This window comes from Ischnura elegans, chromosome 10 (assembly GCF_921293095.1).
Source record: "Ischnura elegans chromosome 10, ioIscEleg1.1, whole genome shotgun sequence".
NCBI lineage: Eukaryota > Metazoa > Arthropoda > Insecta > Odonata > Coenagrionidae > Ischnura > Ischnura elegans.
This window is the reverse complement of record NC_060255.1, coordinates 103,093,566-103,148,097: the sequence shown is the minus strand read 5'-3', so window position 1 is coordinate 103,148,097 and position 54,532 is coordinate 103,093,566. Positions and strand designations below refer to the sequence as shown.

Genomic DNA, 54,532 nt, shown 5'->3' with positions numbered 1-54,532 from the left:
TTTAATTAGTCATTGTTTTTAATTTAATTATTACAACGTTCCTCATTTGGTTAATTAGTATATGATTCTGATTATTATTCGAAAGATACCGATTAGGGGGGCGTTGAGTATAGGTTAATGGGCGGTGGCTCGAAAAAGTCTGGGAAACACTGGTTTAAATTACTTCCAGATGCGGGAAACAAAGTAAACTTTAGAAACGAAGCTTGAAAACAAAGACAAAAGGAAGGTTACGGAACCTTCGCATTTGTCACATTGTCACTACCCTCCGGCGCACAGTGGGCTGAATTCGAAAAAAGCTGGCCAAAAATCATATCTTCCATATTTTTATAATTAGCTCGATGAAATTTTTCCTAATAATCTTTTTTAGGCTATATAACATGAATATAATGACATTTTTCCGAAATATCTATCCGGGGAGTTTTTTTAAACAAATTCGAGGAGACGGAAAAAAAACAAAAATCGACTATTTGGACCGCTTTAGTTAAGAGGGAACAATTAATTGAAATTAATAATTAGGAATAAAAAAGTAGTTTAATATTAAATGTAATACTTTAAATAAAAATTTTCACATTAAAATTACATAAAATTATTTTTTTTAAACATTATTAATGATCTAGTCAATTAACTTTACGTCAACATTTTTTCTGAGAGAACACACATAAGAAATCACCTAGCAAACAATTTATACCATAAACCACAGTGCCACATAAAATTATTTATGTACCATAATAAATAAACATAAATATATAAAACATAAGAAAACATAAGGGATAAATTAACCAGCCCACTATCAGTTTTCATCGGATTTCCAGCTGTCACCGTCCCCATCAGAAGTTGGCTCTACCAATACAAGTAAGTTTCGTATATCCTTTGAAACATTTCTTTTAGCATTTATACAAACATAACTATTGGATATTAGAGGATCCGAATTAAGGATGTGCCTTCGGAAAAGATCTCCCATTTCAGCTAACTGTAAGCGCGAAATTTTTCGCGTGTGGTGCGCTCGGAATCTCATGATATCTTTGTGGCGAGATTCCAAAGCTTCCTCCGAAAGTTGGCCAATTGGAAGCACTGCTGCCTTGGCAATTGATGCTCCATGAAACAGCACCTTGTACACTGTGGGCGGCATGTGGTACCACGGATACAAATCCACAAAAAGGGATGCAGTTTCTGAGCAGTACTCGCTGAAATTGCAGGCGTAATCTATCTCAAGTCCCCTTTCCCTTGGGCTACAACTTATTGTCGCGGTGGAAAGGCTTGCGCGTTCCTATTACCCCTAGAGTTGCACTGGCGGGATTAATTCTAAATTATTCCCGGTAGGGCCACCCATGCCAGATAGGTCAAAGGGTGGGAGCCAGACGAAAGGTAGTCCACATGATGGTGTCACGTGAAAAACACTATTGTAATGGAAGTGGGAAACCCTAACAACTATCTCTTACCTGAAAACATGGAGTACAACCAAATAAGCCTCGGAATCTCATCGTCCGGGACCCGTCCGCAAAGGACGGGTGTCGGTCACGGCAGCGAGGTCGGCAAGGTCCTCGGGGTCGTCAACATGCGAAATCCTTGCAGAGACTTATCATCATCAGCTGCAGCAGCAATGAAGAAGGAAGAAAAGAAGACCAAGAAGATGGAAAAGAAGAAGTCGGCTATAAATGTAGGGACGTGGAATGTGAGGACTATGATGAGGGCGGGGAAGTTAGAAAATATGAAAAGGGAAATGGATAAAGGGAGGATGGATATCTTAGGATTATGCGAGGTGAGATGGAGGGATGGGGGGGACTATTGGAGTGATGGGTATAGGGTTATAAATAGTGGTGGGGAGGAAAGCCAACGAGGGGTAGCTTTAGTATTAATCGGGAAAGATGGGTAAGCGTGTGGTGGGTATAGACCAGGTAAGCGATAGGATTCTGGTGGTAGAAATTGAGGCGCGGCCCACCAACCTTGTGGTGGCCCAAGTTTACATGCCCAATAGCAATCATAGGGAGGAAGAAGTAGATGAGGTGTATGGACAGCTGGAGGAAATAATTAGAGGCACACCAGGTAAGAAAAATCTGGTAGTGATGGGGGACTGGAACGCCTCAGTCGGGGAAGGGAGGGATGGAAACGAAATAGGAGATTTTGGTCTAGGAAAACGAAACGACAGGGGAGAGAAAGCAGCAGAATTTTGTAGGAGAAACAAATTAATCATCGCAAACTCGTGGTTCAATCATCATAAAGGCCAAAGGTACAAATGAAAATGTCTAGGGGATGTGGGGAGATATCAAATAGACTACATTATGGTAGGACAGAGGTTTAGGAATAGTGTGAAAAACTCGCGCAGCTTCCCAGCAGCAGATGCGGATACAGACCACAACCTAGTACTTATGAAATGCAACGTAAGATTCAAAAGACTTATGAAAGTTAGGACGGCGAAGAAATGGAACGTAGAAGCCCTGAAGGAGTATGAGGAGAGAATATCAGGAACTAGTGGACATTAGTATACGGGAGATTGAAAGTACGAAGACTGTTGAAAGATGGGATAGTATTAAAACTGGAATCGTCAAAGCGGCGAAGAAGTTAATTGGTTACGTTGACAGCAGAAGGATAAAGAAGCCGTGGATAACGGAAAACATGATAAGGGAAATGGAGTATAGGAGGAAGTGGAAGAACGTGGACACAGAACAGAGCAAAAGAATGTATAGACAAATTAATAATCGATTACGGCGTGAAACTAAGTGAGCAAGGGAGGCTTGGTGGAAAACACAATGTGAGGAAATGGAAAATTCCAGAAGGATGGAGAAGTAGGCACGTTGTACGCCAAAGTGAAGTCGCTATCGGGCGGAAAAAGAGGACAAGCCATGGCTAAAATTAAGGCTAAAGATGGGAGGATACTAACCGAGCGAGAAGAGGTACAGGGTAGATGGAAGGAATACGTGGAGGATCTCTATGAAGGAAGAAACAGACCAAAGAGATTGACTTTAGAGGATGAAAGTGAAGTGGAGGAGGATAATCTTGGGCCGGGGATATTAGATTCGGAAATATAGAGAGCACTTCGTCATATGAAGGCCAGGAGAGCAGTAGGCGTGGACAATATCCCGCGTGAGCTTCTGAAGAATCTATGAAAGGATGGAAAAAAAGGATTTTTCGAACTAGTACGCAAGATCTATGAGGAGGCATGTTGGCCGAAGGATTTGGTGAAGACGGTTTCAATTCCACTCCCGAAAAAGAAGAATAAGCTATGGAATGCGGAGATTGTAGGACTATCAGCCTAATATAGCATGCGGCGAAAGTGATACTGAGTATATTGAACAGACGAATGGAGGCGAGGGCAAACGAGTATGTGGGCAATGATCGGTTTGGTTTTAGAAAAGGGAAGTCAACTCGTGATGCAATTGCAATAATGAGGTCCCTCGTGGAGAGGAACCTAGAATATGAGCAGGACGTGTATACCTGCTTTGCGGATTTTGAAAAAACTTTTGATAGAGTAAACTGGGTAAAGTTATTGGATATTCTTAAGAAAATAGGAGTAGATTGGAGGGATAGGCGACTGATTCGTAATTTGTATATGGCCCAGAATGCGCAAGTGAGGGTAGCGGACGGAGAATCTGGGTGGGCAAGAATGGGACGAGGAGTGAGGCAAGGCTGTCCTCTTTCGCCGCTGCTCTTTAACGTGTACGCTGAGGAGATGGTAAGGGAAGCGTGGGATGAGTTACAAGCTGGAATAAAAGTGGGAGGAATGATGTTCAAATCAGTGAGATTCGCGGATGACCAGGCGTTGATCAGTCGGTCAGCAAGGGGGCTTCAGGCCCTAGTGGATGCGTTATACGAGCGTTGCGGGGATTATGTGATGAGAATTAATAACAAGGAAATTAAGGTTATGCTGTTTTGTAAAGCATCACGAGCGAAGAATGTGAGACTTAAGATGAAAGTGGGTGGTGAAAAGCTTGAGCAGGTTGATCAGTTCAACTATTTAGGCAGTACGTTAGAGGAAAACGGATACAGTAGTAAGGACATTAGGAATAGAATTGCATTAGCAAAGGAGGCGTTCATGAACAGGAAGGAGCTTCTGAGAAGATCGTTATGTAAGAGCTTAAAGAAAAGGTTAGTGAAGAGTTTGATCTAGAGTGTAGCGCTCTACGGTGCGGAAACGTGGACACTGAGGAAAGAAGACGAGAGAAGATTGGAGGCATTCGAGATGTGGGTATGGAGAAGAATGGAAAGGGTGAAATGGACGGAGAGGAAAAGGAACGACGAAGTGCTGGATATGGTTGGCGAGGAGAGGCAGCTTTTAGATGAGATACGGAGGAGACAGAATGTATGGATGGAGCGAATCCTTAGCGGGGAGGGGCTGATGAAAATGGTGTTAGAGGGTAGAATGTTAGGGACACGAGAGAGGGGAAAGAAAAGAATAGGATTTTTGGATAGATTGAAAGGGAGTAGGCCTTACAGTGAATTGAAGAAGGCAGTGCTGGAAGGAAAGGGAGGCTCCCAGATCACTTCTTGAATACTCCATGGAAACCTACCTTAATCGGTAGAATACTGTAATAATAATCTCAAGTCCCGACGACAGAGCTTTTAAAATTGAGGCAAATCTTGAGATGAGTTCCTCGTTAATGCCTATTCAAAAAGTAAAATAGTCCTCACCAAATCCTTCTTCCAAAAAAATTCTAAATATTCATAACAAATTTTGGAATTAATAAATAAAAATTGATGGTAAATATACCGGTAATTTCTGATGATAGCTTAGGATCAGAAAAAAACGCCACGCAGTAACCCATCATTAGTCGCTCCTTGACCATGCTTGAACAAGGAGTCTCAAGAAGAGATTTATGCATACATGTTGGGAGCGGTATATCCTTCTCTAAGCAGCATCGAAATTTTACTTCTAACTAGTTCTCTTGCATCCTTCCCATTTCTGAATATGCCTGTTGAAAAAGTGACTGACTTTTCAAAATTTCCTTTGTCTTCTCGTCTTTTCCCACGTTTAACTTATCATGAATATACTGAAGGGCCAATTTACGTTTTGAAGACAACGTATTTTCACTTCCATCAACAATAACGTCATTTTTTTCTTTGCGAGTTACTTTCATGCGCTCAATTTTCTCTCATCCAAAATATCCACAATCTAAATCACGGGAAAGGAAAGCGGAATTAGAACATATTTCCCTGAATAATACGCACGATAACTGAGATATTTTACTTGGGAAACGTACCTTTTTATCGTTCCGAGATATCCTTCACTAGTGGTACTTCGGCCTCAACGATGAAATTGCACGATACCTATAGGGAAAATAAACCCTGGTTCTCCGCTTCCGTAGCACAAGAAATGAGATTCCTTCGCACTCAAGAAGACAAACTGACCAATGTTCTCGGTAAAATGGTGAAAGAGAATGTTTTTCAACGAATTGGAAAGAAGCATTTGTGGAAAACCCCGTACGAGCTAATTCGTAGAAAACGTTTGCGCGGATATCTAAGGGAAGCGATCTTCAACAGTGCAAAAACCCCTTCATAAACCGAGGCAATAAAGCAATAAGCGGCATTCCTACAAAGGGACAGTTATGAATCGAGTACAGAACTTCTTTAACTCTATATAAGAATCATAACACGGTGGTTGGGTTTTCGGGTACAATAGGGATTAACGCGGTCGGCAAGGTAGTGCCCGCCGCCACGGTGGCGCTCCGCCTTACGTGTGACCTTTCCAGTGTTTGAGCTGATGGGAGTTATTAAAGGCCTAGGAGGGCGTGGAGAGCAAAATGTGCGAGTGCATAGTGTTTAGAATTGGGTTTTCCGAGAATAAATATATAATTATATACAGAAATACATCCAAATCGTGCGCACAGCGCCACAGCCGGAGAGCAGGCCAGGACATAGAACACAAAGAGGTGTTCGCTCTAGACTAGTTTAAAGTATACCGGGACTAGCCGCGGTGATAACTTTTACGGGAGTCACCCGCAATGCACAATCGTGCGAAAGTTCCACAGAGAAAAAATCATGATTTCGACTGCTTGTGGCATCATATGCTCAGCAGTCCAGCTACATCTTGTCCGGTAGTGTCCGAAGATATCCACAAGGAAGAATGACGCCTCGGTAGCTTAACTGGCTAAAGCACTCGACCGGAGATCGGGGGATCCGGGTTCGAATCCCGGTCAAGGCGAATGATTTTTTCTCTGTGGAACTTTCGCACGATAAAACGTCAGGTTTTTCAATGAGAAGCAGATAACATTAGTAAAAGTCCCTTGACAAGCGATAAGTTTAGATAGAGAGGATAAAGGCAAGATGGCGGCGAGGCAAGCTAGGCGTGTACGCCTCTCCACAGTATTATTTTATTTCTGTTGTTCAAACGTGTGTGTTTATGTTTTGTGTGTGTTTTTCCAACGCAGATAGTGCTTTACTTCGTTGGGACGAGTTACAGAAATGCTGCTCATGCAACTGTTGGATTATTGTGCTTTATACTAGTTCTGGTGTTTTTTACCCACCCTTCCGAATCGGGCCTATGACTCTCGGTCAACGTGACTCGTCGCTCCCGGGATTTGGCCTGCCTCCTCCACGGCAACCGTTGTTCGTCCCATCCGGTGTTCTCCCTTTGTCCCTTTAAGTCCCTCCCAAAAGTTTAGTGCTTAAGTTCTAATTGTGTGTTATATAATTATTGAAGTGTTAGTTTCTTAGCGTCCTTTCTCAACTTAAAATGTGTGCAACGAAGTTGAGTGTATATTACCAAAATGTTCGTAGTTTGAGAAACAAGCTTGGGGCAATGGACTCGTTTCTTCATGAACTACGAAATCACCAAGTGATATCCCTCACGGAGACGTGGCTTTGCGACAATGTTTCTGATGGCGAATTATCTATATCCACTTCTCATCAAATTTTCAGATGTGATTGAGTCGGTAAGCGTGGCGGTGGTGTCCTTTTTGGTGTTGACAATCGTTTCTTGGCGCTACGTCGCCCTGATTTGGAGTTAGGCCCCGAGATTATATGGGTCGAAGTAACTTTTCCCTTTAATGCAACGTCTTCTGTAGGGAGAAGGCTATTAATTGGTACATTTTATCGACCATTTTCTGGTGATATGACAACTTTGGAAAAGTGTTTCAACTCTGTGTCACTAGCCCGCAGAGTGGGTGAAGTTATTCTCTTAGGCGACTTTAATTTAGACATTGACTGGTCCTACCCTCTGAATGTTAAGTGTCTATCTGGCCTTGAGGAGTTTTTTGTTGATCATTTCATTAATGGCCTGGGCCTTAAGCAATGCAATATGTTTCCTACGAGGGGGTTGGCAGTCCTGGATCTTGTCTTATCCTCGCTCGAGTTGTAAGTTTGCCCTGCTGGCGACTATTTCTGCTCCGACCACGGGTCCCTAGAAATTTCGCTTGAACCTAGCGGGTGGCCACCCCCTACACCAAGGTCTACTCCGCCCCCTTCTCTACGTCCTCCCACCCCCATCTGGAAAAGAACGGATTGGGCTCATGTTAATGACACCCTCAACTGCCTCCCATGGTGCCTCTTGGAAGAAGGCTCTGTGGACGAAGCCCTTGATATGTTTTATGACTGGTTGGCAGGTGTCCTGAAGGACTGCATTCCGCATCGGACACCCCGTTCTAGAAAGTTCCCACTTTGGATGACCAGTGAGACAGTTTTTGTTTTAAAAAATAAGCTAAGTGCTCGGCGCTTGTACAAACATTTTCTAAACCCCTACACATTAAAAACTTTCAAGAACCTTCGGCGTCGTGCCAATTATCTGACTAAGTTAGACTTTACCAACTATATCGCCTCAATTTCCTCCGAATGTGTTTCCAACCCAAAACGGTTCTGGTCTATGATCAACTCGAGGCGTAACTCTGCTTCCACGCCTATGGAAATGTCTTTTGGTGATGTAACTGCTGTTGGTCCTGGGCGTGCTGACCTATTTTCCAAGTTCTTTTCATCCACCTACACCTCTAACCAACTTTTGGATACCTCTGTTCTTGATATTAAATGTGTTAGTTCCCACTCTCTCTCTCTCCTCACTTCCACTTCTCCCGACGAATGTCCAAAATTGTAGTCATCCCTTAAAACTAACCGTACAACTGGTTCAGATCAGCTGGCCGCGATGTTCCTAAAAAATGCAGCCTCTTCCTTGGCTATACCCCTATCCATCATTTTTAATATATGTTTTTCAACGGCATATTTTCCGTCAGTGTGGAAAATTGGCAGCATGTTCCCACTCTTCAAATCCGGAAAGAAATCTTCTGTAGAATCATACCGTCCTATCTCAATTTTGCCAATTATATCGACTATTTGTGAGCGCATCATTCATCAACGTCTGTTGTCTTTCTCTCTTCCCTTCATATCCGACGAACAGCATGGTTTCCTTCCCGGATCATCTACAGTGACAAATCTGTCCATTTTGCACAAGCATTGCATTGACGCTTTCGAGACTTCATCACAGCTGGATGTATGCTACATTGATTTTGCCAAAGCTTTTGACAAAATTAACCATCAATTACTGCTCTTCAAATTAGAGAATCGGTATAATGTCCATGGCAATTTTCTTTCTATCTTATCATCTTTCCATCAGAACCGGCAACAACACACCATAGTAAATGGGTCGCGTTCTTTGATGGCACTGGTTACATCTGGAGTTCCACAAGGGAGTGTCCTCGGGCCTTTACTGTTTGCTTTGTACATTGATGATCTGGTTAACATTATCTCCTCCACTAATTGTAAAATATTATTATACGCAGATGACTGCAAATTTTTTAAACAGATCGATTCCCCGAAAGACTGCCTTGCTCTGCAGAAGGCTCTTAACATCTACATCTACATAATACCCCGCGAGCCACCTCTAGGGTGTTTGGCAGGGGGTGATCAATCACCAGCATGCAGCATGCATTTGGACTCCCACATGCACTCCACACCGTCCAAAAAACGTCCCGTATAATAACAAACTATACTACTATATGCTGTTAGAAATAGAATATAGAATAGAAATTCAGAAACATGCATTAAGTTTTACATAGGTTAGTAGGCTACACTACAAGTCATGCAATCTATTTACGAGTTCTATTGCTGCCGTTATAATCTCCTATTGATCGTGGAAAAAATGACATTCGGAATCTGTCTGTTCTGCAATCTATCTCTCTTATTTTATTTATATGATCTGATCTTCCGTAGTACGTTGGCGTCCGCAAGATATGGTTAACTTCGTCAGAAAAGACACTGCTCTTGAATTTATCTAAAAGGTTTAGTCTATTTTTCAATATACGGTCCGACAGAGGTTCCCATCCGAGTTTATCTAAGAGGTCAGTTACACTAACAAGACTATCGTAACGACCTTTCACATACCTGGCAGCTCTTCTTTGCACGCGTTCTAACTCTGTTATTAAGCCTTTTTCATGAGGGTCCCAAACACTGGCAGCGTATTCCAGATGTGGCCTAACGAGGGAAAAGTAGCTAATTTCTCTCACTTTGTCGTCGCACTTTCCTAATATTCTTTTAACAAAACCCATTTTACGATTAGCTTGACCGGTTACTTCTCGAATATGTTTATTCCACGATAGATCATTATTGAGTCTAACCCCTAGATATTTCACGGATTCAACTGCCTTTAACTGGGTGCCCCGAATGATATAGTTACGCTGTAGGGAGTTATTCTTCTTCCAGAAATTCATTACGACGCATTTTTCCAAATTTAAGTCTAACTGCCAAGCATCGCAGATGCCATAGACCAATGGTCTGAGATTTGGAGTCTGAAAATTAATCCAGCCAAGACTACCATTCTACCCTTCACCCTACGCAAGTCTATCCTGAGTATAAATTACCCATTATCTGGACAACATATTCCTTCGGTCACCTCTCAGAAGGATTTAGGGGTTATTTTTGACTCTAAGCTGCTCTTTCGTGAGCACATTAAATCCATTTCCACCCGTGCTATGTCTTTGGTGGGTATGATGTATCGCCACAGTGAGGTGTTGGATTTAATTGCTCTACGCACCTTCTTCCTTTCCTGTGTCTCTCCGGTCCTAGAATACTGCAGCCAAATCTGGTCTACGGCTCCACCTTCTTCATTAAAGCTCCTAGAACGCCCATTGAATATTTTCCTTTCTATTGTCCGCTACCGCCACTTGCCTTTTCGTAACTTCGCCCTCAATAAGATTAGATCCTCTCTTGGCATTGCTACTTTAGCTGATCGCCGTATCCTCAATGACCGGAGACTCTTCTTAAATATCATTAATGGCAAATACAGATCCTCTGACCTTTCTTTTTTTCCGCTTCGTGTTCCTTCGCGCACGACGAGGTCGAGTGAGCTATTTCATTGTTTTACCCCCCGCCTTTCTGTTTCTAAACGTTCTTTTCTATTCAGACTTCCTTCTTCCATTAACTCCTATGCCAATTGTGTTCCAAATTTTGATCCTTTTTTTCATCCCTCATCCAACTTGCACCTTCACTATCGTAATTTTCCCCCTTTTCCTCGCACTACTCGATGACTATTCTTTGTTATTTATTTGTAAATACTGTTAAATATTTTTTGTTATTGTTGGTTACGTTGCTTATATTATGAAATTGTTTCTCCAGTCCTCTGTAATTGGCCTCGTGCTGTTTTTGGATTAACTAAATAAATAAATAAATAAAATAAATAAATACGTGGTTGTTTTCGCTAATTTAGGGGTTGCTCGTAAAAATGGAGGGTAATAGAAAAACGGGAGGTCATTTTCGGATTCAGTGACCCAAAATTAGCCAGAAACACCATAAATTGTAGCCGGGAATTTTTTGTAACTTTTTTTGCAGAACAGGGTAATGTCAATGTTGTTGTCGAGGGCGTACTGGAAGATTTAATGTTTTATATCCAGTACGCCGTCGCATTTTTGAAAATTCGAGCCATTCCGATAAGTCTAGCAAAACAGTTTTACCCCACCGTCGATCAGATAGCAGCTCCAGACTTACGAATAAATGCGACGACTCTATTTCCGTTATGTGCGCCAAATTCAAAGAAGAAATTCGTAAGTGGGCGGATGTTTTTTGGTTTACCCGTAGATCTGCTTAAAAAGCTATTGATAATCTTATCACAGTTGCGTGGTGCACAAAGGCTGCAATCGAATAAGTCTAGTCCGTCCGTTAAAGTCGTCTAGTATGCGTGCAACAATCTCACGTACGCTCGTCCAGCACCACTCTCTCCCAATTGCCACGCGATTTGAATTCTCTTGTTTGCACAGCAACACAACAGTACAAATGTAAAATGGAAGCTGGGCGTTTTTCATCGACACAAGAGATCGTAGGTGCAGCTGAGGGAGAGGAGGAGGATGAGGAGGAACGCTAGGTATCGTACCGTGCTTGTGAAGTCACAAGGATCGCTTCCACTATTTCCCTCTCCAAACCTTCGAATGAAGTGACACAATGTTCGATATTTTTACATTTCTGCCCTGTCTTCTTGCTCTGTGTATTTTCTTTCCCTCCCGACTTGGTCTTTCGCTTGATGCGTTTGTGAGAAGCGTACTGCTGTGGAGGCAACGGCTGCTGTTCCTGAGGCTGATGCTGCTTCTCCGGATCTGATGATTGACTGAAAATTTCTGGCGGCAGCTAGATGGTTCTCATCAAAACTAGAGGTGTAACTGGTGATGGTTGAGGTATAGGTGGTGGTGGTGGAGGCTGAAAAGGATCACTAGGTATCGTGTCATTTTTATCTGCTTGTGAGGCCTCAAGGATTGCTTCCTCTATTTCCCTCTCCAAACTATCGAATACAGTGACACAATGTTCGATATTTTTTGCTTTCCTTCACTGCCTTCATATTTTCTTTCCCTCCCGAATTGGTCTATCGCTTCAGGCGTGGGTCAGAAGCACACTGCTGAGGAGGCAACGCATTTCCCTGCTCAGGCTGCTTCTGCTTCTCAGGATGATCTGGCGACTGCATGATGCTTCACTGAAACATTCTTTGTCGTCTCGTATTACGTCTCGAATACGTATTTCCGATCTTTTCAACGCCAGCCAATTCGAATACATGTTCGTCTGAGAAATTTTGTTTACCGTCTCGAAAGGTTTTATTTTCTTTGAATGCAAATTTCCACTCCTTTATCATAAGTCAATCTGGTTACGACACGTTCGTATGGAAATGATATCGTGTATTTCAACTTCCGGTATTTATATTAAACCAATGCGTTAACGCTTAAGTTGGATTTCTATGTCTACGCCAACATCCAGGATAGATATAAATGTTTTTATTAATACACCAATTCCCTCCACGTGTTTGTCTAGAAATTTGTCGACTACCGGAAATGTTTCATTTTTCTTCCTTTGATTCCTTTTCTTGGCATTAGGCCTGGTGCTCTTCGTTTGACAGCAAGTGGGTCAATGAGTATTCTAACTGATTGTGGACGATGATGTCTCCATGTTTCTGGGTTTCACCCACGATTTTGACGACAGTCGACCTGAAGACGCCGCGGCGTCTTCAGGTCGACTGTCGTCACAAAGAAAATCCACGCGGTGAAACCCAGAAACATGGAGACATCATCTAGACAACGCCGCGGAAAACTACGCATCGACCGATTGTAGACGAGTTGAATTTGTACAAGTCCATGTATAGTGATAATTGAAACAGCAGAAGTACCTATTTTTCCACACTTTTTTTAATTCTTCCTCGACCGGTTTCAATGCTTACGCATCATCCTCGAGAGTCTAACCTGAGGAGCAGCAAGCCTGGTTTTTATACTTATTTAGGGTAGGTGTATGTGGGGTAAAATATAGAAGAAGGAAGGGTCACAGGTGTACAAATGTTTTGCAAACAGATTTGTCGTCACAATTTAAAAAAGACTTTATGTTCATCAATTCTTACGTAAAATTTTCTCCCAGTCTGGCCAACATAACAACAATTACCATCATTTGTTTTACATTTCAGAATGTACATACCACTCTTTTCTTTATCATTAATAAGGTTTTTAGAATTAAAAAATAGTTTACTGGAGGTGAAAGGGTTATAAAAACATAACTCAAAATTATCCTTAGGAAAAATGTTGCAATTTCATAAGATAGATGCCCTAAAAATGGTAATTTTATCCATTGTTCCTTTGACCGTGGTGTAGGGGAGAGGTTTGTCAGTGACATCAAAGTCCTCTTTAAATAATAGATACAGTGTCCGGCGTGAAACGGTGGAAATCTTTGATATTCAGCTTAGTTAAACCACTTGTCTGTTTCCACACACTTATTTAAACCGACAATGGTTTCGGCATCTGGTGCCATTATCAAGGTATTTTTTCATTATTCGCTATCAGACGGAAGTGCTCCGGTCCATAGGCGCTACGTTCGCTACGAGAATTTCTTTTCGGACCGGTCAGGAGCTAAGTCAAGATGGCGGAAATGAACGAAGACGGGTAAACTGGGATTATGAAATGGAAGATATGGTTTAATTGCGAATTGAGGTGATTATGATCATTGAATATTAATAAATATGTTCGAATATCATTTAAATGAATTTTATTTTCAAATATCGAGGTTCCACAAAGAAAAGCAAGAAACTTGGGACCGTATTTCTCACACCTACCCCTTCTAATTGAAACTCATTACCCTAGTAAAGGAAAAAGTAGGTCCTTTAACGTTTTCTCACTTGAAACATATTAACTTATTATGGCTAACGAGTATTATAAAACATTAACCCATTCCATGTGTATCCTATTTTTCTTCCGATTTTAATTTATGGCATGAGTTAATGTGTCGATATCTGTTCTTACAATCCTTTCTTATAGTACATGTTCTTTTCAATAATTTTTGTTGCCTTTTGAATGTAAAGGCTGCTTCCAGAGACATTTGAGTTCATTTTGGGGGAGATACTACAATGTCTACGGAGAGATAGTGCTTGCTATATATTTATTTAAATCATCATTAACTTTACATCTATTTACTATGTGCGCCTACTCCGTTACTTTGTAGTCACCTTTATAGAAAAAAGACGTCCACATTCAGCGTCCAACAACTGCAACGTGAGTAAACTCTCCATTCCCTCAGTGAATTCCCTTCGAATTTCCGCCAAAAAATGACTCGCTCCACCGAAGACCCAAGTTTTAACGGGAGCGTTTGGAGCGAGGCGGGAAACGGGTGTGTGACGTTTTCCTTGACGTCACACCTTAACCTGTAGCCAAGCCAAGCGGATTTTTCTTTTATACTGTTCTTCCGAGCTCCCAGCCAATCAGCTGTCTTCTCTGGATTTCTGCATCTGGGTTGGTTCTTATACTATAGTTGTGTTTTCTTAAGATGTTTCAAGACGGGCATTGCGGGGGTTAGGTGGGCAAGGGAATATGGGAAGGGTTTAGGGCACATTTAGGGGTTCTGTGGGTACATGTATTAGGAATAGCATAGTCCCAAAGATTAGCAAATAACTTATTATTAGTTTTCTGAAAAGATTGCTGCAATTATGTCAGAGCGGATTTCAAAGTCAATAAATTCGGAGTAAAATGAAGATCGTTGCGAATTTGTCTGTTATTAATAAACCAGGGGGGCCTAGAATTTTGCGGACAATCTTGTTTTCGCAGGTTTGAATCTTTTCAAGATGTGTAGCGCTTGCATGAAGCCACACAGGCGACGCGTAAGAAAGCAGAGGTTTGATTGACGAGTTGTAGAGTAGTAATTTGGTCTTGAGTCCTAACGGGTAAGTTGATTTCATCAGCGGAAATAGCGCTGCGTGTATTCCAAGAGATTTTTCCGCTTGCAGCTTAATGTGGCTTGCCCAAATCAACCTTTTGTCCAATAATACGTCTAAGTACTTTGCAGTCTGACATTTCGGGATGCGCACGTTGCCGTAAAATAGCTGGTGGCCTTCTCCGGCTTTTGGGCGTCTGGGGAATACGACATGGGTGCATTTTTCTGCATTAACGCTGAGTTTCCAGTCGTCTGCCCATTCTTCGTATGCATCCAGATGGTCTTGTATGATGTCGGCGGTTCGGTGCGGGTCTGAACCCTGAGCCAAAATGGTGGTATCGCCGGCATATTCAGAGAGGTGTGCTTGCGGGTGGGTTGGGGAATCGTTCACGAAAAGGTTGAATAAGGTAGGGGAAAGGATTGCGCCTTGCGGCACGCCAGAGGAAATGGAATGGAAGGGGGAAGCAGAGGAATTAATTTCGACGTAAAAGGTTCGGTCTGAGGAAAAGGGTGGGATTAATTTTACAAGATACAAGGGAATTTCAAGGGAATTTAACTTGTAGATTAGGCCCAGGGTCCAGTCTCTGTCAAAGGCAGCTTCCAGGTCCAGGAAAATGCAGTGCGAAATCAGCTTACTGTTAAATCCGTTCGTGATGTCCTCGACCAGCCGGAGGATCTGATAAGTGGTGGCGGTGCGCTGTCGAAAACCTGTTTGTTCTGGCCGGATGATTTCGTTCTCTTGAAGGAATGTACGGAGTCTGAAGTGAATAATGGATTCGAAAAGCTTAGATAAGGTATTGAGCAAACTAATTGGACGGTATGACTTGGGATCGGACGCAGGTATGTTGGGTTTTGGAAGCATGATGACTTTGGCTAACTTCCACGCCGTCGGAAAATATGAGATTTGAAAAGGATTGTTGAAAAACCGGCTTAAAATTTCGAACATTTGGTTTGGAAAATTGCGAAGGAGACCATTGTCGATGCCGTCGGGGCCGGGCGTAGATTTCTTCTTCAGATGCTTGACGACGGCGATGATTTCTGCCGCTGTGGTAAATTCAGGCGCTGAAATCTGACAGTAGCGTAGACTCATCCAAGTTGCGGTGCATTCTGCTTCCAGCGATGACGGCAGATCGTTGCAGAAACGGTGTTCTTACAAATCCGCAAAAAGGTTGGCTTTGTCTGCGTCGGTGACTGCTCGGCCGGAAGATGATGACACGGCAGGCATCTGACGACGGGGTTTCTTTAATGCTACAGCGATCGGCCAAATTGTGCCATCAGCGCTGCGTAGAGATTCGTTTTTTTCATTCCATTTGTCGCTTCGGTGTTTTTTTAATGGCACGCTGGACGCGGTTGCGTAAAGCATTATACAACTGGCGGTCTTCGCGAAGCCGAGAACGTCGCCAATGCTTTCTCTCAGAATTCCGTCGCTGGATCAGCTGGATGATTTCTGCCGGAAGAGCATCAGGGAGTGATTTTTCAGGTAATTCATAAGTTGCGTCGTTCGCAGCGTCTTGTATAATAGAGGTAAGAAGTTGGACGAATTGGTCGGTATTTTTCCGGTTGTTAACGGGAGCAGATTGAAGTAGGCAGCAGTTGTCGGCGACTAAACGAGAGATTTTGTTGTAATTAATTCCGCGTCCGGCAACGGACTTCCTGTCTGGTAGGCAGTTTATGGAGAATTTCACCGGAAGATGGTCGGAGAGGGAAGAATCTATTGTGGACCAATGGCCGGTCAGAGGAACGTCTGAAGATAGCGCGATATCTACGATATCGGAAGAACCTCGATACGAAAAATGCGACGGGGAATCCGGGGCAGTGGTTTCTAGGTTGCGACGCCGCTGTAAATGGAGAATCATATTTCCGGCTTTGTTATTTTTATTGCATCCCCAGCTCAAGTGCTTTGCGTTCAGGTCGCCTGCAATGGTGCTCCGGGCTCTCAGGTTGTGAAATTCGGTGTCTTCTTTTTTCGCCGGTTTAGGCGGGCGCTATGCGGACCAGAGATGAATGTCGCCAAGGCTCGTTCGAATCTTGGCGCCGACGGCTTCTATTGATGAATTTGATTGTGGGATTGGCAGTTGCTGCGATGGAATGGATGATTTGATGAGTAAAAGTACGCCGCCGCCTTTCGCGTTGACGCGGTTCAGACGATACTGCGTAAATCCGGGAAAAAATATTGATACTGACTGAACCAACCAGGTTTCTTGTATACAAGCGGCGTCGATTAAATGTAATTTCAGAAGATCACGAAGTTCTTCTTTTTTCTCATTCAATCCGCAAATATTCCAACGCAGAATTTGTAATTGAGTCGCCGGGCGCTTATCCATCTTTGAGCCAGGACATGGCAGTTTGAATTACTTCGTTTATTATGATTTCGGATTGTCAGATGGCGTTTAAAGGTTTTTAATTAGGCCGTTAAGCCATGAAGAGATTTTTTGTTTCATGTTTGGAGTTAGAAAGGACATGATGAACGATTGCAAGTTGAATTCAGAAGCGTCGGATTGCTGTGATTGGCTGATCGGGAACTGATGATTTCGGCAATGCAGGAAAGGAATCGGCATGAAAGTTAGGCTGATTGACAGGAGGACGACGGCTGTTGCGTACTTTTTTAGCAAATGAGATGTATGTGGACATTTCTTGTAGTTCGCCGGATGAGCACCGCCGCACTTTGCACACTTTGCAGGGTTCGGTTTAACAAGAGTACATTCCGTGTGCGAATGATTTGCCCCGCAACGAACGCAGCGAGTTTGCATGCCGCAACACTTATAGGTATGCCCATGGCGTTGGCATTTGGTGCACTGCGGAGGGCCGGGTGAAGGTCTCTAGTTTTACTGCTAATCCACAGAGGTGTGATATTCTGCGGAATTTTTCTTGGTCGGCGGTTGATTTCAGCTTCAATTGAAATAATGGAAGGAGCCTGGCTGGAAGTGGCGGCAAAGTAGCAGCAGGATCGTCGCGCAGAATGCGCTCGCGGCGGTCTCGTTCTGATTTCAGCGGTCTTGTGGTGCGTTGCTGAACGATGTCGTCGACTTCAAGGTTTTGTTCCAGAAGGGAATCGCGAATTTCATCGACTGAGGTTGACGAGAGCAGGTCGCGGAGGACTAGATAGGTTTTCTTGTCTTCCTCGAGTTGGTAGGAGTAGAATTCCCACTTTTTCTCAGTAAATAATTTGACTAATTGTAAGTGACGAAAGTCGTCAGACGAATGGCACTGGATGCGTATCTGGGAGCCGGTAGTATTGCAGACAGGCGTGCGGCTGGTGGCGGTGATGATAGCACGGTTTTTAGTTGACCAATCAGATTGGTCTTTCAAAAAATTGGCGGAATTTTTAATTTCACGTCGCCTGAGGGGCACTCGGGGGATTGGTAGAGCTGTGGTCCTTAAAAGGGCCATTTTGGGGGGAAAGCATTGGAGTAGATGGGGAATTATGCACATTTTCAGACGATTGCGGAGAAGTTCCTACAGTAAGGACCTTAAGATGGCCATTTTCAGAGTCTACTGCTAGCGAACTAAATATATTGCTAGTCGCAACAGGCTGAGGTGACTGCGAAGGCGAGGTAAATAAACGCCAACGTTTTCTCGGTTCGACAAACGGCTCCTGGGCAACAAGAGCATCGGAAGATTTAAGCAGCGGGAGGCCTAATAATGCTCTGACAGCAGGATCATGCAATTTAACCATTGGTAGAGTGACTTGAACAACTGAATTAACTGAATTTACTGACTTGATATTTGAATTTGACTCAATTACTGGGACTATGCTAGGACTAGGAAGGTTTGCGGAAGGTGCAATGCCCGGACTCACCGCGGCAGGACCAGGGTGACGGGAGCGGGGTTGGTTGGCGTGGGTTGGGATGGGCTGGCTGGGAAGGCGAGGAAGGCAGGTTTGACTCGGGAGAGCAAGGAGGGCTGGTAGGGCAGTCATCTTCTTCGGACCAAGGTCCGTTTCGTTCGGAATCTTGCGATTCTTCATTCATCGCGCCGGTTGGCGCGTAGCGTATTGACGCTATTCTTTATTCAAGTAAGATTTTTCGTAGCATACAATAAAAGAGATACTCGCGCGCGTGGCACAAAGCAAAAATCACACTTGACGAGGCAACTGTCCGAAGAATACAGCGGCAGCAGCTTCCGTAACGTACCTTAACCTGTAGCGCTCCGTAGCGAATAACGGACCGCTTGGGAGCGCGACTGTGGCGCTCCGAAGCATTTTTAGCGTTCAACGGACCGCACCCTAAGCTGAATACCAAAGTCCAGTGGGCGGAAATCGAAAAAAGCTTGACAAAAACTAAATTTTCACTTTTTTTTTGTAAACAAAAATGGTACAGTCCGATAGAATAATGTCCAAGGATCAAGGACCTATGGCTATTTAAATATTTGGTTCACCCATTAAATCATTAGAAGCCGTTAAAGACGAGAAAAAAAATACAAAAAATTTCAATTCTGAATTTCTGCAAAAATCGAGTATTGCTTTCGTTAGTGAGCCGTTAATATAGTTTTCCATAAATTTTCATATAATTTATGGAAATAATAATTAAATATCAATTTTTCATATAATAATTAAACAGTCAACAGTGCATTGTTTTTGGACTATTTTTGACATAGAGTGAAAAAAAACTTTGTGAGGGCGACGAGACTCGATCGTAAAATTCATATGGAAAGAAAGACCTGAATCTTGACTATATGATCCAAAAGAAAAATCTTGCTCCAACTTGCTACCTTGCTTTTAAAGATGGGATATGTATACAAAGTCAACGCATCCGCCTGGCCCGGCCGCGGAATATCCTGATTTGGTTTTTGCTACAGTTTAAAGCAAATAATGTTTCCACCACTATTATTTTTACCCCAATAGGGAAATTGCATACTTTTTATAAACAGTATGCTGATATACTACAGTAAACACTTAGTACCGCAATATACTTTTTTCCGCTCAAAATTCAGTTTATACACTAGAAAATGACTCCCAAAAGTCTCCCGAGTTTCGCGGGCTAAAAAATACCGCCCCCACTAATCTTAGGCCGTGACGTCATAGTTCAGTAGGAGTCCAAGATCCAAGCCCAGTAACTGAAGGTTTGGAAGAGCCACGTTGCGTTTAAAGGAGAACATGGCTGAAATAAGGAAAAATTACAAGTGGTGCAATGTTCCTCTGTGCTATAACACCCCAGAAAAAATTTTCGTCTGCATTCCCACGGAGGAAATTAGAAGAAAAGCCTCGATGCATGCCGTCTGTCGGGATGAGCGTTACGGAAAAATAAGAGTATAATAAACGGAATGATAAACCCGTGTGCTATGTGAGCGAAGATAACTTTAATATAAATAATATTACCATATTTCATCGTCTGAATAACTTGAAACTGAGATTTTTCGATAATTCGGCCGCCGTAGAATAAAAACTCAACTTGTCAACCAAAATCGAGATAGGTGTTTCTCGATGGTTACGATGGACTCAAATTATTTATGGCACTTGTTCAATTTCAGTTACGGAAGGACATAGAAAATTCCATGATGTTTAAATCAAGGGAGGAAATATGAAAATATAGAGCAACGTTGATCCTCATGCATTCGAGTGCCAGCCAAGAAGACAGCGTTTTCTTCTACTGTCGGCGTCAAAATGATGTGCCGCTGTACTTTGCAAATTTCTATCCTGGCTTCACTGCATGCTATAATAATGAACTATACGTCATTTTAAAGGAAATTTTATCCTAAATTCTGCTTTATTTTATTACAAAAATATTCAAAAATCTAGACACGGCCAGTGCAATAAATGACTCCGCGCACCGAAAAATTAGCCGTTTTGTCAACTTCATGAACTTTGCAACTCAACCTAGGGAAAACTACTACGTCTACAGCATTCATCTTCCACATTAATTTACACTCATCAGTGCGGATTAATAAAATGGCTTTTGGGTATTTTTAGAACTTATATATTGCTATAAATTAATGAAAATATTTAAACATTATCTTGTCCCTTAGTTTACCCCGAAAGATAAAGGAAGTTGTAGATGGAAAAAGAATGGAATCCAGAGGTGGTCACAAAAAATGAATCGCAGCATTCTTTGATTTTATTCTACGCCGTTGCTTGCTTTTCAGAAAAAGTTGAGTCACAAGAAGAATGTTCCGCGGCCCTTGATTTAGAAACTGTGGAGATAGAGGAAGACGTGTGGATCAGCAATTTCCATTTAGTTGGTTGTCAGGATAAACCAAGGATCCATTTAAAGGTTGTCAGGCCATCGTATAAAGATAGGACTTATGTGCACCACAGGGGAAATGGGGTGTTTGAGGGAAAGTCAAACCCAAAGTTGCCCAAAGAATGTGCAGTTCTATGTTGCTCTTTCCCCAGTTAAAACCAAATAGAAATTGGATTGGGATGATATTTTCACCACGGGTTCCAGTGATAGTGAGAGTGCAGGTGATCACGGTCATCGTCGAAAGTCATCCCTCTAGGATTTCCGATACGGAATTTTTAAGTGACAACCGATCGCAATGACGATGAGCTCGCCTTTAGAGTAAGTTTCAGATTTATCGTGAGAAAAGCTCCCAAAATGTATTAAAGACTCTGTTTGGAAAATACTCACATTTTAATGCTACTTTAGGAAGGCTTTCATTACAAAAGTAACTTCTTAACACCTAAAGACGTTGTGTTTATTATATTGATCGAAGTGCGATTGACCGATTCTTTCTGCAGAATAGGAAGTGGCTTCAGGGTTTTTGAGTCACAAGATGATTGTGTTGGAAGTTCGTCTATATTATCGCTACTAAATTGAAACATTGATAGTCTGGCTTCCTCAGAGCTTCCTGTCGCCCTCCAGGCAAGGTATTTCTAAGTTGAAAGTATCATCGACAGCTTCGAGGTGGAAATAAGTTCACCATAAGACTCTCTACCGGACTGCCAAAAGAATACACATTTCACATGAGTATACGCTTTCGTCAATATTATACGCAAGTCTCACTTTGTTATGAACTATAAAACATTTCAGATGCACATCAGCTACCTTTCCATTTCTCGGCATCGACTTTCGGCGCCGACGAGGTCTACAGTTTCACTAAAATACCCTGTTATCATGATGGAATCAGTAACAGGAAGCTTGCTAGGATCAGCCTAGGAATAACCATATTCCTTCATCTTTACGCAATCTATCGCTTTCAATGGAGGAGAAATAGATCAAATAATAGCCCTGAAGTCACAATGAACAACTCCGATACGTCTGCACTTCAATAAATGAATCATAACCACGCCGTCGCTTGTATTCAAGTATGCAACCTCTACTATGGCCGTGCCTCCTCGTACTGAACTATGACGTCACTTTTCTACCAGCCAATCATCGGGCGTTTTCGATTCTCACTTGCATTTGAAAATTCTGGTGAACTTTGATGCATTAAATATCGCAAACCACGTCATAAAATAATAAAAAAACTTTCACCGAGGTATGCAAACATATATTTTTATGTAATTTTGGGGCTATTGATTATATCTGAAATATTTGCAAGTTCCCTATTGTTATGAAAGATGTGAAATCTAAAAGTTATGGCAATTTTTGTCCAAAAATACTTTCGTACTCTCTTGTGGCACATTGCAAGTGGAAAATTCGCCGCTGCCGCCGGTCACCCATGAGCCCCATGAGGACGTGTGATCATGCGTCGGCAGGGTGCTTTGTTCCCTTATTCGCACTTATTCTCACATGCATATACACAGGGAATTCCCCGCACTTAGGTCCCTTAAAACCAGAAATCCTTCCGACCTTGAGGAGAGGGAAAATAATCGAAGCAGGCGCGGTCAGTGCATATGACCGATAGACCGCAATTATTAATTATTCCTTGGGGCGGTAATCCGCTTCCACTACTAGTAGTTCACTAAGTAACACCTCTTGACTTCTCCAGTATATTGTTCCTTCAAAATGTGGGGCTCGTGCACTTGGTGTTTGGGACAAGGTTGTTTCTTTGAAAAGTCGTCGCTAGTTGTTTTACCACCGTATCGCACGTGCATTAGGGCGGATCGGAAAAATCGATTTTTTTCAAATCCATCTGGCCCAATGAAAAAAAGTTGTGGGACCGATCAAAAATAAGGCCTGAAAATTTTGAGACCTCTAGGTGAACCCCTGACCCTCGCTCAAATGCAATTTAGGGGGGGAAAGTCGAAATTCGAAAAATATATTATTTTATGGTAATTCCCTATGGATTTTGCCGAGTTACTGCCCTTTAAGAACAAAAATTTCGTGCATTCTGACGTATCTGCCACCGTTTAGCCACAAAATGCCTAATTTGAGTCCGCGTCCGCGAAGAAAATATTCCAACGCCCACGCAGCGTCGCGGATACAAGATCGGCTGGCCGATCCCTTCCCCTACCCGCTCGCCTCTACCCCTCCCACGCCTCCAATACAGCAAAATTCATCCCGCGTCTGCTTGTAGGAGGGCGTTCATATTGGATAATATAAATCGGAAGATGGTAGAAGGTAATAAAGAAAGCATAGAGAGACGACTTGTCCCTTATTAGGCGCCTCGTCGGCGTTAAACAAATCGATGTTACCAACATTTAGAGAAGTGATGAAATATTTTTAGATCCGAGAACGCAGGAAAGGAGCCTACGGTCTATGAAGAGGCCTCTCGAGTGGCTATAAAGGTGTGCGAACTTTGATATTAGTCATTCATTTCAGACACAGAAATATGGTTTTAACTTCTAACGAAAATATTCGAAAAATACTTTCATTTGTTTCCGTGGAATACATTGATAAAATCCATATCCTTAATATTATATAGGTATTTGCCGCGCATCGATACATATTCTGTGATGCATCAATACATCACGGTAAAGTTGTTTAGGGTTATGTATCGAAGTTTCTAAGTCATTGATCTCATTGATAGTACTTGTATGAATATAATAAACATCTAACATGCAGCGCTTTTAACATTAAAATTAGGGAATTTTTACTGTTTCCGCCATTTTATTTTAGAGAGGTCCCTGATTTTTCTAGAGCACAAATAAACTTAGATTCGGATTAAGGAGGTAAAAATAATTAGAAATCGAAAAAATCGTGGATCTACGTTGAATAATAACGGAGATATTAGCTTTGTCAAGCTTTTTTCGATTTCCGCCCACTGTGCGCTCCTACAGTGAGTCTACCATACTTCCGTCATTACCATTCCGGGACGCTATGAGTATAATCGTGTTGAGCTCCTTTTCGAACTCTATTTTACTCAGAGGTGTGGAAAGAAGACGATGCAATAATGCATGAAAAGCGGCCATTTTGTGGGAGTGATGGTGATTAGAATCTTTTGGAACAACAACATCTGTAAACGTGTACTTTTTCGAAAAATTGATAACCAATGTGAGCGAATAAAATCAACTGATTTGGGCGTTACTTGGTGGAACGTTGAAATGCTCATGGTGAAACAAAACCCAGTACCTACTATTCCACAAACGTTTTATTATAAGCTGTCAATTAGTTTCAACGTTTATACCGTCATTATCATGACTAGCTGTTAAGTGTTTCGACGTTTATACAGTCAAGATTGTTAGGCTTGATAATGACGGTATAAATGTCGAAACTAGTAGACAGCTAATAATAAAAAGTTTGTGGAATAGTAGGTACTGGGTTTTGTTTCACTATGAACCGATGTGAGTGGTTACTTATTTCTATTGTAAGATCAAGGAAGTTCAGACTCTTCAATCCCACCTCTACTGTAAACATTATTGAGGGATTTAATGAGTTGAGCTTTACCGCAAATTGATTTATCTAACACTTCCCGTCCAAAGACAAATAATGCCATCTATGTACCGGTAGTAGTAAAAAAAAAAAACATTTTTGAGGAGGGGGTCTTCGGAAGTAAAAAATTGTTTTTCTAGATTATCCAAAAATACCTCGGCTAAGATCGGGGAAAGGGGTGAACTGATTGCTAACTCATGTGTTTGAGCATAACAAGTGTCAGAAAAATAAAAGTAATTTTCGGAAATGCACAAATTGAAGATAATATTAAAATCTTTTATGATTAGATCACTGCAGCCCTTCTCCTCCAAATGCTGAAGAGTGAGAGCTAGCGCCTCTACCGGCACTGAGAGAAACAGGTTTTTAACATTAAAAGAGACCAATTTTCCATTCGGTGGTGGTGAAATGGAAGACATCTTACTCGCCAAATCCACAGAATCTTTAATGGCAAATAATATGTTTGGCTCAGAAAGTGAATATCTTATTCCGTAATTTTTCGAATTTTAAATCAACTTTTTTTTACATGTTTGCTTGCTCATGTCTCCATCGTCTCCGGCTCAGGGAAGACGAATTTCACCTCAGGCTGATTGCGAGAGAATAGCCTCCCTCCTACCATACAAAAGGCGGCAGGGGTCTATGAGAGAGATTTCTTTCTCGCTTGGCGGGCTGCGTCTTCCACGAATCCTTCCCTCTTCTCTTCTGCTTGGCTTTCCCCAGTACTAATGAAAACAGTTTTACAACATGCAGCTGTGAATAAGTGTTGAAATGGTCTAATGTACTTCAAAGATCGCAGTCCGAAAGCCAGGCAGAAGAGAGGGGGAATTTTCAGTTGAGCCCACGTCAGCTCATGTAATCGTGTGGAAAATATCAGTGGCGTTGCGTATTATTTACCAATTTTCTCGGTTTATTTAATTTCTTTACGTGAGGTTTTATCGTAAAAATATAACAAACGCCATGGAACCTGCTTTCACCAAGGTTGACTCCAGAAACTTGCTAGAAATTACCATAGCAGCAATATTTGCTTACATAAACAACAGCAATAGGGTAGTTCCTTCATCAAAGAAAACGAAAGGCATTGATTGCGATTCGTTACCCACCATTAGTGTATTCATAATACACAAATTATTTGGTTTTTGAAATACCGGTTTAGACGAATGGCAAGGGTCAAATTTTATCCTCATTTGAAAAAGGCCAGATTGGCGCCCATGCGATTCCACTCCACGTGACGTCACAGGGACCTAGTTTCTACACGAGAGGATAGGAGTTATACATCGTCTGAGGTTACCAATGCATGCATGAGGCACAGAGCTCAGGGAAACATGTCTTAATAATCACCTATTAAAACTGGCTAAGGTCGGAAAGTTTTCTTCGTTTGATAAGGTATTAATAAACCTTTTTTAAGCCAAGCGCTACCAGCCAGCAAGGTACTCAGCTACCCGCTAGCATCCTGCGTCCAATCAGCTCTCAGAGCCTCGATCAAGGTCACTTCACAAGGCGGGAGGGGGAACCAGAAATGCGTCGCACGGACTTTTTCCCATCATTCCTACTTACGCGTCGCGTTTTCGCGCGCTTGAAAATTTTCACTTGCGAAAAATAGATATCGTCATTTAAAAATCTAAAAGTGTGAAATTCGTACTCCAGGAGTAATAATCTTTCGATTTAGGCAATTAAAAAATAATAGGAAACTACCCTATTGCTACATGCAAACTGAAAGCCGACGAGTGAATATGCAAAGGTATGCAAATATATAATTAGCTCTTGGAAAATACGCATTGTGTTTATGAAATTTAACATTGAAATTCCATTTATTAGGGTCGGACGAGAAGATTACGTTGACGACGCCATTGGTCATGTGCAAATTATCGGCAATCAAAACGAATGTATCGTTCGAGCGCGTGTGTGCCCCGAGCAAAAAATTAGAACTAAGCCTATTCTGTGGAATCACGAGTTATTGAGGAGGAAGGTGAAAAGGAAGTTAAGAGCCTGATAAGAGAAACACTAAGAAAAAGAAACTTTAAAGGCCGTTTTACACGGGGCACGGAATTGCGCAGGTTAGAGCTGCATTAATTTCTAAGATGGCGCGGAATTGCGCGAATGCATGAACGAAATTAGAACAGGGGCTATTTTACCGTCTCGCATCCACGCATTCTCGCATGTGTTCTAGCAATTCAATGCTTTACACGACGCAATTTTCATCGCGCCTTCGCACGTACGTCAGATTGCGCAATTCCGTGTACTGTGTAAAACGGCCTTAAGACGAGGCTTCATGAGGAAGGTCACTTTTTATAGAATACGTACGCAAAATAGCTTATTCACACAGTAAAACAGTAGCATAAAAGAACTGATTATCAGAAAGTCTTCAATGGAAGTACACCTAAATACAATAAATAATTTCGAACCGTATTCAACCTGAATCAAAGTGAACAAATACGCTCAGTGGCGGATCCATAGGGATATATAGGGACAAGGGATAGGGGCCATTGAGTAGGGGGTAACATATCCCAGAAGTAGTGGGGGTCAGAACAAAATTACCATTCTATCTAGTGTAAATTGGAGACCCGCAAGGGGGGCTGTAGCCCCCTTTACCCCCCCCCCCAGTGGCGCAGCGAGGGGGGGTTTTGGGGGTCAAAACCCCCCCAGAGCTCAGAGAAATTTTTAAATTTAATCCATTTTACTTAATGGATTAGTATTACTTATCAAATATCCCTTGATCAAATATCCCTCAGAAAGCCGTAAAACTGGCCATTTGGGATCTTAAAAATTTTCTGGAGGAGGGCCCCCGCAACCCCCACTTACCCTGGCGGGTATGCAATACCCTAGCACCCCAAAGTATTAGTTGCGCCTAAACCCCCCCTAGCCTTAATTTTTGGCTGCGCCCATGCCCCCCCCCCCCCCCCCCCCCCCGCCATAGATCCGCCACTGCACACGCACGCAGTTGCTTTTGTAGACAGGATGTGCACTCGACGGCACTTTCTCATTCAAACCAATCTTCGTTCTACGTCTTGGGGGACTGTATGAAAATATATGTTTGGAGCATTTGCAGTCGTATTGCTGCACTTAGGCACAGATAGATACTCTTCGACATATCGAGGAATAACTACGTCACTAAAAATACGGCGTAATAACCACAACATCTCGACTGTAAACTTCAAAAATCACACTGTCTGTCTTAGGACAAAAGCGATGAATTTGGTTAAGTACAACCATAGAGGAACCTCTATGAGTACAACACTGTTGCATGAGTCGTAGCCTACGTTATATACACGTAGTACGTAGCCAATCTAGACCAGTGGTTCCCAAAGTGGGCGCTACCGCCCCCCTGGGGGGCGTTGCTGTAGTCTATGGAGGCGAAAAGTGCCAAGGGGGCGCCGGAGGGTCCTGATAATGTGACAAATGCGAAGGTGCCGTAACCTTCCTTTTGTCTTCGTTTTCAAGCTTCGCTTCTAAAGTTTACTTTGTTTCCCGCATCTGGAAGTATTTTAAACCATGTGTTTTCTTCCATTTTAAAGTAAGAACGGTTGAAAAACATTTCCAAGCCTTTATTGCACAAGGGAAACGTTTGAAGGGGTTCAGTCTCATTTAGTTTATCGTTGGTACAACTTCACGACACAGAGAACTTAATTATTTATTAGTCATTGTTTTTAATTTAATTATTGCAGCGTTCCTCATTTGGTAAATTAGTATACGATTCTGATTATTATTTTAAAGATACCGATTAGGGGGGCGTTGAGTATAGGTTTATGCAGGCGGTGGCTCGAAAAAGTTTGGGAAGCACTGCTCTAGACGGTACCCAAGGAGGAAGAAAAGTCAAAATGACATCACTTTGACCTCAAAATGACCCACGAAAAGTCACTATTCAGTCATCACCGTGAAGGTGACTTTTTGCGGGTCATTTTGATGTCAAAGTGACGTCATTTTGACTTTGAATTCATTTGTAGATGTTTTCATTAAAAGTGAGAGCATATAAAAAAATTATCAAATATTGTCTACGATACTCGCTCTCCCTGCATTCCAACCTGAAGATTGGTTCGGAAAGGTGAGGGTAGAGCTCACCCCTGACACTTATTCACACAACCGCGCATGCGAATATCACACCATAAGGAAGGGGGCCAGTTCCTTTCCATGGGCTAGTTCTACAGATAATTATTAATTTTGGGAAGCCCAAAGCTTCACCCCAGGTTTGAACTCCTGGGACCCATCTCCCAATAGCCAATGGCTACATCCAATAGGCCGCTAACTCAGTGGCATAGCCAGGTTTTAGGTCTAAATTTGAAAGCCTTAAAATTCTCCCCTCCTTCCTTTCCCCTATTGATACCCCAAGACGTGATTGCGCCACTTGCCCAGGGCGATATGTATCGTGAAATATCGCGATAATTAATTATATCGGGAATACGAATTCGAGTTTCGTACATTATCGAAAAATCATTGTCCGATAAAAAGGGCCCAATAAAAGTATTGGGACTGATAGAATATCGGAACCGATAAAATATCACGATATATCGTCCAATAAAAATATCGGCAGCGATACATTAACTGAGCCATTAAAAATATCGGAATCGTTAAAAATAGTCTTCCGATAAAATACTACGGAACTACTATTATAAGGTAGAAATATCCTTTCGATAAAATATAAAGATATATCATCCGATAAAAAATATTGGGCCTAATAAAAATCGCCATTTGATAAAATACTACTCTTGATAATCCGATAAAAAATCGCCACTGCTATAATATCGCGAAATATCATCCAATAAAAATTGCTGCTCGAATAAAATATCACGATTTATTGTCTTATAAAAGCCGCAGCCGCGATAAAACATGGTGATTTATCACCCGATCGCGTCGTCGCGCGCGATAAATTATCATGTTTTGGCATCGGGAAATTAGTTTGGGAAAATGTTTATGGCTGGAATATGTATAGGGTTGGCCTTCGTTTATGCTAGACCATAAATCGGTGCGTTAAAAATTACTAATGTATGGTATATCGCGATATTAAATAGGAGGTATTTTTTCATCGAATTTTATAACGTGATATATTTTATCTGAAGGCAAATTTTTATCGGGCTGGAGATTTTTTTATGAAATGATACATCGTGCTATTTTATCGGTAGGCGATTTTTACGGGCCCTGATATTTGTATCGTCCGATATAAATATTGGTTTAGGATATCGTCATATTTTAATGGATATCGGATAATATTTATGATGATTTTTTTGTTCTCGATATTTTTATCGATTTTCGTCCGAGATTTAATGACGATATATGATAATTGTTCCTTAAAAATGGTCTATTATTCGCTTTTACCGCAAGAAAGTCCCCGGGAACGAACCTATTTCACCAAAATATTTCGAAGGAAATCCGTGACGCGCCATTTCTAAACTAGAATGCGCCGCGGTTTTTTTAAATAACTCATCGTCGCTGATTGCTGCATTTGCGTAAGAAATAATTAAGCTTCTCCTCGTTTTCAATAATATTTTCGGTGAGAGCCCGTGCGTACGTCACTACGGGAATAATAGCCAATAATAAATATCCGTCTTCATTTCAAATCAGCAATGGAGCGTTCGTTATCTGCCATTTCTTGATTTATTTACGTTTGTTTTTACGAACGAGACAAGAGATTGCAATCATACAGGAGAGGAAAAGGAAATGAAAATTTGCTTTATACTAATCCAGAAGATGGGATGTTTGAAGCAGCTAATATGCCAAAAGTTCTCTGAATGACGAGAAGGATTTAAACAACTTTGAAGAGCTCCTGAAAACCTCATCTCTCTTTAAATCATTTGTGAGTAAATGGACTGTTATCTGTTCTACATCATCCATCAAATTAACCCTTCTATTTTCCCTTCTTAAGAATTCAATCTCAATCAATTGAGCCATATGAAAAAGTTAAAATTTATTTTGGTTTCCTTTCTCACAGGTTTAACATCTTAGACAAATTGCAGTTGATCATACTGATGGAGTTTTCAGCCCATGCGACCAGATATATGTGTACAAATGAATTTGAATGGAGAGCTTGGAAAAATTATGTTCAACAACCCCTACATCAATACCTTAAAGCTTTATGCAGTTAGTATCAATTTTTCTATTTAATGTATCTTCAAAATTAGAAACTTTCACCTTCTTGATGTTATTTTTTCCTTTGTTTGCAGTCCCACGATGGAAGAATTTCCCTGAGGATAAAGTAATGAAAACGAAGGCAAAGATTCAGCGGTGGTTCAAGACAATTGCTTAAGCAACTAGAGGCAACTGAAGGGAAAGGAAATGCAACAGAATCAACTGAAATGGCCAATGTAGATGATTTTTCTCGATTTGTATTTGAAGAGGGAGAAAAGGAACATTAAAAGGAAAATTAAAAACAAATCCTGAGGAATTTCTTCTTGTAAAATCTATCTGTTTTTTGTTGCAATAAATCCTAATAAAGGTGGAGTTTCATATCTGAAGTGTTTAATTTATCCCTAAATGACAATCTAAATACAGAAATTATAATATGAATTGTCATTAGAAGAACAAATAGATTTGGTCACAAATAGTCAAAGTGAGGTCAAAATGATAGGTAGTCATTTTAGGTCATATTGACATCATCATAAGTCACGAAGGATGTCATTTCAAGGGACCATTTTGAGGTCACCGTGACTACCAAGCCATGACTTGAAAATGACATCAAGATGATGTCATAATGACTTTTCATTCCTCCTTGGGTAGGTACCGGTAGATACGTAGCAGTACGTAGGCAACCATAGAGCTCTCTGAGCTGACGTCATTCAAGATGGCGGTAGTGCGAATTAGGTTTTTTTTGATGGCCAGTAAGAGGTATTTTAAATGCTCGTAATAAAAAAATAGACGACTTTAAAGTCACAGTGTTACAACTTTTAGATTAATAACTACACCTACTTTTCAGAAAAGTCTTTACCTAAATTGGTGTTCAAAGACCTATTGCTGCAGTCGATACTACATTCTGCAACCTCCATATCTCGATAACCAACCGTCGACATATCGATTGTACGACATTTTTCAGCGATCAGCGCTAACTTCTTTTTAAACACAGAAATCTCGGAAATCTCTGTAGTTTCTCGAGATATTCTCCACTTAAACACTGAAAAGGCACCCACGTACATCGTACCCTAAATTAGCTGTTCTCTGTATGTAGAAAATTGGACTATTCCTTAAAAATTTATCTCATTGATATCTGTCCCCTCCACACGTTTAATCTGTGCCAACCGAAAGGGTAAGTGTTTATTACTTTGTTCATTAATATACCGGCTGGTCGTTGTCGATTCTCATTATTTATTCCCTTGTTTCTATTAAGCGATTTACCTGGCTTAAAGTGTAGCTTATGTCTTTGCTCTTCTGGCTATTCGTCGTTTGCCGACCTTTAATTTGTTTATTGGTTGTGTCAAGCTTTTTTTTAGCTGTTCAGGAAATGAAGTAATACCATATCATAAAAATGGCTATATTTAACATGACAACTATCGGAGTGGCAGCTGCTTTCTGCGGCACGATTGCCTTGGGATATATAATATACGATAGGCAAAGGAAACCTGTGAATGATAAGCGGAGAATAAAACCAGGTAAGTGCTAAGGTTAATGTTTGTATCACTGCGTTTGTGTATTTAGTCGGCATTATGGATGTTTTTTGAGGCTGTATGTATTATTTTTATCAGCTCGTACCGTTCGCTAGGGGAAATGATTTAATTTCAAGGATTCGCATTTTATTTGCCATTATAAATGGGAGCTATACTTAGGCACCAAATTTATTTACGCAGCCGAGCATTCAATCCCCAATTGTGAATTTAGTGAAGCAATACACGTATTTTATTTATTATAATCTCTTTATTATTGTAGTGTGGTATACTTGGAGGTTAGCTTAAAAGTAAAATGAGAAAAAAATTATTTTTGATCAACTTATCACTTAATGGTATAAATTTTCTGAGATATTCAGGATCCCCTTCTGGTCTCTCAACTTTTATCTGGATTTTCTATTCTGCAAGCAATTTGGGAAGGAATCGTCAGAAAACTGACTACGGTGCTCTACGAATTCTAAAGTTCATTATGAAGTAGATTCTGTGTAGAATATTTTCCTTGTCGTTAACAATTTGATGAAATTGATATATTATTAGATTAGATAGTTAGGTATAGTAGTGATAATATTGCCTATGTCTGTGAAGGAATTTGGTGTAGTAATGTGCCTAGACATTCATTTATCCTGCTGATCGGTTTACGGCTAGGCTAATTCTCTAGTCCTAGGCGCATAGTAAACGATTCCTTGCTTTTAGAGTAGACAACTCCCTGAGCTCTCGTACTTACCGTCTCTCTCTCTGACATTGTTCAACAAAGCTCTTAAAAGGGGTTCATCAACAGGTCAGTCTCAATTTGCAGGTGCCATTATGTCTTCATTGAGAGCAGCTTGTTATGATAGGTGCTAGGTACTACACACATGGGAACATGATTTTTTGACCTTAGTTTTTGATTGACCTAGCATCAGTAGTGCAGACAGGAAGTGACTTTTGATGGGTTGCAAAAAGAGGCATCAGAATTATTTATTTCTATAATGGTTGCTGCACCCTGAATTGCAGTACGTGTAAGTTTACACTCACTCAGCCACCCACATTAGTACTCGCATTTTGACCAAATTTAGTGTTAATATACCTTCACCAAGGTATAAAAGGAGCCCAGTGTTACTACTAGTGCATCTATCTTGAAAAAGATATGATGAGTTGTCATTTTTCCACGGCAGGCGTCTTTTATCAAGTGTCAAGTTTACTGCCTCTATCACTTTTCGGTGACTAATCATTATCTTCTAATTCAAGTTGAAACTTCTGAAGGTGCACAGTTTTCAACAAATAATACTCTTGTCTCACTTATTTCATCATTATTTTAACAATGAATACAATCCAGTTTAATTGTAATGAAAATTATGGAGAAATGACTGGTTCTCCTGTCTTCTTAGACCGACAAATTTTTCATGAAACTTCTATGGTAATACATATTATCATTGACAAGAGAAGGCATATCACCCTAAGCCTCATAGTGGACATTTCCTTGTCCTTAAGTAAAAGTATATATCTTTTCTCTTGATTGGTCCTAAAATACTCACTGATGTCCATAAAATCCAAAGAATTAAAAACCTTATTCCGGAACAGCTCAAATTCGCTACAGCTTTGAACCGTGTGTCATGCCTCAGAGAAAAAAATGAAATGTCAGATAAATTTTAATAACTCTGGAACCAAAGCTCATAGAGCAGTGATTCTTGTTTATTTTAAAGAAAGTACACGTGCAGATTTTGGAACAGTTTTCAAATTTTGTGAAGAAATAAAAAATGCTTGGGAATGATTTAAACAATAAAAATGAGCTCTCATTTTAAAATCAATCAAAAAGCAGTCTTTTATTAATTTTTAATTTTCCAGTGCTGGTTTGAAAGTTGTTCTATATTGTATAATGGTATGGTTATTCTAAAGGTAGTATTTGATGTATTTTATTTTATGCAATGTGAAACAAAGTTGGACATATTACCAACCAAATCTGTAGATTGGAAATAAAGGAATATAACTTTGTAGGGTTCACTATTATATTAACATGGGCACGACCCGGGTTTTGTAACATAGGTACATCTTCATATTCCTGATCTTACATCATTCTTATATTTGTACGTACGTATTGAATACAAGAGTAAGGGCATCTAACGGAAGGGAGTGGATTGGTTGAGTGGGCGGGGGTTAAGAGTATCCTCTCTTTCTTCTCCAACACGGCTTCCTTCCTCAGCCCTCGTCTCCTCACCCACCGTCTCGCCGCCCACCCCTCGCTGCTCAGATCCACATGGGAAAAACCCTCGTCCCAAACCCTCGTCCTCCTCCATTCCCTGCTTAGCCTAGATATTTTTTATTTTATGTATTTTTTTAGATTATGTATTTTCAAAAATTTCAAACATTATGTATGTAATTGCATGTGTTCTGGTCCCGAAAAAATCTCTAAGATCTTTCTATACATTTTTGTCCTATATTTTAATCATCATTGAGGGTAGTTGTATGGGTGTTTCAAAATAATTTTTAAAATATTATTTTTTAAATATCACTGATATTTAGCATTGGCATGAGGTTTCAAGGTTTTAGGGCCGTATTCTTAGTCGACCCTGTAGGGCCAACCGACCCTGGATACGTCATCAGCCCCTACACAAACCGATATCGCCCTACATACGCCAAATCAAGCCCTACATATGGCCGTTTTTGGAACTAAATGGGCCCTACTTGATGTAAGGTACCCGAGCCAACCCTACACCCTACAGAAACATGGCGGCCAAATATCGTCTCCTGATCACTTTGATTAAAGAATCTACGTTACAATGGATATTAAGGGAGGCGACCTCACACTAGCCATTTTAAAATGTACAGTAACACAGCGGAAATGTAATAATACTACCACAAATAAATTATAAAATTGACTGAACTAATAAGAACAATATTGCGGTACACATCACCTTGTTTCTACGAATATATATATAATAATATTTGTACGCAGGTTTCCGCGGTGATTACTTGAGTTCAGCATTCTTTCGGGCTGCATCCGCGTCCGTTGTCGAAGAACCACAACAGTTTCGCCAGCTCTCCTGCCAGCGTCCTCAGGTGAAGGATGAAGTGAAGCTTTTAGTCCTCTCTTATATAGGCAATTTTTTGGCGCCAATTCGGTGGATTTCTTTCGACCAATCAGGGAACGTCCTCGTATTTGCGTCGAATATACCTTTTCCACGCGCTGTGCAAAGGATAGCCATCCTCCCTGTTAAGTTCGCTGGTCTTTTGACTATCTCAATGGCCTCTCTTATTATTCTCGGGAAGTACTTGTCTTCTCTCGCAATTATTTTGGCGTCGTCAAATAAAATTGAATGTCCGGATTCACTCCAGGAAACAGAGGACAAGTGCCCGCGACGCCTGACCCGGAAGATGCCACCAGGCCGGATCCGAAGGCTTATGTCACCATCCCCTTCATCGCAGGGACGTCTGAGAAAATCGCGAGAGTATTGAGGAAGCATGATGTAGTGACCAGGTTCAACTGCGTCACTAAGATAGCTGACATCCTACCCGGGCCCAAGGACAGAATTTCACCACTACTCTCCGAAGGCGTGTACCAAGTGCCATGCTCTTGCGGTAAATGGTACATTGGTGAAACATGCAGAGCGCTGAACACCCGTATGAGCGAACACCGAAGAGCGACCAAAAACAAACAGTTCAAAGCCTCTGCCATCGCGGAGCACGCCTGGAGTGAATCCGGACATTCAATTTTATTGACGACGCCAAAATAATTGCGAGAGAAGACAATTACTTCCCGTGAATAATAAGAGAGGCCATTGAGATAGTCAAAAGACCAGCGAACTTTAACAGGGAGGATGGCTATCCTTTGCACAGCGCGTGGAAAAGGTATATTCGACGCAAATACGAGGACGTTCCCTGATTGGTCGAAAGAAATCCACCGAATTGGCGCCAAAAAATTGCCTATATAAGAGAGGACTAAAAGCTTCACTTCATCCTTCACCTGAGGACACTGGCAGGAGAGCTGGCGAAACTGTTGTGGTTCTTCGACAACGGACGCGGATGCAGCCCGAAAGAATGCTGAACTCATATAATAATATTTTTCACGCTTGGCACTTGGTATACTTTTGGGAAACTGATACTTCGTTTACGTATAACCATAGAAAACGTATTTTCATGCCACTATTTGCCACATAATAAACTTAACTACGGAAGGTGAAAGCGAATGACGAACCTTGATGATGCAACTTAAGTTCCCACGTCAATGCTTATATTTGCTCCGTACTTATTACTATCTTGTACAGACAGCTTTTGAAGTAATTTAAAGACAATAAGGTTCTACTTTTGGCTCGATATGAGAGTATTTGTAGAGATAATTAAGGTACCGACACGACCTGGCGGACGACACCTATTGTTTATTTACCTTGAGCCGTTACCCTAACAATACGCCCAAAAATAATCGTACGTCTTTTCTTAGTTTCATAGTTAGTTCCCATCACACCACCAGAGAGGAAAATTGGCACTGCACCGTCATCTACGTCATTTCAGAGAACTTGACGACGGAATCGCCCCATACCACTTATGTAGGGTCGACTGAGAAACGCATGTAGGGGCCTTTTGTTATGTAGGGTCAACTAAGAATACGGCCCTTAGTTGTTAAGAACTTTTTGTGACCCTTTAATTTGAGCAATAGCATTCAGCCATTTTAGTATTCACCTCTCTAACATGTCTTTATCTGGCCACCAAAATGGCTCTCTCCCATCAAGGATTTTGTTTTTCTAACCTCAAGTGGACGTCTCACTTTTTTTCAGCTCCTGTCGCATTAGATGCCAAGCATGGGTCACTAAGCATTCCTGATTTCAAGGACAAATACTCACTGCAGAAGTTTTTCATTGATGAGGTAAGTTTCCCACCATGCTAAGCTGCCTTTGCTATTCGTATTAGAAATAATAATCTACTCTTTTGTCCATGCAAAGCACATTAATAATTTAGGCTGATGTAATAATCACCACACACATTAAGTCTTACTGGGTTTTACACAATTTCATTTCGTCTGGTCATAAAAAGTTGTGTGGAATGTCCTGATGATTTGTTTCCTCCTGAAATCCACTTGTTTCATTCTTGAGTGGCTTTCCCCCGCCATCTTGTTGATGAGTGTAGGACTGCTGGCTGCCTCTCTCGCCCTCTTTGTTCAATTGACTACAGTTTCATAGGAAGTCCTGCTTTCCTCAGTCTTCAGGTATAAATCCACTTTGTGGATATGCTAATCGTCAAGAGGGAAGACATCACCCTCCACGGAAAGCCAAAGGTCCGTGGTTCGATTCCCGGTCCAGGGGAATTTTTTCTCATGGCAATTCTTGTATACTCCACTAGTGAGGTTTTGACGTGGCATCCCTGTTCGCTACTGTACCAAAAAAGCCTGAATCATACAATTATTTTTTACATCCCGTTTGAGCAACAGCAGATCATTTTCCAGAGTCTCATTGATTTCATGAGTGCTCCGATGATCGCTTCAATTATGGCAGGAAAAATACCTTTTCACGCAATCACTTTCTTCCGTCCCTCCTCGTGGGATGGGAATCCCATCCCTTACTTAATCACTATCAAACCATCTTTCAGCAAATGAGAACCTCTAACGACCAGTGATTGCAATGCCATGTTTGGATTTTAATGGAATGACAGTTTGACAATTGGAGAGAGGCAGATGGACAAGGGGTGGGAATGATTCAGAAAATGATGGAAAGTCCATCAATCACTCTTTTGTTCCTTGCTGGGGCTCTCACTCTGTAGTGATGGGGAAAATGAACGTGTGATTCAGAATAGAGTATGTGCACGTTTTTGGGAAGTGATCTTTTAAAAAAATTTAAACCTCCATTATGGGCTAAATTCAGAGTCTGAGAATAGTGAGGTACTTTTTAAGTGAAATATTAATTATTAAAATTTGCAAAATTGATGATGCGCTGAAACACCAGTCGACCATATTCTCAGGGCTGTGACCTCATTTTGTTTGATGTGTTCTCAGGCCCTCTACAGCATATACTGAGTTTGGAAAGAAGCCATGGAATGGCTTATGAACTAGATTAAAAGTGTGTACATGCCATCATCTACATCTTTTAGTTCATTAATTTCTTGGTTACGCTGACGACAAGACTCTTATCAACTTTTCTACCTTGAACTACCTAATCGTATTTCTCACTCCTCGGTTCTTGCTTTTGCGTTCGTTTGCAGATTTATAGTGACATTAAAATTAATAGAGGCACTTAAACAGTGATGATCCTTGAAAATAGTACGACTTAATTCACTAATTAGTAACTAACTAACTTAGTAACAGTACCCATACTACTTACTAAAAAAAATGGAAAATTAATTTTCAATAAAAAGTGATAGTTTGGGTGTTCAAAATGTTTGTAATTTAATTCCAAACACAGTGATGCTAATATTTTCCAAATCAGATGTGAAATAGGCTCATTATTACGTATCATAAGTCGGGACTACTTTTTGGAAATGCACCACGCGCAGGGATTCCTCGCTTAATGGATAGTCATATCAAGACAGCTGTACCTTGAAAACCTATAAACTTATACTGTGAAGAAAAGTAAAAATAAACCAATTTTAAAATTGTGCTCACAAATACTTCGGAAGCAAATTGAAACCGAATGAATGAAAAGTAATCGTCTGATCTAACAATCAAACATTTGATTTCCAGCCCGAGAGATTTCCATCAGAAGATCATACGTACGGACCAAGTTTTCAATTACCTTATTTTAAGATATACCTCACAAATGCTATTAATTAACCTCAACCAAGCAAATGTGTAGCTGACTGACATATCTCTGTTATCGAAATGAAAATAACTTGTAGAAACATTGAGATAATCAGAACTCTGCTTTCGAATACATTAATTCTAGGAAAGAACAAATACGTCGATAAAAAGTGCCTTTTGTTAAAGGAATGAAGATCATATTACTGCTTTGACTGGACCAAAATGTAACTCCAGTTATTTGTGCTTACGTTTCAAACCTTAAATAGCCCAGAAGAAGAAGAACCCAGCTCAGAAGCGGCAATTAAATAATGAACTATGGATATTCATCCACTCACCACGGGCCATAACTGAGTATGAAAAATTATTTTTCGTGAGTCAGTAGGTTAAATAATAACAGATGAGAAAATAGATAAATTAAATTATGATCGGTATTTGAAATAATGGTACAAATATTGATATTTATCTACGCACTGGCACTTTTACTTCCGTAAACCTTCGAATCGTGCTTACAAACTTTTGGCCAATTACCTACTGTAAACAATCTTACTTAATTCACTTATGTTAGACCTAATTTCCGATGAGGTTTCCTGTCGATTGCTCTTTATTATGAATGAGGCAACAAAACAAAAAAGCTCCAGTTCAACATTAAAACTTCGTGCCGAGGCATGTAGGTGTAGTCAAACATAATCAGCCCGGTCAATCATTGAAGCATCCACCTTCGGAATATTATTTGAAGAAACCTTCACGAAACCTGATTCCATGATATGCACTCAAATCTATTTCCCTTTACACAGATCAGAACCACCAACGTTATCCAATGCACATGTAGTTTATTGTATCATAAACACGATAAACACCTTGGCCGCTGATGAGATAGAACAGAATGACGTCACATATCGAGGAGCCATTAGATGATCGTTTTCCTCTGCTCAATATCGTTGCAAAAACAATGCATATTAATTATTACACAAACTAAGCTACAATTAATGCTGTTAATCGAAAGTAATGATATTTACGATACACTTTATAGAATAAATTGCATTTTATTCGTATTCCTCCCGGGTGCACATACTCTATTAGTGGAGATTGCAATTTGGCAATCCCCAAGGATTTCCCTGAGCACTGCCTGTGGAATTCGTTTTTCCTGCGGCAATTTTTACCAGCAGTGGGACAGTGAGATCACTGCTCTCTCCTGTGGTGTCATATCTTTTCAAAGAGGAATTGGAGATGGATGCTACCTCAAGAAACGTAACTTTTGCCTACATTATGTCGTTGACATGTTCATCGTGTGGCCAAAAACAGCCGAAGAGCTGATCAGGTTTCAGGTATGCCTGAAAATTTAAAAAACTGCTTGACCATGGAGGGAGAGGAAGAAGGCTAGTGACTCTCGCTATACATGCGGATCAATAGAAAAGGCCTTAGAGTTTATATTACTTTTAGAGTTTATATTAGGAGGCTCCATTGGGGAACAGTTGCCAGGTTGCTGAGAAACTGGTCTCCCCACATTGATTTGCACTCCAAAATAAGTCACTAGTGGTGCAGAGAGAGAGAGAGTGCGCAGTGAATGCAAATGAGTCTTTTCATTTCCTTCACAACTTCATGTGAATATAGACTGACTGCTGCGGTCCAGTGACTCCAATACTGAGGTTCTGAGATCAAATCTCGTTTTCAGTACTTTTTTTCATAATTCTTTTCTACTTTTTCTTTTGTGTGAAATACATACATGTGTAAAATGCGTCGTCTTGCAACTCAAAAATAAAATAATTCAAAGGAAGCTTCCATGTGAAAAAAAATTCCGTAGATGAGAATCAATCATGGAACTTCAGAACGGTAAGCCAGCACCGAAACCACTTGAGCACAGCAGCATGTACTTGTATATCCTTTTGAAGGAACTATATTTCACCAGTAAATGTTTAACTCCATGTTTTTACTGTTAGTTATGTAATTGAGCTTAATTTTTGACAATAAACGATTGCATTTGCCACGTAGCTTATCTCATGCGGGCTAATTCGTATGTTGACATGTATTCTAGCAACTGAAGTGCCGCCATTTATTGCGACCGGTGGGAATCAATTGAACTGTGGGAGAGGGGAATCCTATGTAGAGTATTTACGGAAAAGGTGATGGCAGGTGCTGCCATCTGTAGGAAGGCAACACGCACCAACTGGACCACCATCCCACCAAAATATTAACATCTCTATCCACATGCTATTCACCATTTCCTATCCCACGACTCGGAGAAGAAGCATGTGTGAACCATGTGAAATAATCCAAAACTCTGTTCATTGGCCAGACAATTGCATCCCACAGGAGTTATGCGTTTAACCATTTATCTTGTGGGACGACCTTCTGGGAAGTTGTCTGTGGGAGAAACATGTCGAGAAACTTAGGCTGCTTTGATAAAAGAACGCGTAATAGGGCCAATAATAAGCAGAGCCATCATAGACAGTCTACCATTGCAGAAAATGCATGGAGTAAGGTTGGTTAAGGCTATTAACCACTGCGCACTATTTTCAGATCAAGAGATATTTCAGGAAGCACAAAAATAATTTTTTATCAGATAGTGCTCAGACATGCCGTCCTTTATGCCTCTGATGCATGGACACTGGTAGCAACCCTAGAAGAAATAATTAATCAGCAGGTGGGAGAGAAAGATCCTCAAATTAAAACTTCACGGTGCCGTTGTAGATGCAGGAATGTGTGGAATGAGGACAAACAAAACGAAGCTTACTAACTGCATGGAGAACTTAGCGTAAGATGACACAAGGATGACTTTGTTGGGCACTTCATGTGGTGCGCCTGGAGGAAAGCGCAGAGAGGAAAGAAGTGTTAACTAACACTCGCTGCCGCAGGGATGGTCTCCTGGGGTGCAATATGTATGGGGATGAGTAGATGAGGCTGATTGTTGTGGAGGCCAGTGTGCACGGGCTGTCGGGCCTGAGGATGGTAATGAAAGGTATTGGCTAACAATAACAATGCACTTGGTGGTGGGCTTTTGCGATGTGTGTGGTGAAGATTCAGTGGAGAGGTTTTTGAGATATGCAGCGCATCTTTGCAGATGACAGTTTCGGCAGCATTGCAGCAGGCTTCTCTTCATCAACCTGAAGAAGGCAGCTGCAATAGCGGCAAAACTGTCATCTACGAAGACGAGCACATGCGGTGGTGCATTTCCTGAAAAGTTCCTCGATGCAGAACAATACACCACCCAAAGTAATCGGAGGAATTTTAGGAATCGGGCAGAGTGCTAAATTTTGCAGAGCAAGCAACATGTGGCTGGTCAGTCAGCAGAAGGCAGGCAGCACTATGAAAGGCTGTAATAATAAGCACGCCTCAGCCAGACAAGAGGTGGCTTTTGAAACTTGTCTTTGGCATGGCTGGATCTCACCTTTGTTATTTGTTTTCTATGAATGTTTATGATGCATGATATTTCTTGAACATGTCTCGGAAACTTATGAGTAAACATTTCGTGGTATATATCTATATTCAGGAAAGCCTCTTTCATTTACAATTCTCTTCCAAATAAATAAGGAAATTTCATTCGTCAATGGCATAAATCGTAATTATTTCTGAGATCTAAATTGTTCTGAAAGCATGAAAACTGATTTTCAGGTTATTTGACCTGTGGCATAAGATTTCTGTCTTGGACTGCCCTTCAAATTAACTCTTTAGCATATTCTGTCATTGATCTTCACTTAAATAATGGAGTGCTCTCTTAAAGTTAAAATAGTTATTTTTTTATATGTTTATGTGTTTTGATGTGCAAGTTAAAGTTATTTACATATGCAACATATGAATTCATAATTCTCAATATTCTTGTTGCTACAGAGCTTCAAAGTTTGCAAAAATTACTGAATTTTTTTCGCACTACAAAAATGCTCTGTGTTGTCAGAATGCAAGTAAGCAGATTCGCTCCATGGTAATAAAAAGCAGTAACAATGACAATAATTCATAACATGAAGGGTGTGTCAAAAACAGTTGTGAATAGTTTAAGAGATTTTAGGGTGTACATATTGTATCTCATTTAACTAATGTAATTTACTAATTGCTTTTAATGTGTACTGGGTACAATTTTGGACACTGTGAAGTTAACATTTTGGATAAATGCAAGGGAATATTTTTGACGCCAATTTACTTAGTGTTACTAAGGTCTGGAAGAGAGACATTTGGTGATTCAGTAGTGGGATGCGTTCAACTGAAATTAAATTTTAGAGTTTGCACTGTCGGGGCTAAGATGACACCTGAACGTGCAGTGAGAACAATAATCTTATGCTGTGGAAATCACCGTAGATGAGGAGGATGAAAAAGTAACAAGCTCTATTTGTCAAGACTGTGCTGCATCTTCCAGTTTGCCTACATTATGTAAACCTCTCACTTATTCAGTAGAACTCTGTCACGACTGACGATGAAATGAATTGCCATTAGTAAAATACTCTATTCTGAGAAAAAGAAGTGCTGACATTGTGAGAGAGACAGGTTTTTCTAAAACTGGGGCAAATAGTCTACTGGCATCACGTAAACGTACTGTTCAGTGGACACTTAGCTGTTACCCTCGACAAACATGGCAATGGGTCGTTTGGAGCGCAAGAACACATACTGTGCAATTTTCAATGTGGAGTTTTGCGAATAATATGCAGGTTAGAGGAGAACTGTTTTCACCTTAATTTTCTGTGTGGAAGATATTATTATATCGCATAACCAGCCGTTTTCAGTGGAATTCCCAATTGTTTATGATAATTGTGGGGAGATGGAGGATTTATGTCATGGTACCTAATATAATGCAATGTCAATGACTTGTTGCGAGTGTGGCTGCATAATACATAATGGCTGTCGTCCTCCTGTTCAGGTGCAGAGGGGGGAGGAGCTGTTGAATCAAGGGAAAGACCGAGAGGCCGTGGATCATTTTGTGAAAGCAACTGTTGTATGCAAGCAACGAGACAAGTTTCTTCCAGTAATAAAGGACAAGCTATCCAACCAAGTGTACAATATGATTTTGAAAGGATTGGCAGATGTAAATGTATCTGTTTGACAAAAGATATAAGGCTGAATCTCTCTTTTAAGTTTTCTATCATTGTGTGCATAGATATATGTATTTATATGAAAGCTGTGAATTTTTCATCACCTTGATGACCAGCTTCTTGTTTACAAAATAATGAAAAAAGAGCTTGTAGTCAATTGTAGTCAATTTTCTTTCATTGAGAGGAAATTATGAGTTTATAAACTTATTTTGCCTTTTAAAAAAGGAAATGTGAGGGGTCGAAGCCAAGTTCTGGAGGCCTATTAGACATTTTTCATCTACTGGACACTAATTTGTACATTCATATATTTCTTTGCTTTGTAAATAAAACATTGAATCACGACTTGTCTTTCTCTTTCTGAGGTTCTAAATTACTGTAACTCCATTATTTAGTATCTTAAAAACCACATTTATTAGCCTTTGTTGGAGATTCATTTACCCTGTTGCCCCTCGTAACACCACTCAAATTATTAATGTAGGCCCAAATTCAAAGTCATTATTGTGGGGGTGAGTCAGGTGTCCTCTTGCCAGAGGAGAGAGCCCTTTGATAAATGATTCATAAACATCACGTGGGTGAGCTCTGATGAGAGGGGTTTGACTGATTCATGAGAAAGGCTTGGTTAATACCATAGTGAATGGTTCATTAAGGTTCCCAATGCTCTTTTGTCACATCAAGTGGCAAATGGTTTCCAGGGTGTGTAAATAAATATTGTAAGCAACAGTGGTGCAACTGGTGCATTTACGTTGCATTAAGAATATTATGTTTGATATCATTATGCTGTGCATAAATTTGTGGAACATTAACAGACTGATGACGGCTCCTAATATGGTGAAGAAGGCGTTACAAAACATCAGTGAGGCAAGTAATTTGAATTCAAATCATGTTGAAGGAATGAAAAAGTTTTTAGACGATTAATGATCGTCTTCATGAATGAAAATGTCAGCATCAAATTTGTCTGGTAAAGAGTATATGTATTCAATTCTCTCAATCTAGGTATCTAGTCAAAGAAGTTCATTCCTTGTGTCCCTTCCCATTTTCATTCCGCACGCACATCTTTAACCCATTGCCGCCCAGCGAATTTTTTTTTTTTTTTTTCAATTTTGTTTTCAAATATGATGGTAAATGTTTAGAAATGAACCCTACTTCATTTTAGCACTATTCTGACAAAAGATATGATTTTGGTGAAAACAGGAACATTGTTTGAAGAATTCAGCATAATACAATAACGTATTTCTCTTGCCTGCTTGTGCCAACAATAAATATTATGGTAACTACAATGAACAATTGTTCTGTGAAGCAATTTTTACCTACTATGTTGCAATTATCGTAGAAATTAAAACATTCTTGTTGATGTTTAAAATAAAGTACCATAACAAAGTAAACACCTTGGAAAACATTCAAACTCTACTTGTGATATAAGTAAACCACAAACTATGATAATAATAATAATAATAAATTTATTGGTGCCAAAAGATATGCAAAAACATATATAGGACCCGTCAAAAAGGATAAACACTTACACAAGAGATTCTGAATGAACAATATAAAAGAATGTTACAAAGTTACAACAAAACAATTAAGAATTGAGGAATTCCTCAATAGAATAAAAGGTATTGTTTAAAAGGTACATCTTTAATTTAGAGGAGAAATTTCCTTTCACCTTTTCATCTTTTAATGAGGCAGGTAGGTTATTATAAATCCTGCAACTCATGGTGACAGGACCAGTATTAAAAATACAAAGGTTATGTTGTCTAACAGCATAATTGTCTCTGCTTCTCGTGTTATGATTATGAATATCAAGATTCTTTAGAAGTGTCAAGTGAGAATGATGATTTCTTATAAGCATCGCAGCACAATAAATATAAATACAAGGTAGGGGAAGGATTTGTAACTTTTTAAAAAGATTGCGACAGCTGTCTCGTTTCCTAGCTTTGCAGATGATTCTGACTGCCCATTTCTGTAATTTAAAAATACAAACAGCCTTGGGGGATAGACCCCAGGCTAAAGTACCATATCTTAGCCTGCAATAGATATGAGCAAAATAAATAGTGATAGCTGTTCGTGAGTCGGTTAATTGCATCATGCGTCTAATGAGATAGCATCCAGATGCAATAGAGGATGAAATATGATTAATATGAGAGTCCCAGGACAGATTTTCATTAATGATGAGCCCAAGAAATTTGGTGTCATTGACACGTTGAAGACTGACGTCTTCAAATTTTAAATAATGGCTGTAATCAATTATTTTTTGAGCAGGGTGGAAAAAGACATATGCACACTTGGCTTTATTCAAGTTTACTTTGTTGGAGAGGCACCATTTTTCCATGTCGAAGACAGCATTTTGAGCAGTGACTACAGGATTATCATCATTTTTGATTAGATGATTTGTATCATCAGCGTACATGAAAATATTTCCATTCAATGATGAAGGAAGATCATTTATGTATAGTAAAAAAAAGGAGGGGCCCAAGGATGGAGCCTTGAGGAACACCCCCTGCCACCTTGCGATATGATGAAGTATGTTTGGACATCTTGTCATGTGTAACAGTTACTGATTGAGTCCTATTTGAAAGAAAAGATCTAATGAGGTTGTTAGGGATGCCCCTTATTCCATAGAAGTGAATTTTCTTAAGAAGAATCTCAAAGTCAACAGAGTCAAAAGCTTTAGTGAGATCATAAAAAATCCCAATGGTATGTAAATGATGATCGAGACCATCAATGACAGCATCAATAAATTTGTAAATGGCAAATTCAGCAGAGAGGCCACCTATGAAACCAAATTGGCTTTTTGATAGAACATTGTTCTTGATTAAGAAAGACATAATCCTCCTTGAAATGATACTTTCAAGTATGGTACCATGCAAAGCAATTGTCATGTAGAGGAACTTTACACCTTTCACAAGACTTAATTGTCTTACTCTGACAAATACAACACTGGTGCCTCAGTTGTTCTGTAATGAGGATGTGACTGTCGTAATCTTTTCTGTGATGTTCTGCCATAGTATCATGATAATTGCGAGCGATCAGCTTAGGCGCAGTGACGTACTTCAACAATATTGCCCTTGCCACTTCACGCCTAAAGTTTAGTGTAGACATGTGTATTTGTGATCGGTCGAGGATCCACCCGCCAGATGCACATGAAGCCTGAACCAAGGCTTTTCAGGCCAATCCCAAGATTTTAGTGGTGCTCTTTTAGGCATGGATTTGTTCATTAAGCACGATGAACAAGACTGCTGTTGACTCCAAATCAATATCTTAATTGGGCCACCACACATACGACCTAACCATTGATTTCATTTCAACTATCCCCAAATGACTTGAATCAAGTTCGTCCAAATTTTTTTTTTTTTCAACTTTTCTGTTATCACTACTCGGTTTTCCCTCATAACATACCCTTGTTCCACTGTTAACTCATGCCTCTTGTGAAAATATATTTTCAATTCAGCATCCACCTCCCTTGGCCAACCCAACGTACAATAGTCCAAACTTCTGCTCAGTACAGCATCCCTTCCAGTTTCAGAACTCCTAGCATCCTTAGCAGTCACAGGCAGAAACTCCATTTCCCCTACTTCTATATAGGATAGTTCTTCAAATGTTTCCCCCTCACAATGCAGTGGCAATCCTGATAACCCACCAGCAATTTTGTTTTCCTCAGCACTCACATGCTTTATTTTATAATTAAAATCCTGAAGGATAATTTCCCACCTTTGTATGTAATCTATTTGCTGCCATTGGAGGGATTCCCTTCTTGTCCCCGAAAATGTGTATCAATGGCTTATGATCTGTTCTCAAAATGAACTCTCGTCCATACAGGTACTGCGTAAAATGTTTTACCCCAAATACAAGAGCTAACGCTTCCCTGTCTATCTGAGCATAGTGAGATTCTGCCCTGCTGAGGGTCTGAGAGGCCAAGGCAATTGGCCTTTCCTCACCATCAGGATAGGAGTGTAAGATTACTGCCCCCAAACCGTATGGGAAAGCATCACACTGCAAAATAACTGGCAGTGAGTGATCATAATGAGCCAAAACTTTGGTAGATGTACTTTATTGAATGCTGTTTCACACTCAGCCGACCAATTCCATGCAGTCTCCTTCCTCAGCAACTGACGCAGGGGTGTCAACACTGAGGCTAAATCTGGCAGGAATTTCAAATAGTATTCAACTAATCCCAAAAACGCCCTCAACTGAGACGTCCCCTCTGGTCTAGGTGAATTTACTCCAGCTTCAATTTTACTGGTTGTAGCGTGCAAACCCTCTTTGTCAATCTTGTGCCCCAAGAACTCAACTGTATCCAACATTAACTTGCATTTATCTTTATTGACCTTAAACCCCAAATTGTTCAATTTGTTTAAAACTTGGTTCAAATTGCTCAGGTGCCTTTCATCATTTTCTCCTGTGACGATTATGTCATCCTGAAAACATGCAATTCCCTCCAAACCCTGTAGCACCTGGTCCATAGTTCTTTGAAAAATTGCGGGGGCTGAAGCAATGCCAAAGGGAAGTCTACTATACCTAAAGAGGCCCTTGTGTATATTGATGGTGCATAGAGCCTGCGAATCCTTATCCAGTAAGAGCTGTTGAAAGGCATTGGACAAATCTATGACTGAAAATTTCTCTCCCCCTCGTAACATTGAAAACAACTCCTCAACCCAAGGAAGTGGATATTGCTCTACTTCTAATTATGTATGTGCTTATAGTAACTTTGAGATCTCCACAAATTCTGACTGTTCCATCACTCTTTCCCACTCGTACAATTGAAGTTGCCCATTTGCTGAACTTTACAGTCGATACAATACCCTTAACTCCACTAATCTCTCAAGTTCTTTGTCCTCTTTATTCCTCAAGGCAAAAGCTAGGGCTTGTGAATGCTTGAATATGGGTTTTGCATCTTTTTTTAAGCACAACCGCACAGTTTCCCCTTTTAGCAGCCCTAAGCCCAGTGGTGCAGCCAGGAGGGGGGTCCGCCCCCCCACCAAGTATTTAGATGCATAAACAACTAATTAAGCATAGATCGACGGAAAGTCTACAAAAAATAAATCTATGAAGAATTCTCATTGTGAATACTTAAAAATATAACTGACTTTAAATCATGCAATTAAAACTCAGGATAGTTTAATTTTAGAAAATAGTGTTCCCCCTATCGTGGCAGTCTTTCAGCTGCAAATGAAGGGAAGCATCCTCAGCATGTTTTGGTAATACTTTCTTATTGAAAAGATAATAGACAAATGTTAATTTATATAGAGCATATAAAATGGGAACAAGATCGCCAGGATTGACAATTTCTGCAGAATGCTCATTTTGCAACACTGCAAGAAACCTATCTCGTCATGTAAAAGATTCCCAGGGGGCATTGACCATATCGACCGTGGCATATTCTCCTAGTGATCCTAAAACTTTAAAATGGTTCAGGAGATTAGGGATTCATGTAATGCATAAAATGCTTTTGAATTCCTATCTCCCGGAACAGAAGCCTAGCACGCAAAAAATGAGCTTGCACTCATTCAAGTTGTCTATAATAGACACCTTCACCAAAGGCCATACCAGAAGAAATTAGCCTTTATCACGGGGTCCCTCCTTACCATTCATTCCAAAGAATTTCGAAAAGAGGAATAAGAGAAGGCCCAAAAACAACGCAGTCAGTGGTCAAAATTGGGAATAAGGCCTCGGGTATGATACGAGCGGCACGTGAGCGGCAGCGGTGGCTACAATACGAGCGGCAATTTTCCAACCGCTCAGGTTTCTCACCTTTTCTAACTTCAGTCTTCCTTTGTTTGGCCGTATTCTCACCACTTTGTTGTTTCTCCGCTTACATTTTCAACTACACTGAAGGATGAATCTAATGAGCGGCAGTGGAAAAGAAATCGGTCTGGACTTGGAACCATGAGCGGCACCGCTCACTGTCGCTCGCCGCTCAAACATATCGCACCCACCCTCAATGGATTTACATGCAACTAAATGAGGACCGATATCAGAGCGGCACCGCTCACCGCCCGCCGCTCGTATCGTACCCAGGGCCTAAGACCCTTGCCACCACCTTCTGCACCAATTGCCCTGAAGAACCTAGCCTCAGCTTAGATGCTTGCTTCCAAGATCATCATTGGCGATCCCTCTCCTCTGTCATCGTAAAATAGTGCAATATTGTAAAAAAGTTGTATTTACATTTTTAATACGTTTCAATTTAAATTGCTAGCATTTAAATTATTTTAAACATGGAAAATATTAAAGAATCCCCTGATGATAAATATTGTACATTGTTGCAAATTTTAATTTCAAGTAGTTTATAATTTGATACATTCACATTGTAAATTATTATTGTAATTGAATTTATAAGTCATGATGTTGTAAATTAAGGTAAGGTGGGGTAAGTGCGACCTCCCTTAAGAAAGATCGTATTTCTGTTCTCAAAGCATGTGGAAGTCATCCAACATAATCTGCACATTGTAATGGAGTAAGAGCCAACGACTTTGTAATACTTATCCCTCGAATTCTCGTTCCACATGCTCAGAAAATATACCCCTCAGTTCATCTCGTAGTTGTAGGTGGTTGTGAGGCGAGGTTACACCGCAGTTCCCACAGAATCAACGCATCGGAGATGTTAGGTAAGAACTGTATCTTGTTTCCTCTTCTTCATGCATTACTTTTCCTTGCTTTACTTGGAATTTAGGAGCTCGGATCATTAAACAGTAAAACCTCTTTGTATCGTAACGGAGGGGACCAAAATTTGGGCAATTTCATGTATGGAGGTTCACTATAGAGATGTTTTAGTGATATGCACCATTTTTTCATATCCTTTGGAAATGAAAGGCACTACTGTCTTTTAAACCATTATATTTATGCGTTTAAATAAACATGCACGCATCAGTGAACATATATTTATTATTTAATGATAACAGAAAGCGAACGCTATCGCATGATTTTTACTATGATTCGAGAGAAAATGATTTGATCTCTCTCAATTCAACAGTCACTTTAAATGATTAGGATAGTTGGATACCTTTTTTCTTATTTACTGTTAGGTATGCTCTCACATGGAACAAAATGGCCACAACTAATGATTAACATGAAAATTACAGCATAATAGGGTATATAAGAAAAAAAGAGAGTGAAACATTTATTGCTGAAAATGCCATTCCATGTATGTAATCACAGCTGCATTAATGGTCTCTTGTTGTCTCGGTACGTTTTGCGGAGGTAGTTAGGCCGTCTCGGGGGCATCTCCTTGGTATGATAAGTGGTTCACTACAAAGAGGTTTGCCTATAAATTTACATGTAAATCAGACGGGACCATAGGGGTGGTATGATGTATGGAGGTTTATGATGTAAAGAGGTTCACTATATAGAGGTTTTACTGTATTTAGTTTAGACCGGGGGTCGCACTTTCCCCGTCGTAACCTTACCTGCCAGGGCAAGTGCGACCCGTTGCCTGGGGTAAGTGCAACACGGGGTCACACTTACCCGAAGTTATGAGTTTGTAGTATGGATTAAATTTTTAGTTTCTGTCTGGCTGTTCTTGTGTTAACCTTTTTTTGTATAAATGTTACAAATTATAGTGGATTATAAAACTAGGTTGTTTATTCAGAGTCCTCACATCAACAAGCTGACAAAACCTAAAAATAAGAACTGCCATGATATAAATATTCATAAGTGATTCACGATTCTAGAAATTATGATTAGTGATTATCTTTTATTTTAATTAACATTGTTATTTAATTGTGGGAAATAGAGCCACGTATCTTCCTCCTTCCCGTTACCCAATTGAGAGATGGACAGAGAGCGGTTACGCTGCATGTTGGAGAAGGCTGAAATCTGGCCAGTTTAAGCCTCCCGCAACTCTGCCTGTCTGCAAGTAAGCCGTCCATTGAAAGCTGGCGCGTCAGAAGCGGGCCATCGTGAGATAGCAGACAACGCAACAAGCATGAAGCCGCTGTTGGCACATGCGCCGAGGGGACAAAGACAAGAACTACGACCACGACGTTCTCCTCCTACTCCTCTTGGATCTCAGACTTGAGCAGAGATGGTTCTCCCTAATATCTAATAGCCATCTAGTGTGGGGTCAAAAGGCACTGAGAAAGTTGTGGCTTGATGTACAATTAGTGTGTTTATCAGCTCGGGGAGGTTGCTTTTCGTATTTTTCTCGACTTGTATATTAATTTCACTTTAAACAATCAATTATTATGTCTGGAGTTTAATTAATCATAGTTTCGCGAGTTTTCAGGATTGTGTTGCATGGGTCATGTCACACATTGTGAATACCCAGTGTAATCAGTCAACCTATTGTAAGGAAATTACCTCTTTAATTCTGCCAGTGCCAAGTTATCTGAATTATTTGAGGGAGAATGATTCCCTAGCTATTTATGTTTCAACTATTCAAATCTGTTTCAATGGTGGGCGAGGGGAATGAGAAATTATTTTATGTATCAGGAGCTTCTGTGTATCGCAGACCTTTTTCCATGTTTATGCAAATTTGGGAATTTATTTAAATAAATACGGAAATTGAACTAGAGGGGGGATCCTGTTTTTTTCTTTTTGCTTTTGTCCCGAGTCGCGTATCTTGAATCCTGGCATTCGTCTCCACTGCAGTTATCTGGGTGGATTACGGTCGGAGGCGGCCTTGATCCTAATTTCGGTTGGTCTTGTAGATCTGGTGTCCGAGATTATTAGAATTAGCAGGTGAAGCTTATTAAGTGCAGTTTTGTGTGTGCTCCCATTGGAGGGGGTGAGGGGGATGTGATGTCAAGCCTCGTGGAACCAAGATCTGTCGTTTTTCAGGGGGATGGATGAAAAAACGATGAATGCGGGCAAACGATCAACGCGGGAATGTTTGTCCGGGTTGCATATGTCCCAGGATCCGCTGGATTTTTGCGAATTATGACATTCATTAATGGATTCAAACGAGATTTCAGCTGATTACAGGAATATTATTACTTTATCGAAACACTTAGATCATATTGTTGATTCGACTTATCTCTCTTTCTAAAATCCTAAAGGAACAAGCCGCCTTGCTAAAAAATGTTTGCACTCCACTCGGAATTTTCACGGCTATTATGCATTTCTGTCTGATGTAAAAATTCTTATCCATCAAATGCCATTTCAAGTACACGTATTTACGAGAGAAATATGCGTGTTATGCCTCAAACAGCAGATTTCGCCATCGCAGTGATTGGTTATGAAATGGATCAAGAAGGCCAAAAATAGTTTATTATTTGAAATGTTCCATTCTAGCAATTTAATTTTTAATATGTTGAGGCAATGTGGAGATAATCGTCAGCGGCACGCCCACCTGATCCTCGGCTTCATCCCACTTCTTGTTTTCACCAGGGATCTCGCTCTACCCCCACCCCTGCCGTCATGTACCAGCGGACATACAGAGGCGTGCTGTAATATTCACGCATTTCTAGCCCGGATTCTTTTCTTCATTTCAATTATTTTCAGTCCATCTTTTTAAGTTCTCACTTGTGTCTTCGGAAGGGCCATGGTCCGAAGACTAATCAGAATAAAACTAATAAAAATTAAACCGGACTCCATTGCACCCACACGGAAAACACTCGCTGGTTTTAAGTCAACCCACCCCGGAAAGTACGGAACCATTCGTACGAGGTGAAGTTCGGCACTAATGCTATCGCGTACGGCGTAGGCAGAGCTTACTGCAGAGGGTGAAGCATGACCATATGACTGCGCAATGAAATTTTTTATCCTATAGAGAAGGCAACTTACCCACTCATTTCTAACAATAAGTACCGTAGCTCTAGATGAGCAGATGAATTCAGATTGCTAGTAGAGAGAAACAAAATATCATAGAAGACATTGCTTCGTTAGCAACTCAGACAAGTGAGACTTGTAGCATAACTCGTAAATTGTAACCAGAAAAAAATAATGATGAAATAAAAAAAAATAATGATAATGTAATCGAAAAAAAAATCGCATCAACTGCCATGAAGCTCCCTATCAGCTGTGAGGATATCGATATTCGCCAGAAATCACCATCGTATTATTCCAACTATTTCCTTGCTTAAAATGCTTACATAACGTTAGAAATACGTCGTGTTTGGTATCAATCTTTACTGAATTACGTGCACATCACTAATATGTCAATATAATAAAAGTATTATACCAATTGCCGAAATTCATTTTTAGATACCTTTTGGGCTAATTGGTGATTCATGCAGCAGTTGACCTTCACCTTTGAAGCGAGTCGGCTAAAAAAAGGCAGAGGTTGAGAAAGGGGGAGGCGTGAAAAAGGTTTCTTTTGTTCCCGAGTAACTTGATATTTTCTTTCGAAGCTAAGGTCGTCGTAATACAATCCCTGCTCGAGCATGGGACCTTTTTTTATTTCCGAGAAGAAGAAAGCTTCAACCGGGGGGGAGGCGAGTGCTGAATGGAGGGGGATACCGGATCTTGGGAAATGCACTAATGTAATTATCCCACGGCACTCTGCTTCTCCCTATCGCATTTCAATCTCCTGGGGAAGATTCAAACTTTGTGTCTGTCGTTATTAGCCATAAACAACACGTTGTAAACACTTCGTCTCATTTTTATCAAACGATGAGTGCGGGAAAATTATTCGACGGGACAGCGATCTCCAAACGATCAATGCGGGAAAACGATACTTCGGGGAACGATAGATGCGGGAAAAAATTACATTGTCTTTATGGAACTTAATTTGGGACCAGGAGCGGCGAACGATGAATGCGGGAAAACTATGAATGCGGGAAAACGATGAATGCGGGAACGATAAATCGGGGTTCCACTGTAGTTCGATTCAGCGTAGCTTACGTTTTATAGCTTGGGATCTCGGCTGATGTGGAAAAGAGTTTTTCATTTCCTTTTCTTAGTTTTACTGAGGATTCTTGTAATTGATTTCAGTGGCTTTTGTGTAGATTTTGGTGAGTTAAATTCAAAATAAACAATATTTCTAAAGCATATATTGTTATAGATCTCTCGAGTTGGTCAACACAGACAGAAAGTTTG

The 54,532-nt window shown here is 40.5% G+C and overlaps 1 protein-coding gene across 2 annotated transcripts; it reads left to right on the top strand.

Annotated features, from left to right (window-relative positions):
• Positions 1-31,145: 31,145 nt before the first annotated feature.
• Positions 31,146-43,906, top strand: LOC124166846 (mitochondrial import receptor subunit TOM20 homolog). 2 transcript variants are annotated; one of them, XM_046544545.1, is made up of 4 exons: positions 31,146-31,494; positions 31,668-31,837; positions 36,598-36,686; positions 43,393-43,906. In XM_046544545.1, exons 2-4 carry the CDS (start codon positions 31,714-31,716, stop codon positions 43,573-43,575), a joined length of 396 nt encoding a protein of 131 aa, XP_046400501.1. In that variant the 5' UTR covers positions 31,146-31,494; positions 31,668-31,713; the 3' UTR covers positions 43,576-43,906. The 2 variants fall into 2 exon arrangements, with proteins under 2 accessions (XP_046400501.1, XP_046400500.1); XM_046544544.1 differs by having other exon boundaries at positions 31,163-31,494; positions 31,679-31,837.
• The last annotated feature ends 10,626 nt before the right edge of the window (positions 43,907-54,532 follow it).

Coding starts and splice junctions, on each gene's coding strand:
- LOC124166846 (XM_046544545.1), top strand. CDS start 31,714: ATGGCTATATTTAACATGACAACTATCGGAGTGGCAGCTGCTTTCTGC. Junction 31,838..36,597: donor TAAGCGGAGAATAAAACCAG/GTAAGTGCTAAG, acceptor ACTTTTTTTCAG/CTCCTGTCGCATTAGATGCC. Junction 36,687..43,392: donor AGAAGTTTTTCATTGATGAG/GTAAGTTTCCCA, acceptor CCTCCTGTTCAG/GTGCAGAGGGGGGAGGAGCT.